General features: G+C 40.2%; 1 protein-coding gene across 1 annotated transcript; it reads left to right on the top strand.

Annotated features, from left to right (window-relative positions):
• The first annotated feature begins 14,812 nt into the window (after positions 1 to 14,812).
• LOC140730709 (heterogeneous nuclear ribonucleoprotein L-like) lies at positions 14,813 to 52,821 on the top strand. Its single transcript, XM_073051511.1, has 13 exons — positions 14,813 to 15,245; positions 25,713 to 25,873; positions 27,643 to 27,880; positions 28,119 to 28,206; positions 28,963 to 29,057; positions 29,137 to 29,209; positions 33,206 to 33,265; positions 36,045 to 36,244; positions 44,155 to 44,276; positions 44,367 to 44,568; positions 49,703 to 49,760; positions 50,945 to 51,040; positions 52,198 to 52,821. Exons 1-13 carry the CDS (start codon positions 15,090 to 15,092, stop codon positions 52,251 to 52,253), a joined length of 1,605 nt encoding a protein of 534 aa, XP_072907612.1. The 5' UTR covers positions 14,813 to 15,089; the 3' UTR covers positions 52,254 to 52,821.
• The last annotated feature ends 705 nt before the right edge of the window (positions 52,822 to 53,526 follow it).

Genomic DNA, 53,526 nt, shown 5'->3' with positions numbered 1-53,526 from the left:
CCTGGGCCCAACATATTAATAAAATTACAAAGAAAGCACAACAGCAGCTATGTTTCATTAGGAGTTTGAGGAGACCTGGTCTGTCACCAATGACGCTTGCAAATTTCTACAGATTTACCCTGGAGAGCATTCTAACTGGTATGGAAGGGCCACTGCACAGAAACTCAGCCAGCTCCACCATGGGCACCAGCCTCCCCAGCATCCAGGACACCTTCAAAAGGCGATGCCTCAAAAAGGTGGCATCCATCATTAAGGACCCCCATCACCCGGGACATGCCCTCTTCTCATTGCTACCATCAAGGAAAAGGTAAAGGAGCTTGAAGACACACACCCAATGTTTCAGGGACAGCTTCTTCCCCTCTGCCTTCTGATTTTTGAATGGGCAGTGAATTCACGAACTCCACCTCACTATTTTTATATTTATATACACTATTTATACGTATACACTACTTTCTTATTGTGTGTGTGTCACACAGACACACACATTTACAGTATATATACAATATGTATATGCGTGGGTGTGTGTATTTATATAGTTATTGTATTATTAGTTTTATTTATTATTATGAATTGCATTGTACTGCTGCCACAAAAACAAATTTCATGACATATGCCAGTGATATTAAACCGGATTCTGATCCTGATTTACCTCCTTAGTGCAAAAGCTTCAGATGGGGCAGAATTTGTTAGGTATGTTCAGGAAGGTTCCCAACACAATATGTGGACAGGCCAGCCAGAGGAGAGACTATGTTAGATCTAGTACAAGACAATGAACCTGGTCAGGTGATAGATATCTCAGTGGGTGAGCATTTCAGAGACAATGACTACAACTCCCTGACCTTTACCTTAGCTTTGGACAGATAGGGGTAGACAGTAAGGGAAAGTATTTAATTGGAGGAGGGCAGATTATGATGCTGCTAGGCAGGAATGTGGAAGCATAAATCAGGAACTGACATTCTTGTGGAAATGTACAACAGAAATGTGAAAAGGGAGCACTTGCATGGAGTTCTGGATAGGTTTGTACCAGGGAAAGGATGGTAGGATGAAGGAACCATGGTTGACAATAGAAGTGGAGTATTTAGTCAAGAGGAAGAAGGAAGCATACTTAAGTTTTAGGAAGTGAGGATCAGATGGGGTACTTGAGTGTTATAATTGTAGACAGGAAAGAGTTTAAAATGGACATGGGAGAGCTAGAAGGGGACACGAGAAGGCCTTGGTGAGTAGCATTATGGAAAATCCCAAGATATGTGAAGAACAGGTAGATGACTAGATTGAGGGTAGGACCAATCAGGGATAAGGTGGAAATGTGCCTGGAGTTGGAGGAGATATTGAAGGTCCTTAATGCTTCAATATTCACCAGTGAGAGGGACTTTGACAAATGTGAGGTCAACTTAAAACAAGCGGATAGATTAGAACATGTCAAGTTTAAAAAGAGGATTTGCTGGAACTTTTGAAAAACATTAGAATAGATAAGTTCTTGAGGCCATTTGGTATATATCCCAGATTAATACAGGGAGCAAGAGAAGAGATTGCTACACCTGAGTACTATCAGATGATTGGAGGGTGGCAAATATTACTCTTTTGTTCAAGGAAGGTAATAAGGATAATTCTGTGGATTACAAATCAGTGAGTCTTATTTCAGTGGCAGGCAAACTAATAGACAGAATTCTTGAAGACAGGATTTCTTTATGAGCATTTGGAGAAGCATGATCTGAATAGGGATTGTCAGCATGGTTTTATGAAGGGTAGGTCATGCCTCATGAGGCTGATTGACTTCTTCGAGAAAGTGGCAAAGCAAATTGACAAAGGTAGAGCAGTGGATGTGATGCATGTGGAATTTAGTAAGTTCAGCATGGTAGGTTCCTTCAGAAAGTCAGGAGGCATGGAATGCAGGGAAACTAGGATTCAGAATTGGTTTGCCTACAGAAGGCAGAGGGTGATAGTAGATGGAGCATATTCTGCCTGGAACTGGGAGTCTAGCAGTGTTCTACAAACATCTATTCTAGGTCCTCTGTTATTTGTGATTTTTATAAATGATTCGGATAAAGAAGTAGGTTAGTAAGTTTGCAGATGACATGGTGAAGTTGTGGATAGTGCAGTGAGTTGTTGTAGGTTATGACGGGATTTTGATAGAATGCAGAGCTGGTCTGAGAAGTAGCAGATAGCCTTCAACTTGGAAAAGTGTGAAGTGATTCACTTTGGAAGATTGAACTTGAAAACAAAGAGTACAAGGTTAATGGTAGGATTCCTAGCAGTGTAGAGGAACAGAGGGGCCTTAAGGTCAGTGTTCATAGATCTCTCAAATTTGCTGTGCAAATTGATAGGGTGGTTAATAATTTGTATGGTATGTTGGCTTTCATTAGTCGGGGGAGTGAGTTCAAGAGCTGTGAGCTAATGTTGCAGCTTAATAAATTGCAGTAAAACCAGACTTGGAGTATTGTGTTTAGTTCTGGTCACCTTATTATAGGAAGGATGTGGAAGCTTTGGAGAAGCAAATCCAAATACCTTGCCTCATTACCACCAATCAAAACCCATCTTGAAGGGTGCAGAGGAGATTTACCAGGATGCTACCTGGATTAGAGAGTATGTCTTAAGAAGAAAGATTTAGCAAGCAAGGGCTTTTCTCTTTGGAGTGAAGGTAGGTGAGATGTGACTTGATATAAGATGACAAGAGCAATATATCAAGTGGACAGTCAGAGACTTTTTCCCAGGACAGAATTAGCTAATATGAGAGGGCATAATTTGAAGATGATTGGAGGAAAGTATGGGGCGGGGGGGGGGGGGGGAATGCCTGAGGTAGGTTTTTTTACAGAGAGTGGAAGGTGTGTGCCAGGATTGGTGGTAGAGGCAGACGCAATAGGGACGTTTAAGAGACTGTTACATAGGCACATGGATGAAAGAAAAATGGAGGGCTTTGTAGGATGGGAGGGTTAGGTTGATCTTGGAATAGGTTAAAAGTGTAACTTTGTGGACTGAAGGGTCTGTACTGTGCTGTACTGGTCTATGTTCTACCCTGAATTTGAAAATACAGGTGTTTAAATTTATTAGCAACCCAGTTTCTATTCAGATTCTACCAACCGTCAGCAAGAAACGAAACCAATGGTTTCTTCACTTAAAAATGATAGTTTTCAATCATTGTTTGTCTGATGTCTCTGTTTCTTGAAATTATTTTTAAAATCTTTATTGGTGTTGGAGACTAGGCAGTAGTTTGGTTCCACACCAAAAACAAAAACCCATCAATGATTTTAAAACATTTAATGATTCACAAATTAAATAAATTTTAGTTACCATAGGAATACAAGTTGAAGGCCTGGAGTTTGGGGTCAAGTCGTCAGCTAGCCTGGGGGCTTTATAGCAAAGATCAAAGTCTGAAGGCAATCATAAGTCTGGAGGTCAAAGCCTGATGGCTGAAGCCTGGATAATGGAGGCCTGGCTTGCAGTTGGAGGACTGTCTGAGTGTGTGGGCAGATAGGAGGGAGGAGTGAGAAAAGAAAGAGTCTTGGTTTTTTGTTGTGTTTTGTGTTGTTCTGCCAAGCTTTGAAAGCATATTATTGACACTTGTGGGCTGGCCCCAGCACGTCCTTATGACGCATTTCACTGAATGCTTTATGATACAGTGCATTTGGTGGCATCCGTCGGTCTCGAGAGACCATGGATCTGCGCCTGGAGTTTCCAGGGCACAGGCCTGGGCAGGGTTGTATGGGAGACCGGCAGTTGCCCAAGCTGCAGGCCTTCCCCTCTCCACGCCACCGATGTTGTCCAAGGGAAGGGCACTAGGACCCATGCAGCTTGGCACCGGTGATGTCGCAGAGCAATGGGTTGTTAAGTGCCTTGCTCAAGGACACAAACACACTGCCTCAGCTGAGGCTCGAACCAGTGACCTTCAGGTTACTAGTCTGATGCCTTGCCCACTAGGCCACACATCAACACAGTGCATTTATGATGCAGTATATGATAAATGAAACTGAAACTCATTCACCACCACTGATCCTCTGCCTGATATTGATCCAGTTCTGTGGGCTCTAAGTTGGTTGACAAGGTCTATGCAGGATCCGTGGACTTGACCAGCAGTAGGGAGGTGGGTGGTTTGTTTGGGCCATTAAGCACTCCATCTGCTATTTGCAAACAGCCTCCATGTATTCCCCTCATAGAGACGCTTAGTGCTCAACCTACTACTAGGTGCTCCTTCTCCATTTTGGGCAAGCAAGTGCTAAGGGTTCCCAAAAAAAATAAGTTAGATTGTTTGACAGAGGCTCTGAGAATGTTCCTTGAAGCATTTTCTTTCTCCAGGAAATCTCTCACCTAAAGGAGCTTGGGGTGGAGTGCTTGCTTTGGTAATCTGGTGTTGACAATGTGGCTGAATGTGCATGATAATATGGATGGGTGATGTTGGTCTGGGAGAGGGTGTAGACATTGGTTTACCTACCATGCCAATGGATTGGGTGCATTTACCAGGATATGTGTCGATGATATCTCACTAGTAATATGAGATGCCTACTGCAGGTTGTCTGTGAGTTAGAAGCATACAGGAGGGCAGGTAGCACAGTTGCTCTGAAGACTATGAGCTTATTCTCAGTTGGCTAGTTATTCACTGGAGGTGGTGGTGGATTTTGCCCTCAGCTGAAGGGTCGAGTGGTGATCCACCTTTTCCAGGGTCCAAACATGCTTCTGACTGTTTGGGATCAATTAGTAAAAGGTCACTGCCCATCAGAATAGTTAATGGCCATTCCTTCTTCTATTTCAGCAACAGAGTCAATGATGACACAGAGCTCTGCGTCTGCATGTACACCAATGCAAGTTGTGTCTGCATACTAATGTAGGGCTGATCTTGGTTTAGAATAGAGTAGACAGATTGAAATGATAGTCCAGCCTTGCTTGGCTCCAGAAAGGACTAGGAATAGTGAAATAATTGGTGAGAAGTATAATCTGCACCATACAGCAGAGAAAAGCAATTAATTTCTAAGTACAGTCAAGTTTGAAAAGGATTCTTCATGATTGCTTTTGATTCAAGGAATTGATGAGGTTGAGAAAGGCATGGTTCATGCTCTACATTTTTTCTTGGGTTTCTCATGCAGTCAAAATCAGGTCCATTGTATGTCTCAATAGTTAGAATCTGCATTGCAATTCTGGGAAGAGTTCTCCAGCCACTGGTCGAAGCTGTTTGAGGCTAAAACTTATCACAACTTACCCAATGGTATTTAGGAATCAAATTGATGTAGATAGCAGAATGATTTATGTGGTGGTTCTAGTTACCAAGCAAGTACTCCACTCTGACCCTGACTGCAGTTTACATACCACCAAAGGCAGATATCAAGCTAGCACTTGATCTATCGAGTGCCATGATCAACAAACAAGAAAAGGCCTATCTTGAAGCCTTCAACATCCTTTCCAGGGACTTCATTCAGGCTTCCTTGAAGAAATCTCTGCCCAGTTACCAATAGCACATCACCTACAGCACCAGAATGCACACTAACTACTATCAAGAATGCCCACTGTTCCTCCTCTCGGGAAATCTGATCATCTGTTCTCTCGTACCCGTATATAAGTGGAGACTAAGTAAGAATAAGAAAGAGATGGTCATTGGAGGCAGAGGAGCAGCTTTGAGTCAGTGGACTGCACCATGTTCAAAGACTCATCAGAGGACCTGAATGAGTACACCATGGTTGTCACAGACTTTATAGACACTCATGGACTGGTGTGTCTCCACAAAATCATTCAACATCTTCCCGAACCAGTGGCACTTCCAGACTAAACTTGAATTCCAGAAGGATGCTCGACAGCTGTGGCAGGGCTTGAATGCCATCACCTCCAAAATACATAACCAAGCAACATAAATGTCAACAAGGTTTTGCTCCCAAGTGAGCTTAATGCCTTTTATACTCATTTTGACCAACAGAACATGGAGACATCTTCACAAACTCCCACAGCCCCTGGTGACTCTGTGATTTCAGCCCCTGAGGCTGACATGAGCAGGGTGAACTCATGGAAAGCGTCTGCCAGACAGTGTATCTGGCTCAGTAATGAAGACCTGTGCTAATCAACTGGCTGGAATGTTTATGGACATCTTCAACCTCTTGCTTCAGCTGTCTAAGGTAACTATCTCCTCAAGCAGGCCTCAATCATACTGGTTCCCAAGAAGAACATGGTAATTGTCCAATATCATTTACATCCACTGTGATGAAGTGCTTTGAGACATTAGTCATTAACCATATCAACTCCTGCCTGAGGAATGACCTGGGTCTGCTCGAATTTGTCTACTGTCACAACAGATTAGCAGCAGATGCCATTTCATTGGGCCTTCACTCTGCCCTGGACACTAGGATAATAAAGATGCATACATCAGGATGTTTTTCATTCAACTCAGCATTCAACACTATCATCCCTTCCAAACTAATCGATAAGCTCCAAGACCTGGGCCTCAATAGCTCTCTGTGCAACTGGATACTTGATTTCCTCACATGCAAATTGTTCAGACTGGCAACAACATGTCCTCCACGATCACCATCAGCACAACCCCCTGATCTACTTGCTTTGTACCTCTGATTGTGTGGCTAAGTACAGCTCCAACGCAATGTATAAGTTTGCCGATGACACCACTGTTGTTGGCTGAAATAAAGGTGGGGCTGAATCAACATATAGGAAGGAGGGAGATTGAAGCAAAACCAAAAAGCTGAATATTGACTACAGGAGGAAGAGGTTGAAGGTTCATTAGCCAGTCCTTATTAGGAGATTGGAGGTGGAGAGTATCAGTAACTTTAAATTTCATCAGAGGATCTGTTCTGGGAGCAGCACGCAGGTGCCATCACAAAGAAAGCATAACAGCACCTCTACTTTCTTAGAAGTTTGTGTAGCTTCAACATGCCACCTAAAACTTCAACAACTTCCATAAATGCACAGTGGAAAGTACTCTTAACTGGTTGCATCACGGCCTGGTATGGAAGCACCAATGCTCAGGAATGGAAAAGCCTACAAAAAGTGGTGGATACAGCCCAGTCCTTTGCAGGCAAAGCCCTCCCTACCATTGGACACACGTACAAGGAACACTGCCACAAGAAAGCACCATCCATCATCATGGAACCACACCACCCAAGCCATGTTCTCTTTTTGCTACTACAGTCAGGTAGAAAATACAAGAGCTTAGGTCCCACACCTCCAGGTTCAAGAAGAGTTTTACCTTACAGCCTTCTGAGCTGGCATGGATAACCTCACTCACCTCAAATCTGAACAAATTCCATAATCTATCGACTCACTTTCAAGGACTCACATTTAGGTATTATTTCTGTACTTACTTTTTATTTGCACAGTTTGTCTTCTTTTACACATTGGTTGTTTGTCAATCTTTATATACAGTTTTTCATAAATTATATTGCATTTCTTTGTTTTCTTGTGAATTCCTGCAAGAAAATTAATCTCAAGGTAGTAAATGAAGTGAGAGGAGAAAGATTTAAAGGGAAAGGGGCAAGTTTTTCAAATGGAAGGTGGTGGTATGTGGAATGAGCTGCTATGGAAGTGGTAGGGAAGGCACAATTACAAAGTTTAAAAGACATTTGGACATGGATAGGAAAGGTTTAGAGGGAACCTGGATGAAATGCAGGCAAATAGAAATAGCTTAGGAAAGCATCTTGGTTGGCATGGTGGAATTGGGGTAAAGAACCTGTTTACATGGTATGACTCTGATGAGTACTTTTTCCACAGAACGATTTGGTGAGGCACCAGTTAGCTTATTCGTGATGGGGAGACCTACTGCATGATAGGAGTCCAGCTGACGTGACTCACATGTTTGCTTTGTAGGCCTGGTGTAGGTGAGGAAAATGTTTATGCATGCTAGTTGTCGTTCACCATTACTGGAATGTTCCCACGGCCAGTGATCTCACTTTCAAGGACTCATTATCTCATGTTCTCATTACTTACTGCTATTTATTTATTTGCATTTGCACAGTTTGTTATCTTCTTAACTCTGGTTGATCTTTCACTGATCCTGTTATAGTTACTAGTCTAGAGATTTGCTGAATATACCAACAAGAAAATGAATCTCAGGGCTGTAAACGGTGACATATATGTACTTTGATAATAAAATTTACTTTGAACTTTGAAATATTGCACAAATAGCCTTATATTTCCAGAAATTCCAGGTCAAGGAATCTTGGAAATTGTTTTTTTTGTTAATAAAGGTACTGTGGAGGGAATAAACAGTCAATGCTTTAGGCTGGGACCCTTCATCAGGACTGGAAAGGAAGGAGGAAGAAGCACTTCCATTCCAGTCTTGTGGATTCTGAAGTGGCTGATGATGTAAATGTAGAAGTTTTCCACATGTAGTGCCCCAGTTCACATCTTTACTGTTATGCTGTGGGTATTTCATTTAGCAGCTCTGCAAGAGCTGTTTGTTCTGCTTTCAGCCTGCTTGGGTTATTGTTGATGATAAGGGATGATGTGGAATGTGTGCCATCCAATTAGTGGGAGGTTTTCTTGGTGAGGGACAATAAGGTTGGTCTTGGGGCTTTTGTTCAAGAGGAGATGAAGAGAGAAGATGCTGGGGAGAACCAGTCGTAACATACGATCCGGTGGGAGACCCGTGTGTTCGAGATGGATTGTGAGCGATGTTCAGAAGGTAACGTGGGCATTCACGTTGACCGAGGGTCCATCTCCAACCTGTGCACATTTGACTGTTTAATTAGAATGGGCCCTTTTCTTTTTGTTATTCTTTATTAACCCTTTAGTTAAGATTCATAAATATAATTCCTTTAATTGTATGCAGTGTACTATCTACTGTTTCGTGGCATTAATTTGTAGCAGGGCAGCGAATTACACAGCATCCACACAAACAAGAGGTTTGAGAGAGGGGGCTCGCATCTGAATCTCACACATTTGGTGGGCCTAGATTGTCTTCCCTAGACTTATGCAGCCGAGGAAACCAGAGTGTTTCACACACATGGGACAGAATGTGGCTAATGGGATGGGCATGTGAGTGGGGTTTGTGGTCTTCTTCTTACACCGTTGGATTGAGCTTCTGTGTGCTTGGGTGCATGGCCCCGAGCTTCCCAGTATCATTCTGAATGCTCCACTTTGAGGCTAGAGGCACCAGGAAGTCAGTGGGCATGTTGTGTTTCTTCAAGAAGGTTTAGAGCATATCCTGGAATCTTTTCCTCTGTCCACCTAGTTACCTCCTCCATCAAAGAGCTTAGAACAGAGAATCTGTTCCGGAAGTCTAGGGGTCATCCAAGCAAAACAAATTGTCCTGCTCTGTAGAGTCTTGTGACAGTAGCCAAGGCCTCAGTACTTTAGATATTGGCCTGGGAGAAGATACTAAAGTTGGTTTGCTTTTCCATTTTTAGCCATCTCCATGAGGGGCATAGCCCTCCCTATCATCAAGGACAACTTGAAGCACCGGGGCAGGGGTTGTCCATCACTACCATCCTCACCATCTGGGATATGCCCTCTTCTCATTACTACCAACTGGGAGGAGGTGCAGGAGCCCAAAGACCCAAACTCAATGATTCAGGAACTAACTCTTCCCCTCTGTCATTAGATTTCTGAACAGTCCATGAACCCATAAACACTACCTCTTCATTATTTTTTGTCCACAGCAGTCTGAAGGGTGAGGCTGATAAATAGTTTAGAAAGGGATAAAAATTTAACTTCTGATAACATGGAGGCAAAATTGAAATTGGTGATGAATATAGAACTGAAGGTGTCATATTTGAATGCAGTCAGTCTATGGAATAAGATAGATGATCTTTTAGTGCTGTTAGAAATTGGTAGGTCTGACATTCTGGCATCACTGAGTCGAACCTGAAAGAAGATCACACTTCTGAACATAACATCCAAGGATACACATTGTACTGAAAGGACAGGCAGGTAGGCAGAGGGGGCGGGGAGGCGCTGTTGTTAAGAATAAGATCAAATCCTTAGAAAGCAATGGCATAGGATAAGAAGATGTAGAATCCTTCTGGGTAGAGTTAAGAAACCACAGGGTGCAAAGACCCAAATTGGAGTTACATTCAGGCCTCCAAACAGTAGCCAGGATATGGGGCACACCTTACAATGGGAGATAGAAAAGGCATGTGAAAAGGGCAATGCTACAGTAGTCAAGGAGGATTTCAATTTGTAGGCAGATTGGGAAATCTATCCTCATATCCTCGGTGTTTGTAACTGAGAATCAAGGGCATTACTGATTATGCGGGGGGAAACAGCGTTGGCTGTCCCAGTGATGCCTCCCTCCCTGACGTTCCAAACAACTCTTATGCACGTTTCAAGCCATGCAACATGATGAGAGCCACAAAAGCTACTCCCCTCCCAGGTGTGCAGCTGCTGTCTGTAACAGCAGCAGACATGAGAAGGATTCTGCAGAGAGTCAACCCCCACAAGGCGGCCAGGCCAGACAACATCCCAGCCCGAGTACTCAGATTGTGTACACCAGCTTAATGACTTCTTCACCGATATCTTCAACACTTCACTCATCCAGGCATGCTTCAAACCAGTCACCATCATCCCTGTATCAAGGAACTTTACATTTTCTACGCCTACTGCCTGGTGGCACTGACACCAATCATCATGAAATGACAAATGGCTGCTAATGGCAATATCAAAGACTCCATTCCTCCCACCTAGGAACTCACCAATATGCTTCCCGACAGAACAGCTCTACAATAGACGCCATAGCATCTGTCATTCAGCCGGCCCAGGCACACCCAGAAAACAAAGACACATGTCAAAATGCTGCTTCTGGATTTCTTTTCGGCATTCAACACTATTGTCCCCACAGACGATGGTGAACAAATTCCTGCTCCTCGGTCTAAATGCTCCATTGTGCGACTGGCTGTTGGACTTCCTAATGAAAAGACGTCAGACAGAATGCATAACTGCTCCTCCCTCCCCATCATCCTCAACATGGGCACCCCAGGGCTGTGTGCTGAGCCCAATGCTGTACACAGTGCTCACACGTGACTGCACGGCCAAACACCTGAGCAGTTGTAGCAATCAATTCGTTCAGTGGCAGGTATGGCTGGTTAAAGGCACGCTTAACTGAAACAACAAAACCCAATGGTTGTTAAAATTTTCCTGCAACTAGTCTGAAAAGAAAAATGAGAACATTTCGAAGGTTATATTTAATTAAATAACCTTGTATTTCAAAGTAGCAGCTGAGTTTTAAGCAGTTTTATTTATTCTTCCTTTGAAATGAGAAGACATTGTATCAGTGTGAGAGGGAGCTGTGGTTAATGAAGTATTATGTAGTACAGAATGGAAAAAAAAAGCAAAAGATCCTCTTGGTTAATTCAGCTTAACAACAAGGAGGATATGCAAGTATGAGCAACAATTGTCCAACGCTAATCAACTCCTGCATCCCAGAAGTTCCCCAGGATGATAATCAGAGACCAGATCTGGGATGCCGACCAGTAAACCTGTATGACAGGTTATCTGTGGCTCACCTCGATCTCCGGAGGGCCTCGCTGATCGACCCCAGAAACAACCTGGTGACTTTAGTCCGGGGAGCAGCAGAGAAGGAAGAAGAGTCCTCAGAGAATGATACAGAAAACCAACAAATGAAGTCAACCAAAATCACAACAGCAATCCCCTACATGAGCAGGCCAATGGCTGTCACTTGTCTGCTTCTGAATATCATCGTCCCCGGTACAGGTATGCACTTCTGTTTAAATGTATATCAAGGTGCACTTCTTTATTGAGAACTTGTTTCGTAATTACATGAATGGCTTTGTTCGTTTGCTGTTGAAGTGTTGCATTCAGAGTGAAGTGCTCTGATGAATTTTTTAAAGGAAATCCTCTTGTGTATCCATAAATTCCTCAGTGTGGTCCTGGTCACAGTTCCTGGATTTTGCTGGTGGCCTGCTCTGATAGCTATGAATTATGAACCTTGGCAATCCAGCTATCCGTCCACACAATGCCTCACACTCATGTCTACATCTGATTATTACTCATATACCTGTATGTATCTTGGTTTGGATGATGGAATCGATGGTTTTATGGCCAAGTTCAAGGATGATACAAAGATAGGTAGAGGGGCGGATACTGTCATGGAAGGCGAATGTCTAGAGAAGAACTCAAACAGATTAGGAGAATGGGTAAAGAAATGGCAGATGGAATATCATGTAGGGAAGGTCATACACTTTAGTAGAAGGAATCAAGGAGTAGACAGTTATCTAAATGGGGAGCTAATTCAGAAATCAGATGTGCGAAGGGACTTGGGAGTCCTAGTGCAGGATTCCTTAAAGGTTAACTTGCTGGTTCAGTTAGTGGTAAGGAAGGCAAATGCAACGTTAGCATTCATTTTGAGAGGATTAGAATATAAAAGCAAGGATGTAATGCTGAAGCTATACAAGGCATTGGTCAGACCACACTTGGAGCAGCTCTGGGCCCCTTATCTAAGAAAGGATGTACTAGCATTGGAGAGGGTCCAGAGGAGGTTCATGAGAATAATCCTGGAACAAAAGGGTTAACATATGAGGTGTGTTTGATGGTTCTGGACATGTACTCACCCAGAGTTTAGAAGAATGAGAGGGAATCTCATTGAAATCTGTTGAATATTGAAAGACTTAGATAGAGTGGATGTGGAGAAAATGCTTCTGGTTGTAGGAGAGTCCAGGACATGAGAGCCTCAGAATAGAAGAAAATGGTCTTTAAAACAGAGATGAAGACAAGTCTCTTTAGCCAGAGGGTGGTGAATCTGTGGAATTCACTGCCGTAGATGGCTGTGGAGGCCAAGTCATTGGGCATAATTAAAGAATAGATTGATAGGTTCTTGATTAGTAAGGGTGTCAAAAGTTGCAGAAAAAAAGGTAAAGAAAGGGGTTGAGTTGGCTCCAGCTCTGATGGAATGGCAGAAAAGATTCCATGGACCAAATGGCCTGATTATTCTCCTATATCTTATGGCTTATTTATTTATTTTGTAAATTTATAGTGATTTTGTGTCTTTGCATTGTCCTGTGATGCAAAACAATAATTTTCATGCATATAAATATGATTCTGATTCTTGCATTTTCTAAATCCTTGAGGAGGCTGCTGTAAGATTCTGGTCACAGAGACATGTAGGAGTTACTGCTGCCTGGTAGACCCTGAGTTTTATGGCAGCTCTGAGGTCTCGATCTTCAAATGCGACAGGTAATACAACATTTACTCTTTTCGTCTTGATCCTTCCTACCTGCATTTCAGGTGAAGCAGCAATTAACTTTCACTTCATCCATTTTCATAATCACAGCCTGGTCTCCTCTGCACTGTGGTAAGCAAATTCAAGTGTGGTGTCAGCTTTGCAGAGAATTTTCATTCTGTATGCTGAAGCAAGCCTGTGCATCCATTTGCTTGCTACCTTAATTCTTCACTCCCACTGTGACCTGTTAGTCTGAAACCTTCTGCTTTATGCACTGCCCCACTGAGGCCCAATGTAACTTCAAGGAACAAGAGTTCACTTTTACTTTGGGCAATCATTTTTGGTAATCATTATTGAATTCAATAATTTCATTTAATCTGCTTTCTTTGTTTCTGTCACATCTAGCTAATTCTACTGTAAGTTATCTGTCTGTAAATTTAACACTTTTTTTTGTCTTCAATGATTCTGCCTGATCTGCTGGATATTTCTTACAGTTCTGACTGGATTTCACATCTCCCACATCTCTTTTGTTCTTTTTCCCTCTTTCCAACTGCCTTCTTTATCTGGGAATCAGAAGGCTTCATCTTTAGTTCATCGCTATGGCATCCTGGCCTCAACATTAGCAAAGATAACCTCTTGTTTTTTTCTGTCAGTCCCACACTCTCTGCAAGTTCAAACTTTGATGTGGAATCTGACTCATTCAGTATTTTATCCAGCAATCTGCTATTTACAGATCTGGGTGCTTGCATGTGGAATGGGAGTGGAGTTAGAGCTGGAGTATGGTACAACTTATTTCACAGGCTAAAACTCACTGGGTTTCATTTCCCGTGCTCCCTCAAACTCACCAAGCCTCAGTTTCTCACACCCCTTCAACTCACCAGATATATATTGCTGTATCACATTTTAAAATCACATGTAGGAAATATTTGTTTGGAAAATTTGCCAGTCCAACAACATCAAAGCCTTGGAGAGCCAGATCATTTGAATTTTATTTTAACTTGTTTCTTCTTATTTCCATTTCTGAAGATAGGTCTTTGACATAATTAACAATGTTTTATTCTATATATGCTACTTAATCTGCCTAATGATTAAAGCATCTTTCGTTTTCATTAGATAGTCCCTAATGTTCCATATATAATTGGTTATGGCCAACTTCTGGCACTGGAAGACCAAGGCTGTGCACAGCTTCCAAATCTTCTGCAATTGTACCGAAAACAAAATATGCTGGGAGTGCTCAGCAGACTAGACAACACTTGAGAAGGTAGAACTGAGGCAGCGTCTCGGTCCGAAACGTCGACTGTCTGTTGTTCTCCACAGATGCTGCCTGACCTGTTGAGTTACTCCAGCATTTTGTGAGTGTTGTGTTGGATTTACAGCTTCTGCCGAAGCCTGTATTTATGATTTTATGCAGAACGAAAACGGAATTGGACAGCTGTTTGACTTACTACGCATTTCCAGCCGTCTCTGCTTCCACAGAAAACGTGCGGAACCCGCAGATGTCGGCTCTCGACCTTATAAGTGGGGGGGCGGGAAGAAGACGAGAGGGCAGGGCTCGCGGCTCTTGGATTGACAACCGGGCGCCCAATCAGAGCGGCCGGTCCCCCCCACCCCCCCCGTAGCGCCGGCGATGTGGGAACGTTGCCGGGAGCCACCTTCCCTCCTTTGTCCCGGCGTCCAATTCCCGATAAGCTGGCAGGCCCGCGACCAATCAGGGCCGAGCTGGTTTTGGGGTGGGGGGGGAGAGAGAGAGGAGGGGTGCACGCGCCTAACGATCGTCGTTCGGAGGCTGTGGACAAAAGCGGCGACGCGGAGCTGAGGTGTCCCCAGCGAGCTGCTTCTCACCTTCTGCCCCACTGGACCAGCAGCCGTGCAGTTTGCTTTCAGGCGGGAGGTGGTTTTGTGTTTTGATTACATAACGGCTGCGGCCGACTCGTCCATTCCCTCCCACCTCCCCCGCTGATCGCCTCCCGGCCCGGGACGCCTGTGGAGAATGTCCGCGGCAGACTACTACGACACGGGCGACTACTTGGACGATTACTACGAGTCCTCGCACCACCCGTCCAAGCGGCTGAAGGTCGCCGACAGCGACAGTGACAGCGACTTCGACAGCGACGATGACGGGCGCCTCTGTGGCTTGGATGCCGGGGTAAGCCTGAGTTGCTAGGAGGGGAGGGGAGGGGGGTGGGGCTGGGCGGGTGGTGGAAGATGGACTGGTTATGTTTCCTAGTGAAATGGAGTAGTATGAACAAAAAGTAGGCGCCGTTTGCTTTCCCCGACAGACACCCCCCCCCCCCCCCCACCCGCTTACTGTACGTTGCAGCATTCATCACCTATTGGTCTTGTGCCCACCCGGTCTCGTAATATTTCACCATTCATACTCGCATAAAGCGTATCTTATCACCACTTCCATTTGCCTCTTCGCATTTGCACCAGATGTCTCAACTTAACAATTATTTTGCTGAATGCGTTGTTGGGTTGCCAGCTGCTGAAAAGGGATGAAATGCGGTGTGTATGCAATCATAAGAAACTAGGAACTGCTGGGCTGGTGGACCTCTCCATGTACTCTGGCTGGTTATTATTTGCTGCCACATGTGTAGAAGGCAGTATCTTTTGAAACCTTGTGGTTTCCTGAACCAACGCAAAGTACTTGATCACTTATACACTAAGCTTTAAACGCCTTGTCATGCAATAAAGGTTTTCTTAAAAATCTTTGTCGGTGTGTTACTAATGTGAATTGTGACAGTTTACAATTCCATCACTAACTCTACAGTGTTTGTTAGGCCCACTATAACTCGTTGACGATCAAAGTGTGAATAAAGCATAGCTGTTTTGTGATTCTGCCTGTGGTTATAGTGAAAGGTGGCGTGACGTTACTTAGCTTGTCAGGGCAGGATGGTTTCAAATTGATAATGCAGTTCTTGTTGCTTAAGTAAGGTAAAGCTGTTGCACTGGGTAATGGAAATTGGTGTGCAGGCTAGGTAACAACTTGTGTGGGACATTTTTCTGTATGTGTAAAGTTTTGTATTGAACAACAATAAGGAAGAGGTGCAGCTGGTCGGACTATTGAAAACCAGTATTTCCCCTCAAATGCACTTAAAGATGCATTTCAGGAACCTTGAAGGCCAGAGACTTTTAATTAAGACAGTCATTATTTTATTGACATAAATTGCTGGAATGAATCTTTCATGTAAGAATCCTTTTTGTAAGTTTCCATTCCTTTTCTGATGATTCAATTTATTAAAACAGTTCACAATGATTTTGTTTAAAACAGTTCTGTGCAAATCCTATTTTTTTTGTTGCATTTGGGCAATTATGAGTATTGAAGATATTACTCTCATCCTGAATAAATTCTGTGATATAAAAGGATTCATTAAGCAACCCACCACCCATCCCATAATCTCTTTGACCTTCTACCATCAGGAAGAATGTACAGCATTATCAGGGTTAGGACTGCCAGACTGGGTAACAATTGCTTCCCTCAGGCTGTGTGACTAATGAATGCCCTTCTACCACCCTGATCTCATCACTAGAATAGTGAACAGTTTACTATTATCTGTGTTGTGCACTACCTGCACTTGTGTTATATCTTACTAACTTATCTGTGTGTGATATGCCTGTGGGTGCACCATATTTTGAAGAAAGATTGTTGCATTTGTATATACGTACAGTCATATGAGAAACTTGAACTTGATGGTTGAGCTCTGCCAGTAAATTGCAAAGATAAAACTTGCAGATGAAGTTTCCTGGTGAAGGGCTTCTGTGCAATCCATTAACTATTTATTCATTTCTATAGATGCTGCTTGACTTGCTGAGTTCTTCCAGCATTTTCTGTTATGCTGGAGTTCCAATATGTGTTGAGTCTCTTGAGGCAAAGCTTGCTGTGTATTTGATTTTTAAAAAAAAATAATGTTCAGGACTTTTTACAGTTTGGTAAAGATTTCTTTCTTATTCCATTCAAAATTATATTTTTTTCCAGAAGTTGAGAACTTGCATCCTGTTTGTATTTTTCAGAGGAACATGTGATTCTGTAAAGGTTTCATCTTTGGCTTTCATGCTCTAATAGCAAGAACAGCAGTGCCTCTGATATGCTCTGTCCCATCATCTCAATATTCAGTGTTCCTTATCACTATGGTCTGTTCCAAAATAAAAGCAGGATATGCTGGAAACATTTGGCAGATCAGGAACCTTTTGGGTTGAAATCTTTTGTCGGACTGGGAAGGCGGGAAAAACAAGTTGTAGGGGTGGGTGTGCTAGAAGTGGTTAGGAAACTGTGAATATGTGATAGGACCAAGTTTGTTGTAGAGATCCTCCAGTTAATGAGGCTGGAAGTACAAATTGGAGCCTAAAATGGATGTGGGCTGTGTAAATAGTGAGAGGAAAACCTGAGCCAGTGTCACAGATAGGTGACTTCAGAAAGAAATTACCATTTTTGAAGCAGAGAAAGTGAGTTACATGAACTTTAAAATTTGTCCAATGATCTAATAGGCTGCAGTGTTCCTAGGTGAAGGATGTCTCTGTTCCTCACCTTTGCAATGGGTCTCATTGTAATGGTGCAGAAGGCCATGGACAGGTCAAGTGGGACAATAGTTATGGTGACAGGCAATTAGAAACAATCATGTCTGTGGATGGAAGTTGATGCTCTACAAAGAGGTCACCCAAACTGCATACATGAGGAAATCTGCAGATGCTGGAAATTCTAGCAACACACATAAAATGCTGGTGGAACGCAGCAGGCCAAGCAGCATCTATAGGAAGAAGTACAGTCGACGTTTCGGGCCGAGACCTGGTGACTGTACTTCTTCCTATAGATGCTGCCTACCCTGCTGTGTTTCACTGGCATTTTGTGTGTGTCACCCAAACTGCATTTAGTTTTTCAAATATAAAGACCATGTTGTCAACACTGGAAGTAGGATACTGCTTAACCTGAAAAGATTTGAGGGGTGGGGTAGTCAATGGGCCTTGCATGATGAGAAGGAAAGAGGTGAAAGGGCAGATGTTGCATCTCCTACAGTTGAATAGAAAAGTTCTATAAGGTGGGAGAGCTAATGTTGGGACGGAAGAGCGAGTCAGTGAGTCAAAAAGGAAACAGTTCATCTGAAATTCTAGATGGGGAGGGAGGATTGTTTGGTGGTGGAATCTTGATGTCCTCTTTCAGTGCCTGCCAGGCTACTATTGTTCTTAAATTATGATTTGAGATTTGTGTGCCAAAAGGTTGCCATTTAATTGTGGGTAGATTAATATTTTGTTTAGAGCTACTGCACAGTAACAGGCCCTTGTAGCCCAACGAGCCTGTGCTGCCCAATTGCATCCATGTGACCAACTAAACTATTTAGGAAGGTGGAGCACATGGAGGAAATCCAAACAGTCAACAGAAATCAAATCAAGAAAGATAGCAGAGTCAAGGGATATGGGGAGAAGGCAGGAACGGGGTACTGATTGTGGATGATCAGCCATGATCACTTTGAATGGCAGTGCTGGCTCGAAGGGCTGAATGGCCTACTCCTGCACCTATTGTCTACAGTCACAGAGAGAATGTGCAAATTCCTTGCAGACAGTGCCCACAAAAATTAACCTGGCAAGTTTTCTTAATTTTGTTTTGGGTGCAAGCTTGCTGAAGCTGATGAAAGGAAACAAATTCAGAATGTGAATTAACAGTACAGTCATGGATGTCTCAATCAATGCATGAATATTTCAAGCTTTATTTAGTTATTTTATAGATTTTGCTGTAGTGAAATTGAGCTGTTACAGAATTTGCATTATCAGTGTAACCTCTCACTGGTAACAATCCTTTAGCTTTGTAAATCCTTTTGAACTGGTGAATGTTTCTCAACTGTCATTTTATTCAAGCTATTTAAAATACGTAGGGTACTGTTTCTTACACAATGTAACATGCAAGTAGTTTATCAACATCTTTTTTGCACTGTTCACAGGTGCAAAGGTAATTGGTCCTCTGCTTAGAACCTGCCTGATCTTTTTTGTTAAAAATGCCATCCCAAAGTTTCTCTTCCCCTCAAAGACAAAATTATATTTTTATTTTTGGCAACATCTTGTTTGACTGTCATCTTCTGCATTGCTCCTTGTGCTTCCTTGGTACAGGATGCCATGGTGAAAAGAAACTATTATTTGGCAGATCTGTTTTATTTCATGGTACTGTCAGCCCTCCTTATCCACGAATTCTGCATGCACGAATTCGACCAACCGTGGATCGGGAGAAACCCGGAAGTGCTCTTCCAGCACTTGTTGTTCGAGCATGAACGGTATTTTTTTCTTGTCATTATTCCCTAAACAGTGCAGTATAACAACTATTTACATAGCATTTATACTATATTAGGTATTATAAGTAATCTAGAGATGATTTAAAGTACAGTCGGCCCTCCTTATGCGCGGATTGGGAAAACCCGGAAGTTCTCTCTCCAGCACTTATTGAGCATGTAGATTATAAGTAATCTAGAAATGACTTAAAGTACATGCAGTCCCAGGGTTATGAACGAGTTCCGTTTCTGAGTCTGTCTTTTAGTCGGATTTGAAGTCGGAACAGGTACATCTGGTATTTATTAGCATCAGTTAGTCAAACGTTTTTCTTAGTATATAATACATATTTTACCTTTCTAAGGAACGTGTTTCTTTCTTAAGAAACATATGAATTTCAATAATTAAACCACTGTGTCGCTGAGTAATAATTGTAGCTTTCATTGGGGCAGGGCCTTTCAAATGCTCCATTAAAATTGTTCCAATCGTTGACCGACTGTAGCCTATTGCTTTTTCAATGACTGATGGCATTTCACTTCTTTCCGATTGCTTTATTAATTCCACCTTATTTTCAATTGTGATCGTGATTATTCTCGTGAACAGAAACACTGCGGATTCAGAGCTGCACTGCCAGGTCCTAATGTCCACCGCACTGAGCATGTTAAATAAAGTCCGGGGTTCTGCTGGGTTCTGAAGACCACTGCACTGAGCCAGGTTAAATAAGGGACTTGAGCATCCATGATTTTTTTGTATCCACGGGGGTCCCAGAACCAATCCCCCGCGGATAAGGAGGGCTGACCGTATACGTGAGGATGCGCGTGGGTTATTGTGGATCGGGATTAAAAAAAAATCAGAAGTTCTCTTACTAAGTAAGTCGCAGCAGGTACATCAGGTATTATTTAGTATCAGTTAGTCAAATGTTTGACTTAGTATATAGTATATATTTTACCTTTCTATGCATATAAAACACTTAAGAATGTATGTTTCAGCGCTGGGCTCGGGAACGGAATTTCCCAAGTTTGATCGAGTGACAGACTGCTCCTGAGTGCACACTCCACTGTTCCGAGTTGATGTGGAGGATCAAAACCCAATAATTAAACCACTGAGTTGCTTAGTAATAATTGTAGCTTCCATCGGGGCAGAGCCTTTCTCACTTTATCCTTTAAAATTGTTCCAATCGTTGATTAACATAGCCTAACGCTTTTCCAATGACTGATGGTGTTTTACCTATTTCTGATCACTTTATTATTTCCACTTTATTTTCAATCGTGATTATTTTCGTGAACAGAAACACAGCGGATTCAGAGTTCTGCTGCCGGGTCCTAATGTCCACCGCACTGAGACAGGTTAAATAAGGTCTGGGGTTCTGCTGGGTCCTAAGGTCCACCACATTGAGACTGGTTGAATAAGGGCCTTGAGCATCCGCGAGGGGTCCTGGAACCAATCCCTCATGGATAAGGAGGGCCGGCTGTATTACTCTCTGAAGGCCATTTAAGCAGCTTTTCCTGTTTTTAATTCTCAGTGTTATCAGCCTTCTGAGTGGCTGAATGATTTAGCAGAAACTGCCAGATTTGTTTGTATGTAAATCTTAGCAATTTCTGAGAATCCATGAGTTTTGAACAAGTTTTCGTATAATTAATTTACAGAACTTTAAAAAAAATGTATGCCATAGTGTACTTTGTGCCTGCTTCGCCATTTAGCATAACAGCTGTTTTTTTTATCTCTGCATTTTGGATCACTACCCCATTATTTCTCTAATGTCTGGAAAATCTATCTTTGAGCATGAAGGATGAACTTTTGGAGGAGAGAATGCCAACTGTTTATTGCCCTTCAAAGAAATTTCTACTCGTGATCATTAAAAGCTTACTCCTCATTCCAAGACTGTTCTGTGGTCCTACATTCCTCAGTGAAGGGAAAACATCCTCTTTGCATTGAGCCTCTTCAACCCTTTTAAGTTTCAGTGAGATCTCCTTTCTATTCTATGGAGATTGTAGTCCCAGATTACTCAATCTCTTCTTGTACAGAAAATGTACCCTACCTGGAGCTGATCTAAAATGTTTGCACTTTGTCTAATTAAACTAGATCTTAATGTGTTCTCCGGATGCACTCTTGACAAGACCCTGTACAATTGCAGTAGGCCTTCCTTTCTACCATATCAAACTCAGTTGTTGGGGGGGAGGGGGAATAGGACAAGACAATTTATTGGCACCTTCTTTACCTTCATGTTGCACTTCACTGGTGGGTGAGCACACCAAGATCTCTGAACATGTGCTAGATTACTGGGCATAGAATGTACTCTGCTTTCTTAAGACAATGCTAAAGGAAATTCGGAAAGAAATGTTTAAAATGGTTTACATTGCAGAAATGTGGCGTTTGGTATTGTGTAATGCTGGTGTTTGTGCTTATTTCCAACCAGGCACAGGGAGTTATTAGGAAAGTTGACGTTGCTACTTACTGTTAGGAATTAAAGTACAAATGTTGGGTGTTAAGGTTCAGTTTCTTTTTAATTCCCAAACTTGAAAGCAGCAGTGGTCTCCGTGCTAATGCTTATGGCCTCCAACTCAACACCTTCCTTTGCAATTCTGCACTCCTGTTTTGCAATCAGCAAGCAATTTAGAGCCATAGAAAGCTACAGCATAGAAACCTGCTATTTAGCCCATCTAGTATGCACACCAAACTATGTTTCAGCCTAGTCCCGTTGACTTGCACTATGACCATAGACCTCCAATGCCTCTTATCTATGCACTTATCCAAATTTCTTAAAAGTTGAAATCTAACCCACATTCCCTACTGAGTCCTGACGAAGGGTCTCGGCCCGAAACGTCGACAGCGCTTCTCCCTATAGCTGCTGCCTGGCCTGCTGTGTTCTACCAGCATTTTGTGTGTTGTTGTTGTTCCCTACTGCTGGCAGCTTGTTTTGCACTCACCACTCAGTGAACGGGTTCGTCCTCATATTTCTCTTAAATATTTCACTTCTCACCTTTCCATGTAACTCGGGTCCCAAGTGCCAGCAACATCCTTGTAAATTTTCTGTGCACTCATTCAATCTTAATGATATCGTTCCTGAAGGTTTGTAACCAGGACTTAACATAATAATGCAAATTAGGCCTCACCAGCATCTTTGTACAGCTTCAACATATCCCAACTCCTGTACTTATTATTTATGAAGGCAGTGTGCCAAAAGTTCTCTTTATGAAGCCTTCTACCTGTGCTGCCACTTTCAAAAAAAATTGTGGATTTATATTCCCAGAACTCTCAGTTTTAACACACTGCTCAGTATTTTACTGTTTGCTCTGTAACTCCTGCCCTGCTTTGTCCAACCAATGTGTAATACCTTGCACTTTTGTGCATTCATTTAACTGTTATGCGCACTGTGATTTCAAGCATTCAGGCTCGGAGATGCCAGGAATGGCCGGGAGTGAAAATGATTTCACTACTTCAACAAATTGGGAAATGTAAAGAATCTGGTATCGACAATCACCTTGAATAAAAATGAAGATTGAGGATGCACTCATTGATAGCATTGTATGAAGGCAGTCCATTATCTACATGTGCTGCTTTTGTTCATTCTAAAGTCAATGAAAAGAATGCGGCAGTGTATGCTAAATTCCTCCGGTAATTATTAGGATCCAAGACTCTTTTACAGTGCTATAGTAGTATTAATAGTGTTATAATTTATTCTGTATTTAATTTACAATAATTTGTCTTTTTTAAACATTTTTAACTATTTCCATGGAACTTCAGCTAATTGGGCCAAAATGTACTGGTCCCAATTAATCAGAATCCACTGCACTTAATATCAATTTAAGCTCTGAACTTGTTACAAGTGTAAGTATTGGTTTTAATTCCAACTTGAGAATTAATTGTTTTACAAGCTTGATAGCCAATTGAAAGCATCTTGGGCAGCTATTTGCAATTTTTGTGTAACTGGATCTAGCAAAGTAACTCTTTAGTGTTAGTTGGGGGTAGGATGGCCAATTTCTATTGTAGTTATCTGTGAGATTCCAATTGAATTCAGGCTTGTTTTGGTATCAGGTGGAAGAGCAACATCTCGTATTCTTTCTGAGTAACTACCAAACTCAACAGCATGAATATCGATTTTCTAACTTCTGGTAACTTCTCTTTCCCCCCCCTTTGCCCATTCCCCATTTTGGTCTCTTCTAAACACCTTCTCTTCTCACCTGCGTATTGCCTCCCTCTGGTGCTCTCCCTTCCCTTTTTTCCATGGTCCACTCTCTTCTATCACATTCTTCCTCCTTCAGCCCTTTAGCTCTTCTTCCATGTCTGTTCCTCACTTTATTTCTTCTTTCCCAGGCTTTGTGCTTTGTCTTTACAGTGAAACAAGTGAAAACATCTGCAGAGGTGTTCTATTATAGACTTTGCATATTCAGATTACAAATGCCTGACTTGTGTACTGGGGGTTCATACAGTGGCATGCAAAAGTTTGGGCACCCCGGTCAAAATTTCTGTTACTGTGAATAGCTAAGTAAGTAAAAGATGACCTGATTTCCAAAAGGCATAAAGTTAAAGATGACATTTCTTTAATATTTTGAGCAAGTTTCGAAATAACAAATAGTTCTATTTTAACTTCATCAGTCCACAGGACTTGTTTCCAAAATGTATCAGGCTTGTTTAGATGTTCCTTTGCAAACTTCTGTTGCTGAATTTTGGCCGCAATGAGCAAAGGTATGTTTGGTGAAAAAAGGGTTCAGAATTTCATGAAAAGAACACCTCTCCAACTTTTAAACACGGGGTGGATCGATGATGCTTTGGGCTTGTGTTGCAGCCAGTGGCACGGGGAACATTTCACTGGTTAGAGGGAAGAATGAATTAAATTAAATTCCAGCAAATTCTGGAAGCAAACATCACACCGTCTGTTTTTTTTAAAAAAAAGCCAAAGATGAAAAGTGTACAACAGGATAACAATCCTAAACATACCTCAAAATCCACAATGGGCTACCTCAAGAGGCGCAAGCTGAAGGTTTTGCCATGGCCCTCACAGTACCCTGACCTAAACATTGAGAATCTGTGGATAGACTTCGAAAGAGCAGTGCATTCAAGACGGCCCAAGAATCTCACAGAACTAAGAAGCCTTTTGCAAGGAAGAATGGGTGAAAATCCCCAAACAAGAATTGAAAGACTCTTCGCTGGCTACAAAAAGCATTTACAAGCTGTGATACTTGCCGAAGGGGGTGTTACTAAGTACTGACCATGCAGGGTGCCCAAACTTTTGCTTTGGACCCTTTTCCTTTTTTTTGATATTTTGAAACTGTAAAAGATGGAAATAAAAAAAGTGATTTTGTCCACAATATTAAAGAAATGCCATCTTTAACTTTATGCCTTTTGGAAATCAGGTAATCTTTTACTCACTTAGCTATTCACAGTAACAGAAATTTTAACCAGGGTGCCCACTGTATGAACACTCATTTAGGAGTTTGGCAGGATGGATTTACTAGCTGTTGTGAGGCTACAGGCACTTGATTCGTGGCTGCATTTCTGATTTACAGACTGGGTTCTGAACATTTAACGTGAGCTGTGTATGCCCTTGCCATTTACTCAAGTTTTGAAACAATATTTTCAGAAACTGCAAAGAAATGTATTTATATGGCTTCTCACTATCTCAGTCTCAAGCTTTTTATAACTGTTAATCCCATTGTTGTAAAGGATATACAGCAAATAATTTGCAGAGAAGCACTCTGCAAACAGTAATGCGGCATGACCAGATAATTTGGGATTGATTTATTGTTGCATGTGCTGAGATACGATGAAAAGCTTCTGTTCACATGCTATCCAGACACATCACTCCATGCATCAGTATATCAAGACCGTTAGAAGACTGCAGAAGCTGGTTGGAAAATTAAGCATTGGGTTTAATGCTAAAGAGCTGAATTTTAGACATGTATCACTGGCATTTATTGACCAGCTAATCACTTGAGTAGCAGCTTTGAGCTGCTTGCTCATACTGTTGGATGTTTGCCATTTTTTTTTTGTTCCACTGAAGGACTATTTCAAATTGTATAAGGAAATGGTGCTTGCAGGCTCCTATAAAATGAAAGAAATTAACAGTTGAAGTATGTGTGATTTCCCGCACTTATTTGTAGATGTTACTTATTGCTACCACAATATGTTCGGTTGGGGAGGGGGAAATGAATCATTTAGAATGAATAATGGAGTATTTGTCTTCACCTGCCTTTTGCTCTCAATTCCACTCTGGAGTTGCTTCTAATAGCTCAGATTTTATAATGGTTACTAATTTTCTAATACTTAAATGCAATATCCCACAAAGAAAGAATGGGTGGTTTGTAAACAATGTGGGATTTTTGGAGAGATAACTGCAAAAGTCACTATTAAATTAACATTTTAGGATCACGATGGAGATCGGGATCGTGATAGAGACAGAGATCGAGATCGACCAAGAAGCCAGTACAAGACTGCTCCATCGCCTGTAGTTCATGTCCGTGCTCTTTGTGATTCTGTCATTGAAGCTGATCTAGTAAAAGGGGTTGATCGATTTGGACCAGTAAGGTAAATGAATCACTTAATTCTGCTTAAATTGGTTGGAAACAAAATAAAGATGTGAGATATAGCAGAAAATGTAACAGGCAGTCTCGCTTCACCAGGCCTAAAAAATTAGGAGGAAAATAGTGTAGGCTTTTCCCCTCAGTCCTTATTAGCAGTCTTTCATAAGCTAATATGATGCACTTCTTTTAGGAGAATCAGCCTAAGATGAGCAAGTTAAAGATAATTCTGAGGGCCAACTTAAGTCATCATCAAATCAGTTAATGTTTCACAGTTTTTCTCTTCCCTTCTAAGTTGTATTCTCTGGAACCTGAATCCTCAACACTATCAGTTTGTTGTTTCATATGTCAAAGGTAGTATGTTTTCAATAAATTTCTATTCTAAAAGTATTGCATAAAATGTTGAAATTGGATTCAGACATTTTAACGTTCTCGGATGATGCACATTCTGACCCCAATGATTGTAGGGATTCTTTGGGGTGCAGTGCTTTTGAAGTCTAACCTTTGCCATCTTTTTTCCTTGGGGTTGTTTGGGAGGTGGGTGTTTATAGGGGAGAGAAGATGCCAGCTAATGATCAAGGCTAGAAATGAACCAGTTTCCAGCTTCATGGTTTCTGAGATGTAGCACTTTGGAAATTGGTGATAATTGTTGCCTAATGAGTTCTTATTAATTAGGGAGCCCTGATTCTTAATGCACGAATGGAAGGATTAGCAACCCTGTAAGTATATACTTGCATAACCTTGCATACATGCAACACATAAAAACATTAAAGAATAAAGAATTGTACAAAAATTAACTTGAGGTTAAAGTATGGATATGGAATAAAATATCGATAAATACTACAATGTATTTAAAATGTTAACAGCATTATAACCTTTTTAAAAATGCTTTTTTAATAGTTTTACTGTATAGTGTTTTACAGGAGGGAGCTTTTGGAAATGGAAGTTTGCTGGATGGGTAGTGTCCCCAGAGATTTTCTTCCTCCTCCCACCCCCCCCCCCCCCCCCCCCACCCCGGGATACATACAGGTCCTAAGGTGATGGTAGATTGTAGTCAATTACCTTATCTGCTAACCAGAAAGTTTGCTGTAGTTTCCATATGTTATGAGAGGATGCTGCGCCAAACCAGACAGTAATGGTTGATGTGCAAGAGTTTCAAATTGATCAGTTCAATTGTAATATCACGGTCAATAAAACTAAATCTTGGGTATGGAATCAATTTATCTCATTCTCATACTTGAGCTTTACCTGGTGCATGTTTATGTTGTGGCAAAGTTAAAATAACTGCCTCGTTTCAAAATTTTGAGAACAATAGCAGTGGGTTGACAAAGTTTATCCATCTCAAATCGTAGACCTCACATCACATTTAGATTTGTCCATCCATGCTCTTGTTCTTTCCTGTTGCTTTACCAAACACTTCACATCCTTTGAAACAATTTAAGAGTTCCTTTTAATGACTATGCTCAATTTTTATTTTGTCTTGTATGGTTTATTATCCAAAGCAATCACAGTAAATTAGGTTGCAGGCATTCTGTCTTTTATCTTTCTAATTAATTCTAATCTCCAGCTGATCTTTGAATTTTATTGGCCAAATTCTGCTGAGACACCTTTTGAACTAATAATTTTTGTATATTGACTGTAAATTTGTAGTGATTTGTGCTCTATTTCTGGTATGTGATTTAGGTGTTTGATCTTTTGCTTTTTAGACTTTGAGCTACAATTCTAAATTTCCTGTTAACTAATGCTCGCTCTTCACAGCTGAACTTTATGTTGCAGCTATGTGATGATGTTGCCAAACAAGCGGCAAGCCCTGGTGGAATTCCAAGATTTGCAGAGTGCCCAGAAATGCGTTGCTTACTCCAGACGACGCTTAGTCACAATTGCAGGTCACCCTGCTTACTTTAATTTTTCTACCAGTCAGCGCATCACCCGTCCTGGGGGTCCTGAAGATCCAAAGCACATCAACAATGTTCTTTTTTTGTCCATCCAGAATCCTTTGTATCCAATTACAACAGTAAGTCTGCATTTTAAAAAAACTTGTCACAGTTAATTTCACGTAATTGCTCTTAATCCTTTGCAGTATGGTGCACATTGAAAATTTCCTGTGGACTGGTGATTATCCTTTAGATTTAAGCACTTGTTCAATCATTTTTATGTTCAAGTGAAGAGCAGTTGTTATGAAAAGAAATCTTAAACCTGTTGCAGTTTGTTTGCAATTTCATTATACCAATTTGTAATTTCTTTTCCTTCAGGATGTTCTGTACACTGTCTGCAATGCATGTGGACCAGTACTTCGTATTGTAATATTTAAGAAGAATGGGATACAAGCTCTAGTTGAATATCCTTTTCAGAAGTGAACAAATTAATTGTCCAGAAGAATAACTTGGACAGGCTTACGATCTACCTTTGGAGTAATGGGATATGCATGTAGTAGTTTTAATTTTACTTGGGAATTGCTTCTGGGGTCTTCAGCTTGCTTAATCTATCATTGACCTGTACCTTCTGTTGCTGCCAGCTCCAGCCTAGATCATTCATTCATTGTCTTGGGGGTCCAGTCTGGAAATTATGTAGGCTGACAATGCAGTGGCTAGATGAACTGTGGTGTTTTTGTTTGAGTAGCTGTAAGTATCTCCATATTACTGAAGGAAGGAGAATCCATTTAATCTTAAACTTTTATCACTTAATGCCTTTAGTGATTTATTTCTTGCTTCAAGCAAGTCAAAGGGGCATTGGCATTCTCTGCAAAAGATTCCATACACAGATATGCACCTGTGTAAGAGGACATGAATTAAACAGTATGGTCTCATGTTTACTGTTACACATTATGCTACACTTTTCTTGTCCTGTGACCAAGTCTACTGATTCCTCAGAATTCATGTTTATTGATTAACTACAGCTCTGGGATCAATATTAAGATTCTCAACCATTTGTAGCAGTTGTTCTTTATCTTAATGTTTTACTTCAGAGTAGATCTATTTTTATACAACAGTTTGGTGTGAAGAGGATGCAAACTTTTACGAGCTGTGTAGAAATTTACCATTAAAGATTAGACCATGCTTACTGAAATCCATATTCACTCCTTAATTCTATACACATTTGATTCAGTCCAAAGTGCCCAGAAGGCAAAAGCTTCTCTAAATGGAGCAGATATTTACTCCGGTTGCTGCACATTAAAAATTGAGTATGCCAAGGTAACTTGAAATGGTGTTTTTTATCTAAATGACATTTCCACTCAGTTTTTCTTGCATATTAAAACATGTTTTTCATCAGCCTACTCGACTGAATGTATTCAAGAATGATAGCGAATCCTGGGACTACACTAATCCTGATTTAACTGCACGAGGTAATGTATGCCCCGATTAATTTGTAGGCTTTTAGAACGTGTGCAAATTATCAATTTTTTATACTATGTTAGACCTCCAGCAACGGCCCCTGAGTTTCTAATGACCAAATTGGAATGACTGAAGTTTAGCTACATTTATTTTTTTCATATTAGCGATTAACTCTGCAACTGGATATAAGGAGCTTTTAAAGGATGCACTGTGAATTGTACTTTCAGTAGGTCTGCACAAATTGGACTGGCTGCACATTTTTAAGCAGTGAATATTGCAGATCTCATTTTGGTTTAAACTGGCACAATGAGCTTTCTGCCCTTGTACTACCTGGTTTAGTAACAAATAATGTTCATACTTGCAGGAAAATTTAGTGTCTCCTGGTTACTGATCCTGTTTTCTATCTCAAGTGCTGTAGTTAACAGTGCAAAACATCACCTCTAAATTCTTACTGGCTCAAGCTACTGTATATTTTTGACATAATAGGGACTGAATATTAAAATACATGAAGAGCTTGGGCATTTTGTATTTTGAATAAGTTTGTGTGCCATGGATAGTGATGTAAAAGGTGGTTGTTCTTGAATGAAGCAATTATGGAAGCAAATCCTTAAGTCTATGATTTCAGAAAAGAGCCAAGAATTTTAGTTGCAACCCATGTCATTTGAGTACTTGTGATCAATCTGAGTCACTCAACTTTTCCCTATTAAGTAATGAGCAGCTTTGTTTTGTGTTAATGAAATCACAACTTGCTGATTACAGTCAGGACTGTTTAAAATAAATCCTTATTTCCCTGTTCAGCTTTTAGTTTGACTTGTTCCTGTTTTGTTTGTTTCTTTTTAAGCTATCCTCTAGTCCATTTTGTGAAATCAAATCTCTTTACTAATAAGTCCAAGTGTAAACAACCATCTTTGCTTATAGTGTTTGGGGGTAGTGGTATCATCATTCTAATAGGATGAAGATATCTTTCATAGCTTATTTTTTTCTCATATTGAAGCACATTAGTCATTATTGTAACAAAATGATATTTGTATGTTTGTACAGTAATTGCTGGTAGTCTAACATCTGTTTGGAAATGTATATTGGACAAAGGTATAGCCATCTGTCTGACCTGCAATGGATGTTTTGAAGTTCACTCGCATCACTTACAGCACTATAGCTACAGGTCACCTACATGAACTGTACATGCAAACAAGGCTACGGCACAGAAAATCGCAGCTTTCAAAGTCGCACGCAGTACTCAAGAACATTGCACTCAAAGGGGAAAAGAGAACCAAGACCTCAGTTGCAGAGATATTAAATCTTCAGAGCTACATTCACCTTCTGCAGATAAATATCGTCACTGCCGAAAGGATATTGATCTTTCTGTCCCCTCCTTACTGGAGCAAGACATTTTCACAGGTACATCAGCGAGAGTGAGCACCACAGAGAAGAGGGGCAAGCCAGGCAAACTCAGCATTTCATGCACCCTTGCCAACGAATGCCAGCACTTCGCATTTACAAATGACAACAACCCTGCCTTCAGAAACAGAACAGACTTTTATTAATACTCAGCTCACCTAGACTGCATGCAAACACATCCTCAGGAAACTTGATCAGGAAGGACACATATTATTTTCTCTCACCACATTCATCGGTGCACAGAGGATATGTTTGCAAAGTGCCTCCGTAAGATCCTGAGATGAAAGTCTGTGTGAATACGTTAAATGCTGTGAAATTAAATTATTAAAGGAAAGACAACTCTTGTAAATTTGAAATGAAGAGGAGAAATCCCCTTATGACTTAAAAACACAAAACTGGAGACTCCTGTGATTGATTGAATTTGAAGCTGGAGTAACTTGAACTTTTTGACAAATCCAGGAATCGCTTGCTGCTAGAAGGAGGACTGAGGACTGTCTGAAAATTGTTACCTCTCAAAGTTAATTGTAAAACTATGTAACTGATGGCAAGTGACATTATTAAATTGGATAACATCAGTTGTACTGTAAAATGGCCATATTTCTGTGCACTTAATGGTATATACTACATGCTTTTAAGACCTAAAATAAGAGAATTATGATATTTCCAGAATTTGCTTTGGAATTTGAAGGCCTCAATTGATAGAGCACTTATGCCTGAATCAGAAATTTGTGGTTTCAAGGCCCCATTGCAAAGTTTAGAACCTATAATACAAGCTTACATTTTTGAGGTGCTGAGAATGAATTGCACTGTTGAAGCATGTTAGCATCTCGCAGAGTTATTAGATACAAGTCCTTGTTGAGGTGGTCTTCATTCTTCAAAATAGTTTGCTTTTAAGAATTCCAAATGTAGTTGTGTTCTAAATATTGCAATAGACCCCTTGTGTGTAATTTAAGGAAGTAGAAGAATATACATTAATAAGGCAACCTCAGTGAATGGTTTACTTTTAAGGAAGTGCATCTGAGCTGTTTGCAGTGGATAAGATCAGGGTATTTCAGTGACTGGGTTGAGGCTGCAAGGGTAGTGTTGGAGGTGAGAAATCCAGTGAGTTGTTCTGTGACACATACCTGTATAGATTGTAGGGGTAGAGAAAAATAACATGTTCTAACTTTGATATGGTGTGAAATTGTTTTATTGTCACATGTACTGATATACAGTGAAAAGCTTGTCTTGCATACTGCTCTTACAGATCTACTCATTACACAGACGCATTGAGGTAGAACAAGCTTAAAAATAATGCAGAATAAAGTGTAATAGCTATAAAGCGCAATGCACATTAAAAAAATAGATGCGAGATCATAATGAGGTAGATTGAAGAGCTTGATTAGTTGACCTAGGAAGAATAGAAAATGTCTCATCCTGCTGGCTTACATTGTATTTAGTATTTTTAGGCATAGTAGGTTAATTTTTACTATACTGTGTCTCTAATGCCCTACACCTGTGCAAATTTATCTGCGAACTGTTTTGCAGCTACGATCTTTATTTGATTATCTGTTAGTTTCAAAGCATGGCTGTGGAGAGAAACCAAAGTGTATGTACTAAATATAAAAATGAGAAAAGTCAGTGCTGAAATAACCTCTATTCTTTTGGCTTCCTATTGTCTTCATTCTTGTTGCTACAGAATGAAGGTGTAGTTCTTGTTTTGCTTTTGCATCAGTCTGGGTTAGTGCTTAAGATCTTCAACACCACCCGGTCATCATTCCACCAGGGTTCCCTTATTTGGATGAAGGATTAACTGCATTACATCAGTCTTGACATGACTCAGTTTGGTCTGATTAATTGCTATACTTTCACATCAGTGTAGCAGTACCATAGTCTATATGATTCTTTTTCATAACCTAAAACTGTTTGGTAATAAAATGTGGTGGGGTGACAAGTTATGCAAAGACATCAACTTTAAAGAACTGCCTGATTATTTGGAAAGGCAGGATATTTTGGGTCTTAAAAGTGTTGGAAACATCACAACTGTTTTGGCCACTGATTTCTGCATTATCTTAAACCCTTTCTGGATTTGAGCCAAAAAGTTCAGTATTGGTTGACCAAATCCTCTTTCTTTTAGTGCACTGGTTTCAATGCATGAATTGGATAGAAGCTACTCATCAATAATCATAAGTCTAATTTCTGATTAAAGTAATACTACTTGCAATGATTTTGAAGCATTTGAATTTGGGCAATCAATGGTGTTCTCCTGATTTAGATCCATGTGAATTTTTAAAATAACATGATGTATATTCATCTTTTTAAACTCTGTATTCACTGATTGTAAAACTGTAATGCAGGGGCGAAGTATCTCGCTTTTGCTGAATCCTCCTGCAAGTTATTAAGAAGGCCTCTTTGAAACTGCTCTATCTTGCTGTTTGAAGCTTATGGTACAAAAACAGGTACAATTTTTTTAAAATTGTATTTAATCTCTTGTAAAGTTGACAACATGCAAATGTACTTTAACTTCCTGTACAATATGATGCAAAAATATTCTTAAATGGGGTTTAAGTTTTGGCATAATTGAGCCTAATTATTTTGCAGGGTTTTAAACTTCTCTTCCTTGTTTCCAGATGAACGGAGGCGTCAGGGACAGCCAGCCCTTCTAGGAGATCATCCCTCAACATATGGGGGTAATCGTTGATTCTGAGTTTTTTAAGGGATTAGTTTTGCTTCTCCTGCCTTATCTTTAATGTGATCCATATTGAAATGAAGAATGAGTGAAATCCAGTGAATGTCACATTTGCTGAAGCATGAAACTTGTTTTCTGCTAAGTCTGGAACAGAAAGTGATGGGATTTTTAATTTGCATATGCTATTTGACAGGGCTTTTTTCTTTGCAGGATAAGGTTAAGTCAGTTCATAATTCCACAGAAGGTGAATTTAATATTGATTGCAAAACTTGAATCACATTGAGCCCATCAGGTTCATAGTCAGATTTGAGTTACTGTCATCTGTGCTAGTACATCAATGCACAAAAGTATAATGAAAAGTTTATTTGCAGAAATATCACAGGTAAACATCATATAAGCACCATTTGTAAGAAAAAAAATTAGACATCTACAAGAAAGATTTAAAAAGTCCTTTTTAGTGCAAAGTGATCATAATGGTCAGTGTCGCTTAGGGTTAGTGTGATTAGGGTTGTGCCGGTTGGTTCAGATGTGGCTAAAAGGAAGTAGCTGTTCATGAACCATGTGGTGTGAGATCAGGCTTCTGAACCTCCTGCCTGTGATGGTAGCTATGAGACAATAGCATGGCCTGGATGGTGGGGATCTTTGCATGTGGTCTTGAGGCAGCACTTTGTGATAGTAGTGTGGTGTGCCTATGATGCATTGGGTAGAATAGACTGTAATGATTCCTACACTTTCCCCTTGAAGTGCTTATCCAATTTATTAGGAGTTTTTAGTTTGTCTTAACACCCTTTTTCAAACAGTGAATTTCAGATTCCTGTATAAAGGTTTTCCTTGTTATATGTCAGTTTGAAGCTGATGGGGCATCAGCCAAGGCTGGCAGCTCATCTAGAAGAAGGAAAACTCTGATCTCAAACTTTTGCTGGCTTGTGCCTATACCCACTCATGGGGAAGGCTTCGGGAGCAAACCCAGAGAGAACGGTCCAGAGCTGGAGTCCCTAAGGCAGTTCAACATTGAGCTCAATGCTGACTGGTAGCTCCTGTGATGCTGCTGATACTAAGCTGTATTGGTTCCTGCCGTTCATTTGGGTTCACCAGATGCGTGGCGAGGGGGAGCTTGCTATGTGGGCAACAGTTTGCTCAATATCGTACTGTATCTAGACAGCTAGGACGCAATATCCACGGTCAGCTCTGATGGAGGCCCTCACCTCAACTCGCGTATTTGGCAGTTAAATGTGTCTCTCTGGCTACTGACAATAAAATCTTTTATATCCATTCTTAAACTGGGGTTTTAGGGTATCTTACTGTTAAACTTGTAAACTGTTACACTGCTATAACAGTTTGTTAGATAATTCCTAGTTTATTTTGCCTCTAAATAGGTAAAACTAGTGCCATGCAAGTGAATGTCTTTTGTACTCTTTCTTGGGTCTTGACACCCAGACTAAATCAAAGTGCTCTATCTGGGACAGCTAGTGGCTTTAGTTTGGCATAACTTTGGTACTGTTTCCCTTTGCTAAAAGCCTCATGGATTTTGTGAAAATTTTTACAACTTATTCTAATTCTTTCAAAGACTTTATACCTTGGTCTGTTTCTGTATTGCCTTTACACTTGCACTGTTCACAGCACCCAAATAGCAAAAAGTGAATTCTCGTAATCTGATTCTTGCACCTAAATTTGGGTCATAATCTTGGAAATATTCAGCAGGTTAGTGGACGTTTTTGGAAAGATTTTCTTGTTTGGAACATGCTGATGAGGACAATAGTTCATGTCTTGGGAATTGGTTCTACTTTGATTGTATATCCTACAATAAGATGGGATATTTAAGTAGTACCTCATTATTTTTGGTAGTCTACACTATATGTTTTGCAATTTATCTAAAGATTTGAGTCTTCCTGTTGGCTGGCTTGTGTGTAGTGAGGAAAGAAGCAATGTGTTTGTTACAAATTAACATATTGGTAATAGTGGAATTATCAAAACTATCCTGAAATATTAACTAATTTCTTTCTGAGCAGATAGTGCCCTTTCAGTTCATTGGAAAATGCTTAGCCTCCAGATATGGTAGCTATAATCCACCCTCGATCAATAGCAAATCATTTTTTCCTTTTTCTCTTTACTGAATACATATTGGATGTAAAATTCATTCCTTTTGAGGCTGTTCTTTATTGGCACTGATCCCATGTGGCTGCTGCTCACCAAATGTCTGATGTGCAGGTGCATTCCATTTCTATTAAGTCTGCCTCTGTTTTTGATCTTTTATTCAAAGGAGTTTCTCTAACAGTCCTTCATTCACCTTGATTTGCCTTGAATACTTTGACCAATAGTCTGCACTCTTTATTTTTGACCATGATTCTACAGTAGTGTCTGTGTGTAAATGGGAAAGTACTATAGCTTGTGCTAGACCCACAGCAATCAATTTCTCAGCTTTCCTCAAAAAGCCTGTAAAATCTATCAACAATCCATCTGCTTTCACTAAAATCATGGAATAATTTCAGACATTGAGTAACCCCACTGGTGTGTTCTCCTTATCCTGGTCTTGTTTTGGCCAATAAGTTGTATGCATGAATGGGTGTGAGTTACTTTGTAACCAAATTATCAGGGCTTTTTTTAAAATTAGCTAGCTTTGTGATCTTTATCTCATTACCCACTACCTCTGAGCTCCACTGGCATTGTTTTTCATGATTGTTATGGTGAACAAATCAAAGCTTATTTTCTGCAGGAAAATATTTGCATAAAAAAGGGCATTACATATTGCGCATTAAGTAGTATGCCAATCTTTTATACAGGTTTTCAAGCAAACCCTTTGGTACTGGCACACAGAATGGATTCTCGTGCTTCCAACAACAGGTCCATGCATCTCTACTCAGCTCCTGATTATGATTTTGTTTCCCAAGGCAAAGTTATAATGATTTATGGACTTAATCCACACAAAATGAATTGTGAAAAAGTCTTCAACCTTCTCTGTCTCTATGGCAATATTGAAAAGGTAAGACTTAATCTTTTGCTTTTATCTTGGTTGTTAATGCTGGTCTTCATCACTAATCCAAGTTGAAGCTTGTTTGTTTAAAATATGTAAACAGTAAGTGAACTTCTAACGCACTGAAGTGCTTCATTTGGGATAAATCGGAATCCTGGTTTACACCCAAGATGGAGTGAACAAAAATTTGATGCTGCACTTGAGAATCTGTGCTACCAAGGGTTCCGGTGACGTCGAGAATGGCAGCTTAAGTCACTAGCTCCTCCTGAAAAACGCATATTTAGCCCTGTTAGCCCATCAAATATAGTATTTTTCAAAAGTATTTTAACTAATACAAGAATGGGCAAGAATGGGGAAAAAGAATGGAAATAAAAAATGCGACACTGCGGAGCCTGTGGCCGAGAGGAGTGCAGCGAGCGGCTCTCCTACTCGACCGCGTGCTAGCGAGGTGGACGCTGGGCCTCGTTCAGGCGAAGCGGCAAATATGATTGAAATTTTGAAAGAGATAAGGGAGTTCCAGAAAGATATAAAACAGCAGCTACATGATATTAAGTCAGAGCTCACCAACGTCAATCAAAAAATAGCGGTGGCAGAGTCCAATTGAGAAGGTGGAAGATCGCGTGCAAAACGTGGAACGGATACTAAGTAAGACGATAAAAATATTTATTAAATAAGAAGGTAAAATGCTTGACCTGGAGGAAAGATCACGGTGGAAAAATATCAGAATATACAATGTTCCGGAAGGAGCGGAGGGTTTGTCTATGACAGAGTTTGTTGGAAAGTTACTGCGGGACACGCTGGAGCTTCCCTCGACTATGGAGCTGGAAATTCAGAGAGCGCATTGCGTGATCGTCCCGAGGCCTACCTGAGACAGAGCAGATAAGCCACGCTCAAAAATTCCTTCGATACAGTACCAAGGCAAAGATTCTACAAAGAGCCTGGGGTAAGAAGAGGGTGTTTTTAGACGATAAATTAATAATTTCGACCAAGATTACCCCCCCCCCCCCCGTGGTCTTGCAGAAACGTAAAGAATACTAAAGCAAGAAAGGATTAGATTTCAAATTCTGTACCCTGCTAAACTTCGAGTGTTTTATCAAAATGGGATCCAATTGTATTAGACAGTGGAAGAGGCGACTACAGACCTGAAGGCCAGAGGGTTGCCCATCAGCGTGATCAAACCGAGGGAAAGCCTGGCAGAGGAATTATCCTGCTCCGCTTGGGAAGTAGTGCGAGAATTGAGAAGGCAGGAGACGGGAGGAGACCGAGAGAAGTATATCAGGAAGAGACTGGGAGTTTTCCAAAGACAGCCCTCAACCCCTCCAGAAGAGCCATAAGGTTTGGCTAACTTCAAAATTGTTGAGAAGCTAAACGGGAGCAAAAGTAGACGGTGATATACCTATCTTGAGAAATACTTATTATAATGTAGATTTTATATTACTCATTCTTCTTTATTCGCTTACTTACTCCTTTTTCCCCACCAAAATGAGAATATGTGTGCATATATATTCAGACTCAGCTTATTGTCATTTAGAAACCACAAATGCAATGCAGTTTTAAAAAATGAGACAATGTTCCTCCAGAATGATATCACAAAAGCACATGACAAAACAGACTACACCAGAAAATCCACATAACGTTTGGCAATCCCCAATCCAGAGTCCGGAGAGGCTGCTGCGTATTAATATTGCGCTACCATCTTAGCGTGTTCCCCGGAAAGGAGCTCCAATCCCACCAGTCAAAACAAGACCAAAAACTAAAGCTACAAGACCTGCACACAACCGCATAATTACAACAGTGCAAATAATAGCATAATTGATTAAAAGAAAAACAGACCATGGGCACAGTAAAAATAGTCCAAAGATGTTAAAAGACTAAGTTCAAAAGAAACCATCACACAGTTTCCACAAGTCCTCAGGGTCCTGATAGACTCGTCATCCCACGCAGGCGGCAGAAGGGAATACCCCTGCTATGGACTTCCACGGCACCGCTTGACTCAGCCTTGCAGACGCAGCACACACTGAAAGCGACCTGACTGCAGTGGACTCAGAGTCCGTCGAGCCTCCGACCATCCCCTCTGGCACAGCTTCTTCGAGCACCATCCTCTGCCGAGCGTATTAAGATGCCCCCGCCAATGGCCATCGGCAACGCAACCCCGAGGACTGGGGCCTGTTCTTCCCAGCAGAGACCCGACGTCACAACAGCAGCAGCAGCAACGAAGAAGGTCTTCCTGGAGTTTTCCAGATGTTCCTCCGTGCTTCCACGTCCATTTTTCATCTGATTATGATTGCGCACGGCACCCTGCTTCACAAATAACAGATAATCAGCTCCGGAGTGGCCGCTGCAAGCTGTGTTGCGCCGCCATCTTGATTTTTAAAATATATAAATAAATATAAGGAGTACACAGAGAAATCTTTTCTGTTTAATGGATTTGTTCACAGACTTTTATGAATACTGTAATGGGGGCCCTCAACTCACAAGTAGGAGGAGTTATCCCCCACAGCTAGACGTTTCCTCTAGCTCAACCCAGGGTCATCTACCAGAGAACTCAGCCTTGGAATCACACCTTCATTGCCTTTTTTGTTATTATTTGCATTTCTTGATTCTTATTTGTTCAGGGAGTAGATCGATTAAGTTTTATTCTGCTAATTTCAATGATACATTGACAGATAAAGACAAAGTAAAATTCATTTCTTTTAATGTCAATGTCCTATTAAATCCAATCAAACGTAATAGAATTTATCCAAAATGAAAAAAGAACAAGCCCATGTAGTATATTTACAGGAAACTCATTTAAGTGATAATGAGCATAGAAAACTAAAGTGAATGGGCTTCACTAATTTGTTTTTCTCCTTGTATAAATCACAACATAGGAGAGGAGTTGCTATTCTTATCTCAAGTAAGCTAAATTTTGAAAAAGGATTCGAAATGGGAGATAAAGAGGGCAGATATTCTGGTAAGGGGGAATATAGATGGAAATTAGGTTACTCTATTGAATATACAGTTGGCCCTCCATATCTGCAGATTCCGCATGCGTGAGTTCAACCGCGGATCGGAGAAAACCGGGAAGTGTTCTTCCAGCACTTGTTGTTCGAGCATGTACAGACTTTTTTCTTGTCATTATTCCCTAAACAATGCAGTATAACAACCATTTTACATAGCATTTACATTGTATTAGGTATTACAAGTAATCTAGAGATGATTTAAAGTATACGGGAGTATGTGCATGGGTTATCGTGCATCGGAATCGAAAAAATCGGAAGTTCTCTTACTAAGTAAGTCGGAACAGGTACATCCGGTATTATTTAGCGTCAGTCAAACGTTTGTCTTAGTATATTGTATATATTTTACCTTTCTATGCATATAAAACACTTAAGAACATACGTTTCAGCGCTAGGCTCGGGAATGGAAGTTCTCGGGACTCGGGACAGATCGCTCCCTAGCGCGCTCTCCACCGTGCCAGGTTGATGTGGAGGATCAAAAACTCAAAACCCCAAAACCTAATAATTAAACCACTGCGTTGCTTAGTAATAATTGCAGCTTTCATCAGGGCAGAGCCTTTCTCACTTTATCCTTTAAAATTGTTCGTATCGTTGACAGACCTAGCCTAACGTTTTTCCGATGACCGATGGAGTTTCACCTCTTTCCAATCGCTTTATTATTTCTACTTTATTTTCAATCGTGATCGTGATTATTTTCATGAACAGAAACATTGTGCATTCAGAGCTCTGGTGCCGGGTCCTAATGTCCACCGCTCTGAGACAGGTTAAATAAGGTCTGGGGTTCCGCTGGGTCCTAAGGTCCACTGGATTGAGACGGGTTGAATAAGGGACTTGAGCATCCATGAATTTTGTTATCTGCGAGGGGTCCCAGAACCAATCCCCCGCGGATAAGGAGGGCCAACAGTATACGCACCCCTGGGAAGTGATACTGGTTTCTTTCAGAAAATTACTGATATTATGGTAGTGGAAACAGAAGGTCTCCTGATATGTGGGGGAGACTTAAATTTACAAATACAACCAAAGTTAGACTCTTCCAACAGAAAAACCTATGAAACAAAATCCTTACATAAGAAAGTTAATATACTTTTTGAGGATGTTGGTTTAATTGATATCTGCAGGGACCTTTCCCCGACAGAAGGGATTACACTCTTTATTCTGCTCCCCATTCTGTATATACAAGAATAGACTATTTCATAGCATTTGGAAAAGACAAAGATAAAATAAACACCTGTGGAATTGGGTCAATAGATGTAAGTGACCATGCACCTATATATTTATCTGTTGATTTTTGACCTACAACCAAAGAATACTATTTGGAAACTATTAAGGAACAAATTAAGAAAGAAATTGGTCTCTACTTAGAATTCAATGATAATGGAGAGGTTTCACCTCCAATTTTATGGGATACTTGAAGGCTGTCTTAAGAGGGAAAATTATAGCGATATCTTCATATAAGGAATAAAACATTAGAGGAATTACAAAATAGGCTGAAGGAACTAGAGAAAAAACACATTGAATTTGGCACAGGATACATTGGGGAACTTTAAAAAAAATTAGGAATGAAATTAATAGTTTGGCTATGCAAGAAATCAGGAAAATTTTAATGTTTCTGAAACAGAGACATTATGAAACTGGATCAAAGTCTATGAAAATACTGGTGTGGAAACTGGGAAAAAAAAGATAGCAGAAAATATGATTCATAGAATTAGGGATCCAAGAACAAAAATGACTTAAAAAAAAAACTAAGTGAAATTCAAGAAGCGTTTGAAGTGTTTTACAAAACTCTATATTCCAAAGTTCCAGGGGGAAGCGTAACCCAAATTGACACCTTCCTGAATTCTTTAGAGTTACCCACTTTAAGCGAAGAACAAATTAAACGATGACTGCTGACATAACTGAAGTTGAATTAAAAGTTGCAATTAGTAGGCTTAAATTAAACAAGTCACCAGGATCAGATGGGTATACGGCAGAGTGGTACAAAGAGTTTAAAAATGAATTAATTCCTGTTCTACTCCCCACACTGAACTGGGCTCTAAAAAAGGCACAAATGCCACCCAGTTAGAAGGAAGCAATAATCTCAGCTATACCGAAAGAAGGCAAGGATAAAATGGATTGTGGGTCATTTAGACCAATATCCGTACTTAATGTAGATCATAGATTATTTACCTCCATCGTGGCCAAACGATTAGAGGTGTTTCTACCCATACTGATACGTAACGATCAGACAGGTTTTGTATGACAACGCCAAACACAAGCCAATATACGAAGGACACTTCACGTTATGGATCATATACAAAAAAATAAAATCTAAGCAATAGTGATAACCGTGGACGCTGAAAAGGTATTTGATTGGGTTAATTGGAATTTTCTTTACAGAGGTTTACATAGATTTGGTTTCCAAGACAATTATTAAAACTATACGGACACTATATGACAACCCCACTGCTAGGATTAAAATCAATGGATATTTATCAAATAGTCTTACCCTAGAAGGGGGCACAAGACAGGGTTGTGCATGGTCACCGCCACTCTTCGCATTATATCTGGAACCATTAGCTCAATACATCAGACAAAATGAAGATATCAGGGGAATTACTATTAAAGGGACAGAGCATAAATTGGCTTGTTATGCAGATGACATTTTGATCTATCTAGGGCAACCAACATACTCTTTACCTAAATTGATGCAATCCTTTGAACAATATGGTCAATTATCAGGATACAAGATCAACATAGATAAAACCCAATTACTTTCATATTACTATAGCCCACCAAGAGAAATTGAAAGTAGATATCCTTGGGCATGGCAAGCAGGCTTTCAAATATTTGGGCATCATTATGCCAAAGGATTTGGGAAAGTTATCAGAATGCAATTATTAGCCTTTATGTTTAAAAAAAAAAAATAAAAAAAAAAAATTAAGGAAGATATGGCAAGATGGAACCTGATTCCTTTTTTTCAGCACGCACAAAATGCTGGTAGAACACAGCAGGCCAGGCAGCATCGATAGGGAGAAGTGCTGTCGACGTTTCGGGCCAAGACCCTTCGTCAGGACTAACCGAAAGGAAAGATAGTACTATACTACCAGCATTTTGTGTGTGTTGTTGTTTGAATTTCCAGCATCTGCAGATTTCCTCGTGTTTGCTCCTTTTTTTCAGTCTCAGTTCAAGGATTGAGTCTATTAAAGTGAATATACTGCCCAGACTGTTATATCTCTTTCAGACCCTACCAATAGAGATTAATCAAAATCAATTCAATGAATGGAACAAGATGTTATCAAGGTATATTTGGCAGGGTGTAAAAGGCCTGGAGTTCATCTCACAACTTTGCAATTAGCAAAGGAAAGGGGGGAATAGGCCTACCTTCTCTTAGAGGTTATTATTTTGCAGTACAACATCATATGATGCTCAATGGAAAAACATCGAGGAGTGGGTAGTTCCCATCCCCTTGCAAGCAATTCTGGCTAATAACAACCTGCAAAGGTACATAAATACTATTGATAACCCATGGGTGAAATTGACTCTTAAAATATGGAAAACTACTATAAAAGAATATAATCTAGAGGGAGATACTGCAATTCTTAAATGGTGTGCATATGACTCGGATTTTACACCAAATAAATTGGATGCTAGATTTAAGGTCTGGACAGCTAAAGGAATAACAGTTCTTTGCAACATAATGAAAGAAGGAACACTGTTCAGTTTTGAAATGCTTAAAGAGAAACACTTATTAGAAAAACAAGATTTTTAATCGGTATTTACAGATGCGACAATATGTTAATAAGACGCTTAAAAATGTAACCAAGGTAAGTACATGCTTGATAGAGCTATTTAGAAAAGCATATAATTCAGATAACTGTAGTAGAATCATTTCAAGCGTGTATAAGGGTTTGTCAAATCTTAAAACACATTCGACTTCATACATTAAAACAAAATGGGAGAAGGAAGGAGGGATAATTATATCTGAGGAAGAATGGACTATATGGAGGTATCAATGGAAGTGTACCAGTTCACAGAAATGGAGGGAGTTTGGATGGAAAAACTTGATGAGATATTTTATTACATCCTCTCAGAAATCCCATTATGATAGTAATCTCCCTGTTTGCTGGAGAAATTGTGGAAATCAAAATGCAAATCATTATCATATTTTTTGGGACTGCCCTGTTATCAAAGAGTATTGGAGGGGGATACATAATGTCCTACAAGGCATCTTTAAATGTGAAATACCCTTAGAGAGTAAGACCATATATTTTGGATATATACCTCAAGAATGGTTGAAAAGAGATAAATATTTAATGAATATACTGTTGGTGGCTGATAAAAAGGCACTTACTAGGAAATGGTTATTACAGGAGAGCCCAACTTTAAATGCATGGATGGAAATTACAATGGACATTTACAAAATGGAGAAGATAACAGCATCTGTTAATCATAAGCTGGGACAATTTGATTCATACTAGGAAAAATGGTTTTAACTACATAATGTCTCATAGGCCTGATTTTATTCTCACAAATCAATGAATATGTTGTTTTTAAAAAAAAATAATCACTCCCTACTTGTACATAGTTTTTTCTTTTGCTTGTTTTTTTCCACTCTTCTATAAATGTATACCTCAGATAAATACTATGTGGAAATTTGTGACATATATGATATATATGTACAATGTCTGAAATACATCTTATGGAAATGTTTGATGATGAACTTCAATAAAAAAAAAATTTACAAAATAAAAATCTCTGCTGCCCTGAGAATGTCTCATCCAAGTTGGGGAGGATTATGGCAGAACATTCCAGCAAAGAACTTTGAGTCTTTTTCTTGCATCAAATGAGCAAGCCTCTTTCTTTAATCATCAGGGTATTGTACCTTTTTTTTTGGCAAAAGTCCTCTCTATGTGCTTCATCTGTAAGTTTCTTTGCTTTTAGGTTAAGTTCATGAAGAGCATGCCAGATGCCGCCATGGTCGAAATGGGGGATGAATTTTCTGTGGATCGAGCTATTACTCATTTAAATGGTGTAGAGATGTTTGGAAAGAGAATTAATTTGTGGTAAGTGTTTCTAAAGATCTTTGCACAGCTGTAGTGATATTTTAGTCCTCATGAAGTGGACAGTTATAATTTTCTGTATTCTTTCTTCAGCGTCTCTAAGCAGGCATCAATTGTTCCGAGTCAGTCTTACGAGTTGGTAGATGGCACTGATAGTTACAAAGAGTTCGCCAACTCGAGGAATAATCGCTTCACCAATCCAGGGCAAGCAGCCAAAAACAGGATACAGCCCCCTTCCAATGTACTTCATTTCTTCAATGCTCCTCCATGTGTAACAGAGGAATACTTCCAAGAGGTAAAGATATCTGATGGGTCTGGAATAGTAGGAATTCTCTTATTCCCAACCCTTAAAAGTGCACTTCAACAGATGTTGCATTATTTTGTTGCTACTATACCCTGCTCGAAGTTTAGCGATAAGAGGGAGTGGATAACCAATTTGGGCACCAGATAAGAAATTGATGCATTCTTGGTTAGTGGTTTTGGGCAGTGTTGACACATCCAAGGAAGAAGCCCTGGTTTTTTTTTTAAAAAAAGAAAGCAAATGTGTCAAGACTTTGCAAAGTGTCACTTAGATACTGTAAAGATATGGAAGAAGGTCTTCTGGTCAGATGAGACTAAAGTGGAATTTGTTAGCCTCAACACTAAGAGGTATATGTGGTGTAAATTTGATATTGCACACCAACCAGGTAACACCATCCCTACTGCAAAGTATGACGGAGGTAGCATAATGCTCTGGGGATGCTTTTCGGTATCAGACTGGAAATCTGGTCAGGATCGAAGGGAAGATAAATGGTGTTTAATCAGAGATCATAGATAAAAACCTGCTAGCCTTTACCAGAAAACAAACTGGGAAGGAGGTTGTCTATGAAAGTTCTCGGGCAGTAATAATCTGATTTGATTTACTACTGGGGGGGGGGGGTGTTCTTTTAGCAGGATAGTGGTTAAAAGTACACTGCTATAGCAACCATGGAGTGGCTTCAAGTGAAGAAAATTGATGTCCTTGAGTGGCCCAGTCAGAGCCCTGACCTTAACTTGATCGGATATCACTGGCAACACCTCAAGATTGCTGTCCACTGCCTCTCCCCAACTAACCTGGCACAGCTTAAGCAATTTTGCAAGGAGGAATGGGCAACTCTTGCTCCATCGTGTTGTGCAAAGCTAAGAGACTTGCCCAAAAATAATAGGGGCTGTAATACCTGCAAGAGGTGGCTCAACTAAAGAGGGATGAATACTTTTGAACTGACACTTCAGTTTTTGAATGTTTAGTTTTGCATGCTTTACACTTTTATTCTTGGGCTCTACTATGAAAAGAGCATGTGATTTGCAAATTCTCAGTCAAATTTATGAAAATTCTTGGTTGTAATATTCATTTGCATGAACAAAGGGTTGAGGGCTCTTACAGGCCCCTATACACGGAAGGTCTCTTGGTGTTTTTTTTTAAAAAAAGAGTAACCAGTTTTGAGCTGCTAATTTTTGTCATTGGTCTCTGCAACCTTTCTTGACAATAATGCCACAGCAAATGGAACTCCTTTATTGTTTTCATATTGAATGGCTATTATGAACTTGAAGCTGGTGTATTGTGAAAGCAAGTTCAACTGTACTTGTGTTAGTTTCCTAAAACAGTCCTGGCATGGCCGCTGCAATGATCATGATTCTGTCTGGGTTGGCTTTTTTTGTGTGGCAAACACATAGTACATAGGACTTCTTTTCCAGAAAAAAAGCTTGACAAGGTGTATTATAGAACATTGTGTAAAACAAGGAAGGAGCCTTGCTGCTGGCCAACTGAGGTGGGAAAGTTACTGCTTGGGATTCTTTGTGTCAAAATTTATTTGAAGTTGGGAAGACAAACACTCATTGGGAATAGTCAGCATGGTTTAACTGAAGTACTGCATGGAAATGGGCCCTTTAGCTTGGCCCATACATGCTGACCAAGGTGGCTCTGGGATAGTCCCATTTGCTTGTGGTTGGCCCATATCCCTCTAAATCTTTCCTATCCATGAACTTTTCTAAATACTTTTCAATGTTGTAATTGTATCCGCCTCTACAACTTCTGGCAGTTTGTTCCTAGTAGCCCCCCACCCTCAATGGAAAAATTTGTTCCTCAAGTTGCTCTTCAGTGAGGTGCTGCAGGGTTTGGTGTAGGGCCCTGTATTGCTGCTTGTCACGTGTGTTGTTGGGAAGAGAAAGTATGTAAAATTATTAGTCTGACAATACTTCCAATTTTTGTGTCATAGTGGACAATGAAGAAGGCTAAGATTACAACTGAATCTAGATAATCTGGGAAACTGGGCAAAAGAATGGCTGGTGATGTTTAATTTAGGCGGGTGTTAAGTGGTGCATTTTGAAAAATAAAACTAGCAGGGCTTGAACAGTGAATGACAGAATCTTGGAGTGTTATTGAATAGTGAGACCTTGGGATAAAAATACATAGATTCCCACCTTCATCCCCATCCAACCTAACAAAATGTAGCAATGCAAGTAAACAGAAGTGAAGTACGGTATGCTCCCCCTCGGTGGCCAGGACACTGAATGCAAGATTTGGGATGTTGGGTAGGCCATACTTGGAATATTGTGTATAATCTGGTCACTAGCTTTTTGGAAGGATGTGATTAAGCTAGAGCTGGTGTAGAAAAGTTTTACAGGAATATTACCTGTACTGGAAGTCCCTCTAAGGAAGGATTGTTTGGACTGGAATTTTTTTTTGGTCTGCAGTGAAGGAAGCTAAGGGGTGATGTTAGTGTATAAAATTTGAGGGGTGTAAGACAGTAGATAATCATGGTCTTTTTTCTAGGATAAGGCAGTTTAAATGGAGGCTGTAAATTTAAGGTGAGGGGAAAGAATTAAAGGGAATTTGAGGTGCCAGTTGTTCAGAAGATGGTGGGTATAGGACTAAGCTGTCAGAGAAGATGGTAAAGGTGGGTGCAATGACAACATTTAAAGTCAGTTGGGCAGGCACATGGATAGGAAAGGTTTAGAAGGTATGGGCAAAGTTCAGGCAAATAAAATTAGTGTATGTGAACATTTTCGTTGACGTGGCTGAATTGAGCCGAATGGACCTGTTTCCATACTATGCAACTAAATCTGTGGGAGGTCCATGCAGAGGGAAAAGAAATTTAGGAATGGTGATAAATGTGTGAAAGTTTGGCTGGCTGTGGTACTGTGGATGACTAACGGGGTTTTTGGTCAGCCAGCCCTTAAAACTATTCTGTTTTGCCATTCTGGCAAAGCCTATGCCAGTTCTTGTCCAGTAAATTATCTACTGTATTTGTTTGGAGGTGTTTGAACTATTCACTACAAATTATTGCATCTGAATTCTGTAAAACACTGTCCTGAATATACCACCCCACCAGCCTCCATGTCCAGCACATAATTCTCCAAAACTTCCACCACCTCCCAAAGGATTCCATGACCGAACACCGCCCCCCCCCCCCCCAAACTTCTGCAGGAATCTACACGACTCCATTGTCCATTTGTCTCTCCCCACTGATCTCCCTCCTTGCACATATCCTTACAAGCAGAACAAGTGGTACACTTGCCCCTACGCCACCTCCCTCAGTACCATCCAGGGCCCTAAACAGTCCTCCTAGGTGAGGTGACACTTCACCTGTGAGTTTGTTGGGGTCATTTACCGTAGATTCTGTACTACAGAGCGCACCTGATTAAAAGCCGCAGGCTCTAATTTTAGAAAGAAAATCAATTTTGTACTTGTACAAGCCGCACCGGATTTTAAGCCGCAGGTGTCCCACGTTGTAATATGAGATATTTACACAGAAAGATATTACACGTGAGGATTTTTTAACTTTTAATTAAATCCGTATGGTAACATAAACAAATACATATTGCAAATGCTTTTTTTCGAACCGTGCCTGTAACACGGCTACTTTTAAATATACATACGTATCGGTAACACACAAATTACGTTGCGTATACTTTTTTACTGAACAGTGCACGAACAACATTCCAATATCTCCTAACGACTGGTAAAAAAATATATACTGCAGCCTACCAGGAAAAGTTAGATAGATAGATAGATACTTTATTCATCCCCATGGGGAAATTCAACTTTTTTTCCAATGTCCCATACACTTGTTGTAGCAAAACTAATTACATACAATACTTAACTCAGTAAAAAATATGATATGCATCTAAATCACTATCTCAAAAAGCATTAATAATAACTTTTAAAGAGTTCTTAAGTCCTGGCGGTAGAATTGTAAAGCCTAATGGCATTGATCGCCTTTAACTTAAAAGCTGCATCATATGTTTGCAGCGTTTTCGCTCGGGTCTAATGCGCTCCCCCCCACCTTTCCGTTTATCGCAAACCGGTATTTTCCCACAAGACGCGGCGAAACCGCATGTGACGTCATAGCCTCCCGGGATGTAGTACAGAAAACAAATATACTTAAAACACTTCTAACTTTAACTAGAAAATATTAACAAATGAATTACTAAGTGAAAATATTATAAACTAAATAACTGCCATAAAGGCAGCACAATGCTTTTCTTCGAGTGTTTTCCATGTTGATGAGGGTGAGTACAAATGACTGATTTACAATAATTTAATTGTGAAAGTGCGTTTGATTTATCGTACAATTTCATTGGACCTCTGTGAACTACTCATCAATTTTATTGGTCTACTGTTACGAGGCAAAATGTTTTTGGCGGCATGAAAAAAAATCATGCATTAGCCGCACCGTAGTAAAGGCCGCAGTGTTCAAAGCTGTTCAAAGCGTGGGAAAAAAGTAGCGGCTTATAATCCGGCATCTACGGTACTATGTTGGGTTCTCTTGTTTTCATCTCCTGTACATCAGTGAGACCTGACGTAGATTGGGAGACCGCTTCACTGAGCATCTACACTCTGCCAGAACAAACAGGACTTCCCAGTGCCCACCCATTAAAAAAAAATGTTTTTTAGTTCCCATTCCGAACGCCTTGTATTCAGTCTGGGTAGCCTCCAACCTGATGGCATGACCAGTTCTTTACTTCATCCCTACTCCAGGTTTCACCTCTCACCTGGTGGTTCTCTCTCCCCTTCTCCCGTGGGGGGGAACCGCCTTTTAAATCTGCTCCGCTTTTTTCTCCAGCCCTGCTGAAGGGTCTTGGCTTGAAACATTCACTGTACTTTTTTTCCATAAATGCTGCCTGGCCTGCTGAGTTCCTCCAGCATTTTGTGTGTGTTGTGCTGAATGTGACAGTGGATTCTGGTTTGGTTGGTTTTGATTGTGGGGGGAGGGGGGGTGGGAAGAAGAAAAGAATTATTGTACTGTAGACTGGGTGCCAACATTATTGCAAATTGAATTCCCAGTCTGAGAATTTTAGAAACTCAGTGGCTTGCAAGTTATCTAATTAGAATTGCCCTATGGCTGTGGTTTGTCACATTTTCCTTGTACAGGAGTGCTTTAACTTAAACGTGTCTGATGTTTTTATAGGTTTGTGAAGAGTGTGAACTGAAGCCTTTTAAAACTGTCAAGATGTTTACTGGAAAATGTAAGTAATAAGCACATGCAAGTGGCTTCTGAAGCAGTCTTAAACTAAAAATTACTGGCCAATTCCATATTTCTGATTTGAAAGCCTAATTTTACCTGTGCCATAGATTTAATTTTAAAATCAATGTGCATTAAGCTGAGAAACAACATGGAATAAGTGGAACAAAGGATTTTCCTGCTGGTTTTAAGTTAGAACTGGAAAGAGAACTGGCTGGGCACCTTTCTTTGTAGTTGTACAGTATGGAAATGTACTTTAGCCCAACTGTGCTGACCTCAATGCACTGCCAAGCAAAGGAAATTTGCCTCTGTTGGGCCCAGGAACCCCTAAACCTTACCGATCCATGTACCTGTCCAGCTGTTACTATTGTGCCCACCTCTACTTCCTCTGGTAGCTCGTTCCACATATGTACCACCCTCTGTTTTTAGTTCCTATTAAATTTTGCTCTCATCATAAACCTGTGGGGGGGGGGGGGGGGGGAGGAGAGACTGCATTCACCCTGTTTATGCCCCTCAGTTTGTACACCCTAAGATCACCCCTCAGTCTCCTGCACTCTGAGGAGGCAGAGGATGGTAGGAAATCCTAGTCTGACTAACCTTTCCCTATAACTCCCTTTCCCTTGAGTGCCCATAATATCTTCGTAAATCCTTCCTTCACTTTTCCAGTTTAATGGCATTTCCTTGGTGACAGAAATTTGCCTCACAAATGTCTTGTACCTGTCAACTTCTATACTTATTGTCCAGACTGAAGGCCAGTGTGCCAAAAGCCTTCAAGATCTGTCTACTTGTGACTCTATTTTCAGGAAGCCATGTACCTGAACTTTTAATGTGTCGCTATTCTACAACAGTCCTGTGAAAATCTTAACCTTGATTTGACTTTCCAGAAAGCAATGCCTTCGACTTAACTGAATTAAACTCCATTTGCCATTCCTCAGATCACCTATTCAGCAGATCAAGACCCCTTCCCCACCTACCCCTTTGTAACTTTTAATAATGTTCACTATCACTAATACCATCTCTTTTTAGTTGGTCAGTAAGAGTCTGGGGATAAGGTTGTGCTCACCTCACATACTCAGTTGCTATCAGCCATGTGATATTGTAACCTGACTGGTCCTGTGTCTCTAATGGATGCTCAGTAAATGTAAAACTGATTTGTAAGATGTCTTTTAACAATCTGTCTCCTTCCAGCTGACAGGAGTTTATCTGGCCTGTTGGAGTGGGAATCCAAAAATGATGCAGTAGAAGCACTGACAGTACTGAATCACTACCAGATGAAAAACACAAGTGAGTACTCCTGTTTATAGATGGGACTGTCAGGGTTTAATTTTAAAATTTGAATGATAATTGGCAAGAATTTTCATCTCTCTTGCTGCTTTTGAAAGGGAAAGTTTATAATTCTGCAACGACTAATGATAAACTAAGCCTTGAGAGTGGAACGTGAAACTAGCTGCTTAGTTTTTTCAGAGTCAGCACTAGCTGTTTGGCCTATTCCTCCATCTACAGAAATGGAGAAACAATTGGCCAAACAGCTGGTGCAGAAAATCTTATAGAGTATTTTTGTAAGGTTTGACAATGGTAACTAATATGCTTTCCCTGGCTAGAAAACTTAAACCTCTTTGGGGTAACAAGGTAACCTTTTCAAACCAAGGTGAGATTCTCTTAAGGTGTGGATATTTGGAGTTACCAATAAAAGGGCTGAAGGATGTCAAGAATTTTGAAAAGATATGGGTGATTGGTGACACTAAGAATTAAATGATAATGGGGATGTATAGTGATGTCACATTTTAACAATACTTTACCTTATTAGTGAGTTAGAGCTGGTGCTATGTTTCTGATTTTCTATTAAAATTCAACTGCCATTGACCTGGCCATTGGGGTTAATTTATTGCAGTGCAAGTGCAGAAAGAATATTTATACTGGAAGTGGTTTCCAGCTACATGTACAACTATAAATGTATCCATAATTGAAAGATTTAGTTGCCATTTGAGACCATAAGACATGATTCTAGCTTGTCCTAATTCCCCTAATAATTTTTATTTCTCTTGTCAAGATGCTTTGAGCAGGTAATGAGTTTAGTGTGGAGAAAATATGTATGTTAAGAGTGATTGTTTTCTAATCAGCAAAAACACTTCCAGTATACTGCTGTTTTGATTTTGCAGCTGGGATTTGACACTAGCTAAATTATAGAAAGTTGGACTGTTTTCAGTTTAATTCACTATATGAAATTTGAGTCCAAGATGACCTCTGAAATACTCAGTTTGGATTACTACACCACAAGGCTGTATGTTCACATTAAGATATTTGACTTGGATTAGTGCTGACAATTTACAAAGAATTTGACAGGTTTGAAAGTAAATGCAATTTGCAGGATCAGTGCATGTGTTTTTAAAAATTTTTTTTTAAAAATTGGAGAAAAATGGCTAAAACCTTTTTTTTTTCAGATGGCCCGTACCCTTACACTTTGAAGCTCTGCTTTTCCACTATGTCTCATGCATGAAGACACAGTCTGAAGAAAATTTGGAATTGATGCTATAGGTCAGCTTGCATACCATTTCCAAATTGAAGGAGAGAAAATATAGGTCTTTAGTGTCAGACTTGCACTTGTAAGTGGAAGATACTTTCAGCTTATTGTAACTTTCTGAATTGTATCGATGTAAAAGTTAAAACAGTTAACAAAGTTTGTTCCTTTGTTAGGTTTTTTTGCAGTCAATGAGTTATTAGAACTTAATGTTTATGCAAGTGACCTTGTATTTTAGAACTATGCAAGTGATGAGCAACCACTTGTGGCATATCTATTTAAGGCACTTAAACAGTGATAAAAGCAGGATTTTTTTTTGGAAATGTAGTTTGCAAGATTTGTTTTAACATAAACTACATGTCGCTGTGATCAGGAGAATTCTTTGTACTGCTGAAGTGCCCAAATAGTGACTTTTGAACACTATACCTGAACTCTGGTATATTTACAGCTTATTTCCATGTGTTTAATTCCTTGCTGTGTTTCAGATATCATTAAACAATTATTTCAAATATCTGTGATTCATCTTAATAAAAGTTCTAAACTCAAATTTGTGACTAACTTGTCAGATTAGTTAACCTAACTAATCTTTATTATTCTGATTTTTTTTTCTTCCTCTTACTCCAGACGCTCCCTTTTTATATCTGATACAAAACATTGATGACATTGATGTTGTGAGAAGATGTGGATAGATATCTACACAATGTGGGCTTTACACCTTTAGTTTGCTCATATTTAAGTGCTGGTTTCCTATGTTGAGGGTCAGGAGGACTGCATTTGGAGCATGGTTAATCTGGAGTGGCCCAGCTTGACTCTACAGAGCACTGCTGAATGTCTACCCTGCAGTAGCCCCGCTTTGGCTTTTATTTTGACTAATTAGCCAAAGTAGTTCTGATATTCTATTGATAGTTATGTTGTCTGGTTAAGAATATTGATTTCAATTAATACTTTTTTTTCTAGGAATGTCTTGCAATTCCATCAAACAACTAACTGACAATTATGTTCTCATGAATGAAAGCAGTTACAGTAAGAGAATCTCAGTGTTTTCTATATTGAGATTCCCCACACTACTTCCATTACTCATGCTTTTTGGGTGGGGGGGAGAGAGAAACTGTTTCTCTGGATCTTTTTTAAAGAGTAAAGTATTTTAAAAATGACTTGAGTATGATCAAGGTCACCAACAATTGAATGCTTACTACCTGTTATGCTGCTGGCATTTGCAGCAGCAATGAAGGTCCTCCCTCTGGTGGTGTTC

Source organism: Hemitrygon akajei, chromosome 7 (genome assembly GCF_048418815.1).
Source record: "Hemitrygon akajei chromosome 7, sHemAka1.3, whole genome shotgun sequence".
Taxonomy (NCBI): Eukaryota; Metazoa; Chordata; class Chondrichthyes; order Myliobatiformes; family Dasyatidae; genus Hemitrygon; species Hemitrygon akajei.
The sequence above is the reverse complement of the archived record's forward strand: the minus strand, read 5'-3'. Positions and strand labels throughout refer to the sequence as shown.

Bases quoted from the DNA above. Each gene is read 5' to 3' on its own strand.
- LOC140730709 (XM_073051511.1), top strand. From the start codon at position 15,090: ATGTCCGCGGCAGACTACTACGACACGGGCGACTACTTGGACGATTAC. The intron at 29,210-33,205 runs GTAATGTATGCC...CCTTGTTTCCAG, and splicing joins TCCTGATTTAACTGCACGAG to ATGAACGGAGGCGTCAGGGA. The intron at 33,266-36,044 runs GTAATCGTTGAT...TCTTTTATACAG, and splicing joins TCATCCCTCAACATATGGGG to GTTTTCAAGCAAACCCTTTG.